Source organism: Alosa pseudoharengus, unplaced genomic scaffold (genome assembly GCF_046254945.1).
Source record: "Alosa pseudoharengus isolate Yale_2024_CS ecotype anadromous, Long Island Sound unplaced genomic scaffold, YU_APseudo_1.1 YU_APseudo_1.1_scf_1, whole genome shotgun sequence".
In the NCBI taxonomy this organism is placed as follows: Eukaryota; Metazoa; Chordata; class Actinopteri; order Clupeiformes; family Clupeidae; genus Alosa; species Alosa pseudoharengus.
In genome coordinates this window covers 34,827,298-34,899,386 of record NW_027468564.1, presented here as the reverse complement: position 1 = coordinate 34,899,386, position 72,089 = coordinate 34,827,298, and the positions used below count along the sequence as shown (strand labels likewise).

Genomic DNA, 72,089 nt, shown 5'->3' with positions numbered 1-72,089 from the left:
GTGTCACCCGACGGACCTAGCCCTCCGTGCGACGAAATGTGTGGTTCAAGCCACAGGCAGGACTATGTGTAACCTGGTGGTATTAGAGCGCCATTTATGTCGGGGGCACTCGGTAAGAGGTCGATGGATGGACAGCTGAAGAGCCCAGCACATAAACTTCCTAGAACTCTTGGCGGTCCAATTAACCCTAGTTCATTTTCAAACGCTCATCGCAAATTCACATGTTGTTCTGGTCAGATCAGACAATACTGCAACTGTGGCCTATATAAATCACCAAGCGGGCTTACGCTCAGCTTTGATGATGAAAATGACGAGAGATGTCCTATTGTGGGCCCATACTCGCCTCCTCTCTATCAGAGCAATACACCTCCCAGGGGAGTTGAATCACGGGGCGGACATGTTTTCAAGGGGGGGACCGATCCCGGGGGAATGGCGCCTTCAGCCACGGGTGGTGTGAATGATATGGCGGAGGTTTGGCCAGGCGCAAGTAGACCTTTTTGCCATGAGAGACACGACCCATTGTCCTCTATGGTTCTCAATACGCGACAGGGACGCTCCACTAGGGGTGGATGCCTTGGCCTGCCAATGGCCGAGAATGAGACTGTACGCTTTCCCCCCGATTTGTCTAATTCAAGCGGTGCTGGACCGAGTCAGGTTTGCGCAGATTCCTTTGCTATTAGTAGCCCCTCGATGGGAGAGTCAAATATTGTTTGCGGATTTGATTGCGCTGATGGACGGCTCCCCATGGGAAATCCCAGTATGCAGAGATCTGTTATCCCAGGTGAGGGGATCGGTGCTACACTGTGGGTCTGGCCCCTGAGAGGGAATACTTGTTAAATGTGGGGTTGTCTCACACAGTTGTTTCTACCATTCAGAACTCTCGAGCTATATACATGTAGCTCCAAGTGGCCGGTGTTTGAGTGCTGGTGTACGCAGCAAAGAGAAGCCCCCACTCAGTGCGGGATTGGAGTTGTGCTTGAATTTCTGCAAGGTTTATTCGATAGTGAGTTATCCCCCTCTACTCTAAAGGTGTACCTAGCTGCGTTTTTAGCTTGCCATGTTTCTCCGGACCAGACGTCTGTTGGAAGACGCACGCTGGTATCCAGGTTTATGAATGCCATACGGAGGTTGCGCCCAGCAAAATCGTTGCGCGCCCCAATGTGGAATCTATTGCTGGTGTAACAGAGCTACCCTTCTATTGCTGGTGTTACAGAGCTACCCTTCGAATCTTACACTCAGTCTCAATCCGCATTTTGTCGATCAAAACAGCGCTCTTACTGGCCCCTAGCCACGGCTAAGCGAGTGGGCGAGTTACACGCAATGTCAACGCACCTATCGTGCTTTATATTTGCTGACAATTCGATGGTAACTTTATTCCTCAGGCCAGGTTTCGTCCTCAAAGTTATTACGCCATCGTTTTGCAGGCAGAAGCTAGAGCTGACTGCATTCTCTCCATCGCCTTTCGAATCAGCGGAAGCAGAAACATTGTTTATGCCACAGGGTTCAAAGAAAGGGAAAGGGAAACGCGCTGTCTAAGCAACGTCTTTCTCACTGGATAGTGGAGGCCATCCAGTGGCTTATGAGAGTGCGGGTAAAGTCCCTCCTGCGGTGTTGAGGGCTCACACAACTCGGGGCATGGCCACGTCTTGGGCTTTTACACGTGGCATGTCGATAGAAGATATCTGTATGAGTGCTCATTGGAATTCCCCCGAATACCTTTGTGCAATTCTATAAGCTAGACATGTCTAAGGCTCCACTCGCCCATAGTGTGCTTAGTGTGGATAATGATGAGGTCTGCAGAGGCATTTGTGGCAGAGGCAGACAATGTGTTCTTTCATAGGCTTTCATAGCTAGGCTGACAGTTTTGAAAACCAAAGGTACTGTCAATTTGTTATTTTCCAATGGATAAATAGCACTCATTCAATGCGGAAAAATAAGGCTACATTGTGCTCTGTCACTGGCAAGCTCTCACAGCATCTTCGAGCCATTCATTACAAGAGGCGCAGGTAGGTCTAAATATTTGCATACACAGAGCATCCACTTTCACAGAAACACTGTGAATTGCAATAATACTGACACAGATTAGAACAAACCATCTAAACATTTTTGCCTTAATAAGTTTTCCATTAAGTGGAAAGAGAAATTGGAAGTTATTGGAAGAGTTTGGTGTGGCGTGTGTGCATATATCATCATCACTAAAAACCCTCCTTTCAAATTGTATTTATTTTGAAACAAGCAAGAACCCACAGGCAATAAAACAGCACAGTATAAAACACCATATAAGTCTACTGATAAAATGCTAAAAAGCTACACACACACAGATGTCTAAAGTGGTGTCTGTAACAACCTTTAAAATGAACGTGAATCTTTGACAGTCTGACAGCACAAACAAGTTCACAACTAGTAACTACACATAGCCTCTTTCATGAGGACATGATATAAACAATTAGTAATCTTTTAAATGACTATTATTTACAAACGTACTTAAGCAATCACCGCAAAAATGAATACGCAAACATGATAATACTAATGCAACTTGTTTTCCCAATACGAGTCCACAGCAGAATCAGTTAAAGACTTACTCACATACACACACACTAATAGAACATGTATGAATGCATTATTCTGTAAGTTTGTATTAAAATGTCTGTCGAGTAAATAGATATAAATATAAAATGTTGTGACTTTTAAAGAAGCCCTATGCAGGTCTGGTTATTCCTTCGCTGTTTCTGGGTTTTCGCCGGATTTGGGCTCGCATTTTTCACTACACAGCTCCCCCTGCAGCTTCGGTAGCGACTGCAGCAGTCGGTAGTGACTGCTACGCTAACCCCCCACTTCCGGTGAGTCACATCCGGATTTACCTGGACCGGGTCCAGAAAGTTGCATATTCGTTTTTTCCGCTGAGAAGTGATGGGGGGGGGGGGACAAAGCACACACCAAACGACCCAGAAAGTGTTGTAGAACCATCAGAACGACTCTCAACCTGCATAATTAAGGTAATTTTTGCTAACATTGTTGCATAGTGCTTCTTTAATATGATGAGGTCTCACACACTCACACTCTAGCACATACATTTCAAATACCGGACTGATCAGCCTCACTGCCACTTCAGTCAGATCATGTCCAGTCACTTGTATTATGTTCAATAACAGAAGCTGAATTAAAACGCTTTCCAGTAGTCAAGGTAAAAATGGAGGTATTAAACAGCTCATCAATTAAACATCACTGCAAACCTCATTAGTAACTAGTCGGTGTTTCGGTCAGGCCGTCGGTCTCTCATGGTCTGGACTTCTTGTTGACAGTGCTGAATCTCACTGTCAAGAAATACAACTGTTGTAAATTGACATGGGCCAATGTTTGTCTTTTAGGAGTGAGGAGAGGACCATTACCTTTGCTGAAACATGTATCCAACTGAAGTCACATTAGTTGTCTATTTTTTGTTGTTGTTGTTTTTTTAATTTTGAAGAATTTGCTTTGTTGAAGATGGTGTTACTATTTAGTTGCTTATGACTGAATCAAACCAACTATTAAAACAGCAATAAACAAGATTTGCTCTCAGGGTCCCCCTACAGTTGAGAAGCGCAATAATGAACAAACTAAATGCGTCTTTTGCGACAAAGTATTAACATAACTCTGACATAATATAGAGGGACCACACTGACAGCAATCTGCAGAAACATATCTCTGAATTCCTGTAGCATAGCAGCTCTTTTCCTATTCAATTTCAGGGGGGGATGTGGGGGGGGCAGTGTTCCTGCACAGAAACACAGAAAGTTGCTAGGTCAGTAATCGCCAATTTCTACAGGTGTATAAAATCAGGCACCTTGATTATCAATGCAGACTGCATGGTGCTTGATTAATACACCTGTGAAAACGGACCTGATGAAACCCATGAATACAGGGTCGCTCAGACTATTCGCCTTATTCACCCGGCGGCCATTACGAGGCTGAGGGGTACACTTGCCATTATACCTCAGTCCAGCAGATGGCGGTGGTAATGCACTCAGTTTGCAAACTGCCGAAAGAAAGGGTTCACTGGCCTGTTCTTCTTCAGTGAGTTTTTTTTAGCAGTTTGCAAACGGAGTGCATTACCACCACCATCTGCTGGACTGAGGTGTAATGGCAAGTGTTCCCATCAGCCTCGTAATAAGTGCCAGTCGTCATGTTATGAGGTTATATGCTATCAAAATGATTTTGGAAACGGTATGTTAAAGTAAAAATAACTGTTAAGGGTGCCTTTAAGAATATGGCACATCCGGCCATATTCTTTCTCTCACATTTCGTGCCAGAATTTGTCCTCCTCTTGTAGAACGGAATATGCAGTGAAGCATTCTCATAACACACAATAACAAATTTGCACAGTTTCCCACTGATCACTCATGTTGTGTCTACTGTGTACAAAATTCCTGTAATATCAGTAAATACTCACTGGGTGGCAGCACTGAGTCCCTGCAGATTCACTGAGGCGTACTGGGTCTCCTCCTGTGATGTGCCAGACAGAGGCGGCTCAGGGACGTTGGGTTCTGGTTTGGACTTCCTGAACTGGACGCTGGCGTACTGGACGTCCTCGTCCTGGCTGGGCACTTCCTGCTGTTTGTTGGGCTTAAACTGGACACTGGCGTACTGGATGTCTTCGTCCTGGCTGGGCACTTCCTGCTGTTTCTTGGGCTTAAACTGGACACTGGCGTACTCGACTTTCTCCTCCTGGCTGGGCGCCTCCCGCTGTTTGTTAGGCTTAAACTGGACACTGGCATATTGGACATCATCTTCATCATCTTTGTGATCTGCAGGAACTCTCTGTCCACAGCCAGATACCATGGGGATTGTGGAGACGTTGTCATAGACACGATCAGAGTGTCCCTGTTAAAGTCCAGATAATAATAAGAATAATAATTATTTTTTGACAGGAGCCAGATGACCTGAGGGCCAGTTCTTTTTTTTTTTAGTTTTACATGTCTATGCATTGACTTTTCTTTCCCGTGCATGTGCATCTGTGTAGGCTGACGTGTGCATTTCTTTGCTAATTCGTTATAAGTTATGCTCCACTATGTCTCTGTCTATGTATCTCTGTTAATGTACAGTAGTCTCTCTGATTGCTAACTCTTGTATTAATTCCATTATCACTACACACTGTCAAAACTCTGTGAACTGAATCAAAACAAAACAGTGCCTCATTTTATTTTGGGAAAGAGAGTGTGGACCATTTCAAATTCATCCAGGGCCAGCACTTAGCCCGTGGGCCGAACTCTGGACACTGATGCCCTAATCTATCCCCCAATGCCCATTTATCTCTGATCGTCTGAAAATATATTACATTTGGAGTAATATATAATGGTGCTACTTTTAGTTGGGACACATTTGAATAATCACTGTTTACCTGTGTGTTGCTGTGTGTGCTCCTTGAGGTTTTTGTTGACTGAGTCTCCTGTCTCCTATATTCCAAACACATAAACACAGTTTAAACTTGTATTGTGTGCAGACACAGAGTAACTAGACATATAAATAATCAATATGTTTTATTCTGTAAAAGAAGTCTCTGTGATGATTCATAATAAACTGATATAAAGGTATTTCTCTATGACTTGCCTCCAGCACACAATGACCACCAGCAGGAGAGCTACAGCCGAGATGCCCCCCAAAGCACTAAACAGGATTCCTCTCTGCAAGCCAGAATCTACAAGAGGAACATATACAAAATCATTGTTTTGCTAAATGTTGTACGTCAAAAGTCTCCTTCTGTAAAATATGTAGAGAAATCCTGGGAACAACAAAATGTTAGTGAAATCATCAACACTTTACAGAGACAAATGTTGAAGGAAATGCAAGAAACTGCTCTGGACCTGGCAAGGAGACCCTGACTCTGGTTGAGTTTGTTGAGCCAACTTTATTTCGTGCCTCACAGTGATAAAGTCCATCCACACCAGGGACGAAGTTAAGAGTGAGGTTCGGCATCCTCCCTGTGCCCTGAAGAAATGTTTCATCTCCGGTCTTCCTGTACCAGGTGTAGTTGTACACTTGTGGGTTGGCATCACTGCTGCAGGTCAGAGTCACTGAGTCGTCCTCCTGAAGGTCACCAGAGGGCCTGAGTGATGCTGAGGTCTTCCTGGGGGAGTCTAGTGGATGAAGGACATGATAATTATAGTCTGTACTGTTCTTCCTAGGCTTTTTATTTTTCTTCTTCTTCTAAAGTGTTTAATGCAGCCTCAACCGTTTAAACAATTTAACTACTTAAACTACCCAACTATTTAACTGTTCAGCCATCCAACTGTCAGTTATCATCAACTATGCCTCCAATCAACTATATTAAACCACCACCTACCTAGCAACCATCACAGCAACCACTGAAGTAAAGCATCTGTCAGTTTCCATAGCAACCAACATGATTATACTAGCAAACCACTATAGTAACTCCTTTATTTCTGATAGTAGCCACCATGGATACCCTAGCAACAACCTAGCAATGACCTCAAGTACCCTAGCAACAGCCTAGCAACCACTTTCAGTTAAAACCTAGCAACCAACATAGCAACCAACATGATTAACCTAGCAACCAGCATAGCAACCACCTCAAGTACCATAGCAACAGCCTAGCAACCATGTTAAATACCCTAGCAACAGCCTAGCAACCACTTCTGCATTTGAAACCTAGCAACCAATATAGCAACCAATGAGATTAACCTAGCAACCAGCATAGCAACCACCACAACTAACCTAGCAACAGCCTAGCAACCACCTCAAGTACCCTAGCAACAACCTAGCAACCACTTCCACAATGACAACCTAGCAACCAACATAGCAACCAACATGATTACCCTAGCTACCAGCATAGCAACAATTGAAATAAAGCATCTAGTCAGTTTCCATAGCAATCAACATGATTATACTAGCAAACCACTACAGTAACTCCTTTATTTCTGATAGTAGCCACCATGGATACTCTATCAACAACCTAGCAACAACCTCAAGTACCCTAGCAAGAACCTAGCAACCACTTTCACAGTTAAAACCTAGCAACCAACATAGTAACCAAAATGATTACCCTAGCAACCAGCCTAGCAATCACTTGAATTACATAGCAACCATCACAACTACCCTAGCAACACCCTAGCAACCATCTTAATTACCTTAGCAACAACATAGCAACCACCAGTATAATGTTAACCTAGCAACCACCATAGCAACCAACATGATTACCCTAGCAACCATCATAGCAACTACTTTATTTTGCATAGCAACCACCATAGGTTCCCTAGCAACAACATCGCAACCATCTGAATTATCCTAGCAGCAACCTAGCAACCACAACTATAATGTCAACCTAGCAACCACCATAACAACCAACATCATTACCTTAGCAACCACTATAGCAACCTAGCCTGGGTGTTCCCATGCTGCCTTGTGCGCGATTTGATTCACGCTGCTAAGGCAGCCTGGAGACCATGGAGCAAATTTTCGCCTGAGATAGGGGATGAGTTATGCACAGACGCATTTGATAGACATCCATGGTCCCAATAAACGGATCTGGGCATTTTTTTTTCAAATACGAGAAAATTAACGTTTGGTTCCCAGACCACGTCTCATTGAGAAGTAGTGGCGCTAGCCAGGCTAATAGCAACCACTTTATTTAGCATAGCAACCACAATAAGTACCCTAGGAACACTCTAGCAATCATAAGATTTACCTTAGCAACAACCTAGCAACCATCATTACAATGTCAACCTAGCAACCACCATAGCAACCAACATGATTACCCTAGCAACCACCATAGCAACCACTTTATTTGGCATAGCAACCATCATATGTACCCTAGCAACACAACTATCTGCATTATCTGTTTTACTCTGTATGAAATTTTACATCATATGTTTTGCATTTGTCATGCACTGGTAATTCCCTGGAATTGCATTTTCTATTTGTACATACCAATCTGATCAGCAACCTTTTCAGCTCTTGTTTACCTCGTGTAAGTAAAGGCCTACAGACACGGCCAGCGACGCAATGGCGATTTATGGCAGACGACCGGTAAAATGGAACAGAATTTATTGAAGTGAAGGCAACACACACGGCAAGTGGAACGACGGGGCGTTTCAGGAGGCCTTTGAATGCTGATCCACCGAACATCTCATCAGCTGCATTTTGAAGTCAGATAGACTCTGACTCTTAACTCTCTGAATACAAGTTTGATTCCTGAATTAATGTAGTGCCATCTTTAGCAAAGTTGTATCTAACAGTACTCACAGTGCACATCCAAAAATGTGGTATTCGAATCACCGACTCCATGTTTGTTCTCTGCCTTACAGTAGTAAAGCCCACTGTGGTTAGTGCTGCTGATGTTAGTGATGCTGTAACTCCAGCCTTGTCCAATCTGTGAGGACTCAGATCCATGTTTGTTTGTGTACCAGGTGTAGTTGTGCACTGGTGGGTTGGCATCACTACTGCAGGTCAGAGCTACTGAACTGCCCTCTTCTATTTCACCAGAGGGACTGACTGATACTGAGGTGTTTTTTGGAGCATCTGCAGAATTGAAAGGAAAGATTAAGAGAGACAGAAAAAAATCAGCATTGGCTTATGCATTGGTTGAAAATTATCTCATTGATCTCCTGGAAAATGTGAGAAGTTGCATTCTCCAAAATACATTTTAAGAAAGTATAATAAAGTGTGATTTTACTTGTCCAGAAACATCACACAAAACACCATTACTTTAGGAAACATTACATGATACTGAAATCATAATGGGCAGTGTAAATTCAGCAATTTAATTTCTGATTTCCAGTTCCACACTTACATGTTACATTTATCTGTAATGCTGAAGAATTGTGTTTCCCAATCACATTCTCAGCCACACAATAGTAGAGTCCACTCTGCTCAGAACTGATGTTGACAAAGCTGTGATTCTGACTCCATCCAACTTGTGAAGAGCGACCTTCAAGCATCTTGTACCGGATGTAGGTCTGCACTCGTGGGTTGGCATCACTGCTGCAGGTCAGAGTCACTGAACTGCCCTCTTCTATGTCACCAGAGGGACTGACTGATACTGAGGTGTTCCTTGGTACATCTATATATTGACCACAGAAGTGCACACACAGAGCAATAAACATTGATCACAGCTGAGAAATCCATATACATTTTCCATAACACCATGCAATAGGCCCACATGGTACTGTCTGATATTTAAATTCACAAGATAATCAACAACAATATTATTTTACTTGCCAAAACACATGGGTGACATATGTATGGACAGATAAGATGTTTAGATTATCTAAAAGAGTCGGTGTATTTCCAGTTCCACACTTACATGTTACAATTATCTGTACTGCTGTAGAATTGTGTTTCCCAATCTCATTCTCAGCCACACAGTAGTAGAGTCCAATCTGCTCAGAGCTGATGTTGACAAAAGTGTGGTTCTGACTCAATCCAACTTGTGAAGAGCAACCTTCGAGCATCTTGTACCAGATGTAGGTCTGCACTCGTGGGTTGGCATCACTACTGCAGGTCAGAGTCACTGAACTGCCCTCTTCTATGTCACCAGAGGGACTGACTGATACTGAGGTGTTTTTTGGAGCATCTGACAGAAACATTTTATTTTAGCAAATCGTTTATTTTATTGCACATTCCATGCATTTGTTTCTTCTCAGATACCATAGTTATGTAAAATATCATTATAAAGAATGATACAATCTCACATACTTACATATGACATTGAGATTCATTTCAGGTGAACTGTGAATCTCATGTCCCTTAACAGCACAGGAGTAATTGCCTGCATCTTCAGGCCTGGCTGAGTGTATATCCAGCCTGTTGTCTGCTGTGTGTAGATCATTAACAGACTGTGAGTTCCTGTACCAGATGTAGGTGGGGTTGTTACTCAGACTGCAGGTGGTGTTGCAGGTCAGTGTCACTTTGTCTCCCTCTTTCACTGTTGCTGGATTAACCAGCACTTGCAGTTCTGAAAGAGCATTACATTGTATAAATGGAACATTTGATAAACATTATTTAATTTATTTACAGGTGTAATAATAACATGTGTATGTATTAATGAAAATTACCTGTAACTGCGAGTTCAACATTTTCACCAGCATACCTTCCTCCTACTTTATCAGTTATAAACCTGAAGCGATAACTCTTTGAGTCTCTGGTGGTCAGGTTTCCTATCCTCAGAGTGTGGCTATTATTATTATTTTCAGTGTAAATCGCTCGGCCTTGATAATGTTTATCCAGTATTAAATCCTGTGGGTTCTCTTCACCATCCACCCATGTGGTAAACCAGAATGCCTTTGTGACTGCATGATCACAAGGGTATGTGTAATAGCTGTGGAGCTCCACTGAGGAGCCCTTCAAGACACAGAAGCTCTGTGGGGTGGAGGTCACACTCCAACCACTCACACCTGAAACATGAAAAAGAAGATTCCATAGTTGCATTCTCCTCACCAGGAACAGAACAAGAAAGTTACAATTATTTATTAAAATGTATAATAACATACTGTAACTGTAAATGTCATGAAATATATGATTACAATAGACCCTTTCAATTTGTTCCTGTTCATTCAAAACAATACAACTTTGTAGCCTGTATTGCTTACAAACAGTTGAAACAGTAGCTATGACCAATTCTGAGACAAAAAAAGATAAACAGCTGAAATCCATTTGCAGATTCAGAACAATGAATTGATATTTAACTGCCTAAAATTAGTTACAGTAGTTTGTGTTCCTCTTACTCAACATAACTGCACAATCATTTAGAGACAGAAAATGGAACCACAAAAATGAACAATGCAATCTGTACTTACACACAGACGGTGATGGGTGACCCTCATGTCCTCTTACAGCACAGGAGTAATAACCAGCATCCTCCGTTCTAAATGAGGGTATGGACAAGGTGTTGCTGCTGGTTGTGTGCGAGTTACTCAGAGGCTGTGAGTTCCTGTACCAGATGTAGGTGGGGTTGTTACTCAGACTGCAGGTGGTGCTGCAGATCAGTGTCACCTTCTCTCCCTCTTTCACTGATTCTGGACTCACTGTTACATGAAGGTCTTTGTGCAAAAGGACTAAAAGTCATTATTGTCATATAGGAAAATTAAGCTATTACTTTACTGCAACAAACAAAATCCTTTTACATTTAACATTTATTTTCCCCAGTACTAACCTGTAAGTGTCAGAGAGACCTCACCTCCACTCCATTTCCCGTCTTTGTCATCAGTTATGAACCTGAATTTGTATTTTTCCTCAGCGTCACCTTCTGTCAGATCTTTGATTCGTAGACTACAGTTGTTCACTTCATCCCCAAGATATTCCACACGCCCCTGATATCTGGTGTCCAGACTCAAGTCATGCGTGCCTTTTGTCCCAGTCGTCTTTTTGATGTGCCACAATGTTTTTTTTATTTTTCGATTCCCTGGATATGAGTAAGTGCAGGGAATGTCCACAAATGACCCCTTTAAACCGCAGATGCTGGTAGAGGAATACGTCACACTGTAGCCACCCTGACCAAGGACACCTGGTCACATGATAAAAAGAGTTTAAAGCATCACTGCTGCTGGACCTTTCACAGGTGAAGATCTGCCTTATTCAGATTTGGCAGCAGTTACTGGCTTCAATGGGGTGAAGTGCATTGTGGGAAATTTTACTACACATTATAGCTGCTCATAACCTTGTAAACAGTAACACTGTGGATATATGATCCCTTTGAGATTAGTCACACTTCAGCACTTTATGAAGAGATCATCTCGTTTACATTTTGGTTTTGATGCACATTGTAAACTAACTTAGAGACGAGAAGGCCCTCAGAGCTCAGGCCTAAGAAATAAAAATATAAATATAAGGCAGGATTACCTGATAAAAGGCAGAAGGCTGCAGTGAGAATCACAGGGCCTTTAGAGAATGACATGTCTGCATCAACCTTTAAAAAAAGACAAGACTGTGAAAAAGATTTCATATTAATGGAGGCAAGAACTGAAATCTAGTACATACTTTTGTATGCAGCAGGGAGAAAAACTGCTTGTACAAGTTTACCATGAACAAGGTAGTCTTACCACATTGAATTTTATATAAATCTGCATGGAAATTGGGCAGCGATCAAAATAGATAAGTGAAGAACTTATTCCTTACACTTATTCCTTACACTTACACTTACTTATTTTTAAAACCAGCTCCAAAATGTGCCATTTGTAAAAGCACTCACTCAAACATTCTCACTAACACATAAGTTATCTGCTAATGTTGCCTTCAGTGTTATGAATGCGGTGACAGAACCAAACATGAGCAGAAACAAACATGCTGATGCAGGGGGCAACCCACTACTTCCCCTTATGTGAAACAGAACGGGCTGAGGAGTGCATTAACACATTTCAAACACATCAAACTCTTCATATCTTATATGTTTAATGCTATTTTTCTGATTTGTTTGCATTTTTCATATGATAGGCTATACAGGTTTGCATAACCATAAAGATAACTTCAGCCAAATGCAAAGATGAAATAAGAAAAGAAATAAATATCATAGCAATATGTATGAACATACTTTGTTCAACAAAACAGACAGAAAAAATCCAGCACTCTTGCGTGATGCTACAGTAATATCCATATCACAAACACCAACATTTTTTAAAAAGATTTACAAAGTAGCAGAACACCAGTCATTCATTTCCTATATTAGCACTATGCAAACAATTACTGAATTGAGGGACTTGTGCTATTTCAGCATCATCAGCTCTAGTGGCAGCAGTGCAGTGAAGTGTAGCAATGTGATCAAATGCTCATATACAGTAAGTTAAGCAGACGGGAAACTGCTTCTAGCTCTTATAGTGTCTGAGGGTGAGACTATTACACTCTCACAATTACACAATGTCACATTCTTACACACATAGGCTACTCTCTCACATAGTCCTGCAGTGCTATACTGTGCAACAGTTTTAGGCATGATGGAAAGAACACAGTTAACTGAAGATGCTTGCAAAATGGCACGAAGAAGGTTATACAAACACTGTCATTGGTCAGCCAGAGTAAAGTTAGTTCTCTTTCATTAGTAAGCATTACCATGCACTCATCTGTATGCAAATCAGTTATCATTCTGCATATTATATAAAGGGGAGGATAATACTAACACACTTTGTTGGATCCACCTTGCTATCTTCACACTCTTAGTGGGGTACAGATTAAGATCAGGAGAGTCTAGAGAAGCTGTCACATTCTTATCTTTCAAAACTAGAACGAGGAATAAATATACCGGTTTCATTTTGGACTGTTGTTGTTGTCGTTGTTTTTAAATAACTAAATTGACTAAAGAAGTAAAATATTGCACTTACTTGTGTTTGCTGAGAGGGAGAGGAACAACCACTCTGTCTATACGGAAACTTAAGCAAGTGATGAAAATATATACGTGTGTGTGTGTATGTGCGTGTGTGTGAGAAAGGGGGGGGGGGGGGTGGCTGTTAAAACTGATGCGGCGACTATGCTTCTTTTTTTGTCTTATCTGTGGTCAGTGTGAACTGAGGCCTTTCTACAGAAGAGCAGCTGCTCCAGACTCCCCTCTGTACCAGGGTTGTGCACAATTCGAATTGCAATTCTGCTTCCTGTTTGCTACCTCAATTAAAATGCAAGTGAAATTCAAGAATTGAATTGGAATTTAAGAGCCAGTTTCAATTCAATTCTGGGATTTTGCACAAGCCTGCACTGTACTTACTGTACATCTTACATCGTACTAGCTGGACCATTCAACTAGGTTTACTAGTTAACATTAAATGTATACATTAAAAATAATAAGGCTACATTCCAATTCCAAAAAAATACTTTATAAATCTGACATCATCATCTTTTTGTCCTGAGTGTGAGACTGTGGTTGTCTCAGTTGGCTGGTTGTTATGGTGATGGGCTAATGTGGTCACTTCTTGTTCTCTGCCTGGAAACTGTTAGAATGTGTGATGGCGGTTGGTGAGCTTTTCTCTCTGCAGCTTCTGTTCCTCTCACTTTAGAGTCCTCCCCATCCCAGCCTTCTCCAGACACAAACATAACTCTCAATAATAAATAAATAAATAAATAATTACTCTTATTTACTTTTTGCTTGGTTATTTGGTCTGTGTAAGTTTTGTGGTGGTCAATGTTTCTTGGTATTTGCGGTATTGACCTTGCATGATTACTAAAGGCTGCTAGCGAGGGTGTGAAAATGACCATCAGTGTCAGTGGAAAGAGGAACTGAAAACTAACTGATGCAGAGTTTATTTTATGCTTTTCATCCTGGTGTGTGAGAAATAAAGGTAACACTTTACTTGACAGTATCGACATGACACTGTCATGAACATATGACACTGTCATGACATATGAACCCTAACCCTAACCCTAATCCTAACCTCTAACCCTAATCCCAACCCTAACCTCTGTTACACCCCCCCTCCCCTGAATTTCACCAAATTCAAGCAGCAACCAAATAGTACTTCCAAAGGCAAAGCCTACACTACTTTCAAACACTAGAGAGAGGGTCACCAATTACAGGACAGCCAACCACAAAGGTATCCATAATGATGAAGTGGAAGAAGAGGTGCACAAACTCTCACACAACAAACCACTGGCAGTAGGGTGCCTTATACACCCCACAAGACCATAAAGCCATAAACCATAAATTCCATAAATTATCCACAAAGCTAATCAGAAAAGCTTAATAAATAATATGTCATTAACTTTTATATTAGCATATAGTTTGTAAATAAACATTTAACATTTAAATGATGTAAGAAATAACTGTTAATTAGTCCCAAAAATACATTTAGTTAACTATTAACAAATATTAATACACTATTAGTTAATAGATTTGTTAAAACATTAACATACAGATTTGATGCAAACAACTAATATTTAATTAATGATGAAAAAACTATTAACTTGTGCCAAATAGATATTTTAGTAACAATTAATAAATAATAACAAAGGGTTAGGTAATTACTAGTTTGCTATTTATTATGGCACCTTGTTATGGAGTGTTACCAATGTTTCTTATAATGGAAGTTCCCGTACACACAGAGCAACATTCTGGATGCTACATGGATGGTATAGTGCAGTGTTTCTCAAACTTTTTCGGACCAAGAACCACTTAACCAATATAAAAAGCTCACGGACCACCTAGATTAAAAAAAGGTAGACCTACTTCAACAGTAGGCTATACTGTATTAGGCCCACATAATAGGTCTACTCACTGAACCACCTGGCTTATTGTCTTTGCACCTTGCTTATTGTGTCAGAGGATTCATACGATTTAAACTGACATACCTTACATAGGCAGTGTCGCAGAACTGTTTGGATTTACATACAAGTTGGTTCAATATTGCAAACAACTAATCTATATTATATTCTACCAAGTCTGCTCACGGACCACTTGGGATAGCTTGCGGACTAACACTGGTCTAGGGGGTGTGTACCAAGGCTCTATACCGGTTCAAGGAACGAAAACAGAAACCAAAAATGAGCAGAATTTTAAAAGGAACGGGAACGGAAACGAAAACCAAATGGTCTTCAACTGTTCCGGAACAGAAACATTATTCTGAAATCCCCAAAACCGGTTAATATTTTTTTGTTTTGTTCTATAGCCTATAAAATTTCACAAAAGCATAGCCTATTTCACGAAAAAAAAACAACCGCGTCTTGCTGTTGTAATGTATGCCATTTCAGTTGGGATCTTAAATAGGCCTAGGCCTGCTTGCACAGTGAAATTGATTTAGAAATGATGTTTGTAATGTAGGCCTGTGAAGATAACATATTGTGTCTGCAAATGATTTTGATACGAAATTCTATTTATCATAGAATATAGGCTACAGTCAGCAGCAGTCTGCATGGTATGTGAGATGGATATTGTAAATATTTTTGGATGCTGCCTGTGATTTATCATTTTTGCGCATTTAGACTACTGTGCAATTTAAGGGCAGTTCAGGAACAATATGTTGGTGGCGGAACGCAAGAAAAAAACGTTTTTTATGCCGGTTCCATTCGGAGCGGAGCGATTGAAAAAAATTTTTTTTTTTCAAGCCCTGGTGTGTACTGCTGATAGGTATTTAGGTCCTTGCTTATAAACAATTAGTAGTGCTTTAAAATACTGTGACTTACTGGAAGCCAGTGCAGGGACTTAAGAATTGGAGTAATGTGATCAGTTCTTTTAGTTTTCGTAAGAACCTTAGCCGTTGCATTTTGTATCACCTGAAGCTGTTTGATAGTCTTTTTAGGAAGGCCATGTGAAAAACCCATTGTAGGAGATAAATGCATCCATCACCAAAGTTATCATTCAGCATAATCATCCCCCCTAAATTAACCCTTCGTAACACAACGCTACACATTTGCACAGGTGCATAAGCAAGGAAGTTCTCTGTACTTAAATTTGTTTTGAAGGGATCCGGGCCAGGAGGGCTCCATCTCAATGCTTGATAATTGAGAATAATATAGAGTCTAAATCAGAACTAGAACTTCTGTGAGGAAGCTCCTCACAGAAGGGAACAGGGGGGTTTGGGGATAAGCTATGCCTAAAACACAGCATGAAACCTGATTTGTTATGCCATGACTGCTGGACAGAAAGAGCTTAGACATGTACAAGACATGTAAGGCTTCCTGAGATTCCCACCCGGCCTACGGTGATCTGCCTCCCCACCAGTAAGCAGGTATCCTTCTATCTCTGTCTTTTGTTTGTTTTGTGTTTGTAAAGACTATTGGTCTCATGTCTATGTGTTTTGGTTTGTAGTAATTATTTATTAATAAAAATCTATTTATGGATGGAACCATGTCTCCGGCACTGAGTAAAACAAACTTGTGTGCCTTCTTGAACCTGGTACTACTAAAGTTAACATTCGTCTGGGTGCAATTCCCAGAGTGGTGTAGTCACTTGAAAATGCTGCTCTTGCCACATATGCATGGTTTAGTATAAGTATGGACAAAGAGTGCCAGTTGACTGTTTGCATTCACATTGATGTGAAGATAGCAACTAAATATAATGAGCAGATACCCTGACACATGTACTTACTCTTTAACTGTCGCAGCCGCAGGGGCGTTTAGATAGATAGATAGATAGATAAATACTTTATTGATCCCCAAGGGGAAATTCAGTTTAGTGTCTGCCAGCAACAGAGGTAGACACATTCTCACATCCTGGAGGAGAATGTGAGGTCATCTACACATAACTTCTCCTTCAGTGTGTTAGCCTAGCGGGATGATGATTGTAAGTCTTTTATCTGGCATGCCTTCTACATAATCTATTAGCACAGGGATTCCCAAACTGTGGTACGCGTACCCCTGGTGGTACGAGAGATGAAAAGGGCAATGGCGGAAAGGAGTTAAAAATGATTAATTAATTAATACTCTAATTAATTCATAAATAATACATAATTTCTAATCGGGTTATAATGATATGGAAACGTGAAATTAAAGGAAATCATTTGTAAACTCTATAATAGGGTATGTTTTCATTAAAAAATAAGCTACACACAATAGGCTACACGTGATTTCCTGCGGGCAGCCAGAATATCTGGCGCGTTAGTTTCGTTGAAGTAAGGCTAGGTAGAAGGCTGCGTAAACTGGCTAAAAACAGGGACACTGTCCAAAAGGCCTAATTAAAGCGATCGAGGAGGAGAAGCGAGAGAAACAGAGCAGGACACAGGGAACGATGGAATGGGATGGGGGCAGACTAATCAAGGTAGAGATGGAGCGCAGGGGGATAAAAGAAAGAACGAGACAGAAAAGACTGCGCGAAGAAAACGAAAGTATGATGAGGCATAATAGCCCTAGGCTTCACGTGGATTGGGAGACAGACTGCCCAAAGCCACAGTGCGTGGTCTGCAGTGAGATGCTACCTAACCATTCAAATGTGGTTCTCCACACTGTTTTTTTTTAACGTGAGAGCTCATAGACCAGTTGCACATTTTTATTATGTTATCATGTAGTGCGGCTAATTAAACAACGATGCCTGGAATGCGTCAATAGAATGAGTTACTTTTTTATGTGTTGGATGGTGGGGGTACGCAAGCCGAGTCAGGATGTAGAAGGTGGTCCGCGGGGAAAAAAGTTTGGGAACCGCTGTATTAGCAGAGGTCACTTTTTACATTTTTTGGGGGATTTGGTCTTGACACTAAGATGATACCTTTTTCTGTTACTCTTCAACAGTGGTTCTTATGGATTTGTTTGGCCACTTACCATCCCCCATGGGGACAAGATAACCACCAGTCTTTGTCCAAGCATATTTGTCACTTTTCCAGTTGATTAGAATTAGCTGTGTACTAACCTCATAGTGGAAGAATTTTTTGCAAAATGTACGGATAAACCTTGGTTAGTAGACAGGAAATTACAGTAACAATCTTGAGAAATGTGATTTACAAAGTGCTAGTCAAGAGATAAAAACACACTGAGGTGTCAAATAATACATAAATATTACTTTTATGTGCTCTTATTACTTAAATATTACACATCACTGCATCACTGCATCACTAATCATCAGACAATCTTGATATCAGGCTGTAGTGTCTTGTTGTAGTTTGGGCTTCTTACTCAAACCATGGTGTCTTGCTGTTATGGTTTGGAATGTGTATTGATGTTGCTGTAGATCACAGATTCCACCCCTGCTGTTCTGTGGAGAGGCAACATCTCAGTCAGTGGCAGCTTTTCAAGTGAAACTGAGGACTACCATTTCTCATTGGATTTCTGTATGGATTATGCCTAAGGATATTTCAGTCTGGACGAAAGATCGGCACCTTCATCTTAATCTCTAAAAAACCTTTCTGTTTCTTTTTTTTTTCAGATTAACACCCAGCTTGAGTCATCTTCACTGATCCCAACTTGGGCATCAGTTACTCTGCACGTAACTTGGGCATCAAAATTGATGACCGACTTAACTTTTCTGAGCATGTGGCCTCAATTGCAAAATCATTGTCCTTTACAACATTATGAAGATCAGACCTTATCTGACACAAGATTCCATACAACTTTTTGATCAGGCCATGGTTATCTCCAAACTGGACTGTTGAAATTCACTGTTAGCTGCCTTGCCTTCTTGTGTAGTGACATAGTTACAATTGATTCAGAATGCTGCAGCATGCCTGGTCTTTACAGTATTTCATAATTGCTGAATTGAAACCTTCCACCCTTTTCTCAAAACTGTAAACACAAACCCCAAATCTCAAACTACATTCACAAAACCTCAACATCTGCAAAACTGAACAATCTCTCAAAACAGTTGTACCTGTGCTCAAAACCAAACACTGTCTTCAGATGATCTCACAAAGAGGTCAAAATGAAAACACTACTGAGCAGTTATTAGACATCAAAAAATGGAAAACACAGTGTTCCTGCTCATATAGCTCCAGGAGAAAATTGCATTGTTACAATACAGTAAATGCATTTTGCATCTAAAGAACAAAACAAAACAAAGCAAAGCAACGATTGCATAACTCAGTGGATTCAACATTTACTGTAAATCCAGTAAACATAAAGTATTGAGGTGTGTGTGGGGGGGGGGGGGTTGTGTTTACTGTTCTGAGAAAAGGGTTGAAGGTTTTTAAAAGATGTGTTTTAGCAATTGTGAAAAACTGTATACCGGAAAAGACAGGCATTTCAGTATTGTGAAGTACATTGCAGTCTACAGTATAGTATCTGTCCATTGTTGATATGAGCCTGCACTGTTCAGCAACCTGTTTACACTCTGAACTAGCTTATATCGGTTGTGTCACATAATTTGAAACACGCGTGTGGTTTACTAGTTGTGTTTAATTAATATATGACATTTGTGCTTTTTTTGTGTTTACCTTTTGCCACTTGTGGTTACCATTATGCATCACAAGTGCATTACAATGCAAAATGTGTCTTATGACATGAGAATGTGTTTAGTGTTTTGCAAAAAACAGTCTATGAGATCTGCAAATTGTGTTTCATATGTGAAAACTGTTTACGGTTTAGCCAAAGGAATGATTGATTCAAGACATGTGTTCAGGCAACTGAGAATTTGATTTAGAGAATGGAGTTTAGTATTTTAGCAATTGTGAAAAACTTTAAATGACAGATAGCCTATGCTGCGGGTCAGGTTTTACCATATAAAACAAACTATTAAGAATGTTAAACTCCCAGCCATATTCATTCTTTCACATTTTCTGCCAGCATTTGTGAAAATAACATACCCTAGTATAATGCAGTAGTGGCTCAGAATAACTCATGTCATCTCTGCTGTGTAAAATGTTCCTGTAATATCAGTAAATACTCACTGGGTGGCAGCACTGAGTCCCTGCAGATTCACTGAGGCGTACTGGGTCTCCTCCTGTGATGTGCCAGACAGAGATGGTTTGGATTTGCTGAACTGGACGTCCTCGTCCTGACTGGGCACTTCTTGCTGTTTTTTGGGCTTAAACTGGACGCTGGCGTATTGGACATCATCATCTTCTTCATTATCATCATCTTTGCGATCTGCAGGAACTCTCTGTTCAGAGACCATGGGGATTGTGGAGATGTTGCCATAGACAGGATCAGAGTGTCCCTGTGAAAGACCACACAATAAGCAATAACATGGTAGTTTACTCTGTTAGGGTGACTAGTCTAACAGTCCAACATTTTTTTGGCAGGAGCCAGATGAGATTACCTGAGGGCCATTTATGTGTTTTTAGTTTTGCATGCCTATGCATTGGGTTTTCTTTTCAGTGCATCTGTGTAGGTGTAACGGATGCCAGCTAGCTGAGCTGTGCTTGTGGAACGTTGGTAAACCTCACTCCCCGACGCCTCAAGAGTGCTGCTGGCATGCAAGCCAGTAGCCTGGGCTATTGGCTCAATTGTTAGCGCGCTCACCTCCCGATCAGAGGTGCTGCTGTTCGCGGGTTCGAGTCCGGGCGTGTGCAGGGCTTAATTGCGCAGGTTCAATACAACGCAGGTTACATAGGCTGACCTGTGAATTTCTTTCCTTTTACATGACGTCTAATGTATCTCTGATTGCTAACTTGTGTATTAATGCTCTTGGGTGCTCCTTGTTGGTGCCCTCCCCCAATCCCAATCCTCCCCCACCTTTCTTATACAGCCCTTGCCACTTAATCTACTAAACCCCTCTTCTACTGCACTTTTTACCCCGCCCCATAAATGCACAAATAGGCTGACACCAGACATAATTTCACTGCATTTCTTACTTCCAGTAACTATATGAATGTGACAATAAACTTCCTTGTATCCTTGTATCCTTGTAATGCCCTTTTCACTAGGAACTGTACACAATTGAACCAAAAACAAAACACCGTCTCATCTTATTTTGGGAAAGAGGCTGGAGGTCATTTTAATTTCATCCAGGGCCAGCACTCCAAACTTTGGATACTGATGCCCCGACGCAGTTTATTTCTGATCATCTGTAAAGATATTACATGTGGAGTAATCATATTATGGTGCTACATTTAGTTGGGACACATTTGAAGAATCAGTGTTTACCTGCGTGTTGCTGTGTGTGCTCCTTGAGGTTTTTGTTGATTGAATCTGGTGTCTCCTACATTCCAAAACACAAACAAAATGTAAAATATTTTGTGCAGACATATAGATAGATATTCAATATATGTTTTATTCTGTAAAAAAGTGGTGGTTCAGAGTAAACTGATATGAAAGTATGACTTGCCTCCAGCACACAATGGCCACCAACAAGAGAGCTACTACCAAGATGCCCCCCAAAGCAATAAACAGGATTTCTTTGGGCAAACCAGGATCTAAAGAGAACATTTAGAAAAGCATTGTTTTGTATTGCAAAAGTTTCTAAATAAGGAAATTCAGGGAAGACAAAACGGTTTCACAAGGTTTCCAAAATCATACACTCTACAGAGACTATCTACAGTTGGAAGTGAAAATAAGAAAGTGCTCTGGACCTGGCAAGAAGACCCTGACTCCGGTTGAGTTCTCCGTGCCGATCTCATTTTGCGCCTCACAGTGATAAAGTCCATCCACACCAGATAAGCGGTTAAGAGTGAAGTTAAGGATTCTCCTTGTGTCCTGAAGAACTGTTTCATCTCCGGTCTTCCTGTACCAGGTGTAGCTGTGCACTGGTGGGTCGGCATCACTGCTGCAGGTCAGAATCACTGAGTCACCCTCATGAAGTTCACCAGAGGGGCTGACTGATACTGAGGTATTCCTGGGGGAGTCTAATAGATGGGGAACATGATAATTGGATCAGCAACCTCTTCAGTTCTCTTTTACCTTATATATGTTACTCTAAGTTACTGTGTGATTTCATTAATGACTTGATGTCTTCTAAGATGCTATAAAAAAGATGGTATGAATCTCACATACATCTGATATCCTGAGTCATTTCAGGTGAACTGTGAATCTCATGTCCCTTAACAGCACAGGAGTATTTGCCTGCATCTTCAGGCCTGGCTGAGTCTATAACCAGCATGTTGTCTGCTGTGTGTAGATCATTAACAGGCTGTGAGTTCCTGTACCAGATGTAGGTGGGGTTGTTACTCAGACTGCAGGTGGTGTTGCAGGTCAGTGTCATGTTGTCTCCCTCCTTCACTGTTGCTGGATTAACCAGCACTTGCAGTTCTAAAAGAGATTACATTGCATTAATATATGATGTACTTAATACATAGAATATTCTTTCCTTGAGTCCATTTAAACATTTCAAATACTTTTAAGGACACTACCATTATGAAATATGTATATTTATGCAAATACCTGTAACTGAGAGTCCAAGATTTCCACCAGAATACTTTACGTCTTTATCAGTTACAAATCTGTATATATAATTTTTTGCATCACCAAGGTTCAGGTTTCTTATGCTCAGAGTGTGGCTATTGTTGTTATTTTCAATATAATCCACACGACCATGATAATGTTCATCCTCTCTCAGATCCGTATGTCCTGTGATATACCAGAATGCCTTTGTGACTGCATGATCACAAGGGTATGTGTAATAGCTGTGGAGTTCCACTGAGGAGCCCTTCAAGGCACAGATGCTCTGTGGGGTGTAGGTCACACTCCAGCCACTCACACCTGAAATATGGACACACACAATGAACAACGCAGAGTTTATTCTCCAGCTAAAGGGTTGCTATGTGTGTAGCTGCATTGTCCTCACCAGCCATTGGCAGATTCAGAACAATGAATTGATAGATTTAAAGGGAAACTTGTCAGGATTAGCTTTATTTCCCCCTCTGCTGGAGAAATTATGCATTATGCTATTTTAAACTGTGGAAAAAGGTAACGATAAAGCACATGGATTTGTTTACAAGCTAGCGAAATGGTTAGCAGAAGTGCGGCAGAACAATGTGGATGTTACAAGGTAAGAAACACGATAAAACGAGTTTCTTGTTATTCACTTCTCTTTCAGGGATGGCAGTCTCAATGTTGCAAGGTTGGTTTCTGCCTGGGGACGCTAGGGGCAGCGGGGAAAGTCACCATTCTCACCGGAACAGGTCATTTAACCATCCAAACGATTTCTAAATGGGTTTATTACATTGCAATAGTTGCCAAGTGCCCCTTTAACTGCCTAAAGTTACAGTAGTTTGAGTTCCTCTTACTCAACATGACTGCTGTATCTATATAGTGACAAAAAATGAAACTGCAAAAATGAGAAGAGCAATCGTTGCTTACACACAGATGGTGATGGGTGACCCGCATGTCCTCTTACAGCACAGGAGTAATAACCAGCATCTTCTGTTCTAAATGAGGGTATGGACAGGGTGTTGCTGCTGGTTGTGTGTGAGTTACTCAGAAGTTGTGTGTTCCTATACCAGATGTAGGTGGGGTTGTTACTCAGAGTGCAGGTGCTGCTGCAGGTCAGTGTCACTCTGTCGCCCTCTTCTACTGTTGCTGGACTTACTGTTACATGAAGATCTGTGTGCAAAAGCATGTTATTACTTAAATGCCACAAACAAAATACTTTTACATCTAAAATTATTTTTCCACAATACTAACCTGTAAGTGTCAGAGAGACCTCAGATCCAGAAAATTTGTTCTTTTCAAAATCAATTATACACCTAAATCTGTACTTTTCCTTAGTGTCACTGTCTCTCAAATGCTTGATTCGTAGGGTGCAGTTGTTCACTTTATCCCCAAGATATTCCACACGCCCCTGATATCTGGAATCCTGATTCAAATGATCTGGTTCTCTCCCACTCCATTCGATGAACCAGTATGCCTCTCTGACTGGCTGATTGCCTGGATACGAGTAAGTGCAGGCAATGTCCACAAATGACCCCTTTAAACCACAGATGCTGGAGGAATATGTCGCACTGTAGTCGTCCTGACCAAGGACACCTGGTCACATGATAGAGAGGTTAAAGCATCACTGCTGCAGGACATTTCACAGCTGAAGATCTGCCAGGACCTACTAGCTGCGATGGGATGAAGTGCATTGTGGGAAATCCTTACTACACATCAAAGCTGCTTAACCTTGTGTGGGCAGTGGGACTGGATCTGGATCAACATCAATAAGCATCAACAAGAAGTGTGTGGACATAACAGACTTGGTACAGAATTGGGATCTATTGGCCTTATTCACCCGGCGGCCAGAACGAGGATACAAGGTACACTTCCCATCACACTTCAGTCCAGCTTTTTCTGTGAGCTTTTTTTGGCAGTTTGCAAACGGAGTGCATTACCATCTGCAGAAGTGTGATGGCACGTGTACCTTGTAGCCTCAATCTGGCCGCCGGGTGAATAAGGCGAAGTGGGCAGACAATAACGTTGTGATAAAAGTCTTGTGCCACACCTATACGCCTTGATGCTCTACGTGCAAGCTGTTTGCTTCCGGTGGTAAGGAGCAGGGATCAGAACGCTGGTGCTGCAGTGAAGCTTCTGTCAGTCTCACATTGTTGTGATAGATAACCATGACAACCATAGATAACCATGACACCATGTCTTCCTGATGGGATACATGGATCTGGCTGGAGAGTGGAGGTGAGACTGCTTACAGTCTATGAGAAAAACAGTGGCTACGCCTACGCCACACCTCCACCTACTCCACTGCAGCCAAGTGGGTCTGTATCCAGAGGTGGAAAGTAACGAAATACATTTACTCACGTTACTGTATTGAGGAGTTTTTCTGTGTATTTTGTATTTTTTAAGTAGTTTATAAAATCGGTATGTTAAATTTTACTTGATTACATTTTGAGTGAAGTATTGTACTACATCAAAAATCCCATCCGTTACTTGAGTAAAAAAAAGTATTGGTACTTTTACTTGAGTACAATATTTTCGTACTTTTTCCACCTCTGTCCGACATCCACCTCGAATGTCCCCACTGTGCTTGCCCCTTGTATTTCAGAAAGGAAGGCTGGTTCGATCCAAGCTCTTGATTTTCAATGTCGCTTTTCAAACTTTGGACACGAAACTTCACTGCAGCACCAGTGTAACCAACTTAGAAAGAAGAAAAGGCCCTCAAGACTCAGCCCTAAGGCCAGCTGCAGACTGCCGGCGTGTCAGCTGCGTGGTGTGTCCAGTTTCATTTCTGGTTCCATGTTAACATCTCAGAGGTTGCACACTGCCTGCGTGACACGCACGTCTCAGGTGAGGCTTGAGCTGCGCTGAAAATGCATGTGTCACAGGGTGGGGGGGGGGGGCGCTAGGGCCACCCCTACTTCTACCCTCTACTGCTGGGGAGAAAACTGTACCCTTCAGTAAAGCTAAGTCAGAGACTTGGGTGTAAGAAAAATAGATTTATTTAAACATAAAATTATGAGTCTTTGTTAAAAGAGATGGACAACGTCCAAGGAGCAGTCCTCCAGTCCACACTCTAAACCCAGATTTAGTTGTAATAAATATGTTAGGTGGTCACTACTAATGTTTGTGTGTTTTGTGAAAACTCTATGTCATAACTAAAAGAAATGAGTTGATTGTACTATTTAAGTGAAATATACAGTGCACTGATCATGTTAAGCAGAGACAACGATAAATGTTATGTTTTTGCAAGGCAGAGGAGGGGTCTAAAAAAATTCTGCCCATCAACCGTTCCTTCTGCTTCTCAGTCCAGATGAATGACTCCATGCCTCATGCTGCTGTGACAAATAGGCTACTACATTAAATGGTGGGTGAACTTTCTGATGAACTTGTTGAAAAATTAAAATTCTGATGAAATAACCGAAAATTATGTTCAGTTTGACCAATAGTTAGCTAAATGTTTGTTTACGTGATTAACTTACATTAACCTGAGAAAAGTAAGGTAACATTAGCTCCGTTGTTAGCATGCTAGTAGTCTTTCAGACAGTTAGCTCATGGTAGCTACCTTCCAATGGGTGTGTATGCCAGATTATAACAATATCACATATGTTTTCTTGTAAATATACTTGTCTTGGTGCTACTAAGTTTAATTCAGACTTTATCATTGAAATAGGTGTTTCTGTCTGTAGAGAGTTTTAGCTAACCATAGCAGCACATGTTGGTTAGCTTTTTTCTCTTATCTCTTATTCTCTTATTTGTTGCATTCATAGGTGATATAACAAACTTTTATTTCAACTGTGTAAATGAACATGGACTAAAAAATTGTTTTCTTATGTTCTTTTTTTATAGGTTCTTCGTCTTTTTTTTATAGGTTCTTCATCTACAGTGGATGTGGAATATTTATGAGTTTAAATGTTGTTTGTTTATGTTTTATCAATAATAAAAGGCATTCCTATACATTGTGATGAATTTCTTTTCAATTTTTAATAAAACAATTAAATTAATACAGTACCCTAATCTTTAAATAAAAAAACAATAGGCCTATCTACAGAACTTAGTTCATATTTTAATGAATTTAACATGCATTTTAACCTAGTTATTTTATACAACTGCAACTTCTGAAACAATAAGTTAAGTGAACTAAAGGTTTTTAGTAAAGACTACTAATGTAAGCTTATTTTGTCTACAGCATTAACATAAGGTTGTTAGTTGACACAACTAAACATGTTTAGTTTTATGTTTTGTAAAAACTAGAATGGTTTAAGGCAATCGGTTTCCACGCAATTTTCTAGTAATGACAACTAGTTCGGGTTTAGAGTGCAGACTGGCCCGAGGTGGGAGCGGCAGGCAGAGATCCGGCCAGTCTCTCACCCTGTCCGGTCGCTGTTGCACAGGGGGTTTGGCAAGAGTTAATGTTGCTTGTAGTGGCCAGGGATAGCCGACCCACCTACGCCCATAAGGTAACAGGTTCACACATTAGAGCACAGCACATATGCACAAAGTTTTCACTCCAACTTCTCTATAAGCCTCACTGCACACAGTACACTCCACACAATCACTGCAAGGCTGTTACAGCTTGACGGGGCTAGGTTACCAGCACTTCCAATGCCACGCCAATATAGCCTACATTAAATAATGCCCCTGTATCGTAGAGGGCCAGGAGGGACCAGGAAATGAGTGGTGCTCTCAGTCTCAATTACACATCCCTGCAACTGCCACGAAGGGATGGTAACAACTTCAGTCATTGGGGATAATAGCAGCGGCACAGTCACGGGGGATAATAGCAGCTTCACAGTCACGGGGATAATAGCAGCTTCACAGTCACTGGGGATAATAGCAGCAGCACAGTCACGGGGGATAATAGCAGCTTCACAGTCACTGGGGATAATAGCAGCAGCACAGTCACGGGGATAATAGCAGCTTCACAGGTGCGGGGGAACCATAACAGCTTCAGTTCCTCAGTGGCATAACCACGGCAAACGTTACTTATCTCTGTAGGGGAGCACGTTTCCCCCTTGTAGCGTTCGAGGATGCAGTATTCCAGAGTGGGCTTAACCCAGCAGGATCGCACTTCACTGGCGAAGATCACTGCAGACGTCTGTCTTACTCCGTCCTTGTCGTCGCGCACATCACTTCCCTTTCGTTCTATTACGAAGTTGCGCTCTCTGAATGTCACCTTGCAGCCAGCTAGACTGTAGCTTGTGGCCGTTCCCCCTTCCCGTGTTTCCCCCCCAAAGTCTCTCGTAAGACTGAAAAGCAGAGGCCTTAAAAACCCACAGCCCACCCAGCCTGTGCCAATCACTAACCCTACATGCCGCTAAACACCTGCAAGTAGGGATGTGACGCTCGAAGCTGACGTTTCGAAACAGTGTCGAGCTTCCGAAACGCAAGTGTTTCGAACAGTGTTTCGAAGTGTGGTTCAAAACGCCCATGTCACGTGACCATGGCTTCGTGGTGTTTCAATTTGGTTTGGACCTTACCGCGCGAGCCAATTACCCGAGTAAACACCTGTTTGATCTAAATTACAAAGTCCCAGAATGCTTAAAAGTCATTCAAACACATCCTATCTTTGTGGGTTTTTTGTGAGGAGAGAGATTTTGAGAGATATAGCGACATAGAGACATATAGAGATATAGCGATTTATAGTGCATTCTTGTGATTGATAGGTTAGTGATATAGATTAGTTGACAGGCTAGAGACAGACAGTGAGCGATAGTTTAGATAGATATAGTCTAGTGACGTTAATATTTAGATAGTAGCAGAAGTAAAAAAATATATGACTGATGCCTTTATTTCAAGAACAGCTGACCCTTTGAAATACTGGCAGGAGAGGAGAGTGGTTTATCCAAACCTAACTGTGATGGCCAAAAAATATTTGTGCATGCCAGCAACAAGTGTGCCTTGTGAAAGAATTTTTTCCAAGGCTGGGGAGGTTTATTCAAAAACAAGAAACAGATTAAATGCCAAGACGGCAGAACAACTGTTATTCCTAAATAAAAATGTATGTTGACATACAAAAAATGTGTTGTTTATTTTTCCCATGTTGTACCTGTTTAGTCTAACGCATGTATCCTTTATTTCCCTACAACATGTTCCCAAAAAAAACCCTGGGCCATAAGCATAGCCTACATTTTAAAACCATTGTAGCATTTTCCTCTCCAGCATATTCCAAAGGATAATGTACTATGAAATTGAAATAACAAAACATCTAACTGGGCAGATATAAAAATATTCTTATTATTGAAGGCATATAGTCTGAAATTTCTAAGCACCAGCAGGGAATCGAACACCGGACGCTCCGGCCGAATGCAAGTGTGTTAACCACTCAGCCACATAGCTGTGGACGAAATCGTGCGTTCCATGTTGGCTATTTATATTCTTCGTCTGAAGCAGTTGTGCTTCACGGTCAAAATGTGATGGTGACATCTAGTGGCTAGTTTTGCTAACATGGAGTTACGGGTGTCGGATTGTTTCGAAACCTCGACACATTCCGGCGCAATTGCTTCGAACGTTTCGTTGTTTCACAAAGCCTCGTTCTGCCCATCCCTACCTGCAAGTCATCAGCAAACAATGCGTGATAAGGGAGGCCATCATCTTAGTGCGCTACCAAAATAAGTCCCTGTGAGGACAAAATCTTTTCCATTTTAAGTTCCCTCCCCCACTTTTCCCCACTATTCTACCCCGTGACACATGCATGCTAGAAATACTGTAGGGCCGACGCCTATTTTACACGCGACATGCAAGCGTGTTGGAAGCGTTTCCGTCCATTAGAATTGAACACTGGGCGTTTGGAAACAGCTGAGGGCAGGAGGATACTTAAAACTGCGAGTTTCGGTCGGTGTGACCGAGTGGACTTTCAGTTGAGAGTAATTAACAGCCTTTGAACAATCTAAGCTGTGCAAACATCAGAGTGCGGTCTACGCTGATTCATAATTAGTGTAACTCATTAGATAGAGCAACTATTGATGCCACAGACTCGCTCTGCTCCACACTGAGTTCGTGTCTGGACGAACTGTCCCCTCTTACTACAAGGCCAGCTCGATCCAAACACTCTCACCCATGGCTAAATGATACCCTCCGATCGCAGCGCACCAAATTCAGAGCCACAGAGAGAAATGGCACAAATCTAAACTAACTGATGACATCATAAACTATCAGACTCTCCTAGCCTCCTTTTCAGCCAGCATCACTGCTGCTAAGACGGCCTTCTACAATGACAAAATCAACAGCACCACAGACACTAGGAAACTTTTCTCAACCTTCAAAACGCTCAACCCTCAGCCACCTCCAGCCTTACTGACGATACCCTTGCTTCATTCTTTACAAACAAAGTGGTGGCAATCAGTAATCAATTCTCTACATGTCCACAGGACGTGACAGACTCAGATACCGCACTCCTACAACCTTTGGCGGTTGCTGGCACATCTTTTTCTGCATTCGCGCCTCTCTCTGAGAGTGAGGTATCTAGACTCCTGACATGTAGCCGTCCTACCACATGCTTGCTGGACCCTATACCTACGAGCCTACTTCAGTCCATCAGCACAATCACACCAGCTATCACACACGTCGTCAATGCTTCGCTAACCTCGGGCACGTTTCCAACAGCATTCAAAACGGCCCTCAAGAAAACTTCTCCCAACTTCTGCTCAAGTTAAAAACTACCGCCCTGTCTCACTCCGACCTCTCCTATCCAAAGATATCAATCGAGCAGTCTCCAAACAGGTTTCTGAATTCCTTTCACAGAACAACCGTCTGGATCCAAATCAATCTGGGTTCAAGAGCGACCACTCAACCGAAACGGCTTTGCTGTCCATAACAGAAGCCTTAAAGGAAGCCAGGGCGCCCGCACGGTCATCAGTACTGACTCTGCTTGATTTATCGGCTACCTATGACACAGTTAATCACCGCATCCTTCTATACTCTCAAACATGGGAATCTCAGGCACTGCTCTCTCCTGGTTTGAATCCTACCTCACAAGATGCTTGTTTAACGTATCATGGCTTGGACAGCTGTCCGAACCTCACTGTCCGAATCTCATCACAGGGGTCCCCCAGGGCTCAGTGCTGGGCCCCCTTCTCTTTGCTATCTACACCACCTCTTTGGGACAGATTATCTGTTCGCGTGGCTTCTCATACCACTGCTATGCAGACGACACACAGCTCTATCTGTCCTTTCCACCTGATGATCCCTTGGTCTCTGCATGGATTTCTGATTGCCTTTCAGACATATCGACATGGATGAAGGCACATCACCTCCACCTAAACCTCTCAAAAACTAAACTGCTGGTTCTCCCAGCTAAACCTACTATTTGCAAGAAATTTGGTGTGTCAGGTGTCATGCCTTCTCTGATCATGTTGCTTCAGTCACCCGGTCATGCCGTTTCACACTCTACAACATATGGAAAATCAGGACTTACTTGACTCAAGATGCTACCCAACTCCTAGTAAAGGCCATAGTCATCTCACGACTCAACTACTGTAATGCCCTCATGACCGGTCTCCCAGCCTGCACAGTGAAACCCCTTCAGATGATCCAGAACGCAGCATCGCGCCTGGTCTACAACCAACCCAAAAGGGCACGTTACCCCACTGCTCATTCAGCCACACTGGCTACCAACTGTATGGCCGCTCGCATCAAATTCAAGTCTCTAATGCTTGCCTACAAAGTATTCTCCGGTTCTGCTCCCACATACTTGAATGCTCTCATACAGGCATACAGTATGCTACCTCGCAACCGTTCTACCACTGGTACGCTCAGTCCAATCCACTAACAAAATGTGTCAGCCAAATGTAATTCAAAATAGACAGTGAACAGATGTTTTAATAGGAAGAGGGGCCGTCACAGTGCCGCGTCGGACACGTTTCGTCCGACGTGTGAATAGAGATAGAAAATGCCACACAGCTGCCACACCACTGACATGCAACAAAACACGCCACACTCACGCCACGCGGGCAGTCTGCAGCAGGCCTAAGAAATAAAAATATAAATACAGGGAAGGATTACCTGATAAAAGGCAGAAGGCTGCAGTGAGAATCACAGGGCCTTTTGTGGTTGCCATGGCTGCATCAACCTTAACCAAAAAAGGTAAAAATATGGACTAAAGGACTAAATATTTCGTAATATTTCAACATCATCAGCTCCAGCGACAGCAGTGTAGCAAAGTGTAGCAATGTGGTCAAATGTTCATGTAAGTTAAGCAGACAGGAAACTACACGGCCACAATTACAAAATATCACATTCTTTTACACACACTCTCACATAGGCCTGCTTATTGTGTGAGAGTTTTAGGCACATTTACATTCATTCATTTTAGCAGACACTTTTTATCAATTGTCCCCAGAACAAGTGCCTTGCTCAAGGGCACACCAGTGGAAGCCAGGAATTGAACCCACAACCTTTCTGGCTGCTACAGTACATGCTAGCCCAATTCGTTAACCACTATGGTACCATCGCCCATTGGAAAGAACACAGTTACACTGATGATGGTTGCAAATTGACATGAAGAGGGTAATGCTAACACACTATGATCAATCCATCTTACTATCTTTACACTCTTAGTGGGGTACAGATTAAGAACAGGAGAGTCTAGAGAAGCTGTCATCTTCCTATCTTTCAAAACTAGAACGAGGAAAGAATATACCGGTTTTATTTTGTACATGATTTTGTTGTTGTTGTTTTTAAATAACCATCAACTAAAGAAGTAAAATATTGCACTTACTTGTGTTTGCTGAGAGGGATAGAGAGAGTTGTTCTGTTGTTCTGTCTATATGGAAACTTCTTGAGCAAGTGTGTGTGTGTGTGTGTGTGAGGCCTTTCTACAGAAGAGCAGCTGCATATGTTGCTCCACTCTCTCACTCTCTCACTCTCTCACTCTCCAGACTCCCCACTGTACTTACAGTACCCTGGACGATTAAACAAGTGCATTTTGTTGAAACTTACATGTATTTATATATTTACATTTAATTGTTTATTTACATTTGCTCTTCTTGCCCATGTGAGCTGAAGAAGAACATCATCATCGTGCCAGGCTACTGTTGATACTCATCTGACTTCTCCTTCTTGTCTGGAGTGGTTGTCTCAGTTGGCTGGTTGTTATGGTGATGATGAGGTAACTTGGTAACTTCTTGTTCTCTGTCTGGAAACTTTTAGAATGTGTGGTGGTGGTTGGGGAGCTTATGCTCCTCTCACTTTTGAGTCCTGCCCACTCCAGAGTCTGTAAATAAAAGAATAAAATAAATAATACTCCCAATAATCTGTCTGCTCGTTTATTTGCTCTGCGTATGTACGTTTTGTGGTGATCAATGCTACATGATATTTGTGCCTCTTCTATATATTTGATATTTGGGCTTCTTTCTCCATCACATTTCTGCTCTATTGTGTGAGAGTTTCCTGTTTCTGTGTGTACAGAGACATCCAGACACCCTCTCTTACACACACACACACACACACACACACATACACACACACACACACACACATTTCAAATATGTGATAGGCATATTTGAGCTCAACAACCAAACGCCTATTCTCTTGCCCCGTCTTCATTGCCTGGGATTTTTTATGAGTTCATGTTGATTGGCTGGGAGTGTTTATGAGTTCATGTTGATTGGCTGGGATTGTTTATGAGTTCATGTTGATTGGCTGGGAGTGTTTATGAGTTCATGTTGATTGGCTGGGATTGTTTATGAGTTCATGTTGATTGGCTGGGATTGTTTATGAGTTCATGTTGATTGGCTGGGATTTTTTATGAGTTCATGTTGATTGGCTGGGAGTGTTTATGAGTTCATGTTGATTGGCTGGGATTTTGTATTAGTCCATGAGCCAGACCCCCTAATTTTGGTCAATCAGGGGAATAAGTCTCATAGGGATTTTTGACAAGGTTTACCACACTAGAATGAGAAAATATGTGAAAGCATTGCATTTGGGATATCAGCCTCTTTATGTCCATTGTATGTCTACGGAGGGATATCTTTCTGGTGACATTTATACGTTCCTGCCCTATATTTACTTAGGGCTGAGTCTTGCCAGTATTATCATATCTCAATAAGTCTCCAATGTGGATCAAGGCCAAAATATTAAGCTGCCTTCAGACTGTGAACTGAAGTTGCATATTGCCAAATGCACCTTCTCACCTTTTTCACAAAAAAATAATAATTAATAAATATCCTTAAAGTATACCATACCATAACAGGCGGTCAATGACTTGAAATATAACTGTGATCATGTCCAACCGATGCATGAACCAAATGCTGATTTATCTGCTGCTTTTAATGTTAATTTCTGTGTCTCTTTGTATCTTCCTTTTCAAAACTGCAAATGCTCCAAGAGACACCTCAATATCAGTCAGCCCCTCTGGTGACATAGAACAGGGCTGTTCAGTGACTCTGACCTGCAGCAGTGATGCCAACACACCAGTGCATACCTACTGTAAACCTGGTACTACAAGATCCTTGAATCATATTGGTCTTCACAATTGGATCGAGTCAGATTTACAGCCTTGTCGACATCAACTCTGAGCAGAGCTGGTCTATATTACTGCGTAGCTGAGAATATGATTCTCGCAACACAATTCTTCAGCAGTACAGATAAATGTAACCTGTAAGTGTGGAACTTGAAACATACAGCAGAAATTAGAAATTAGATTACTGGATGTATTTGCCCATATAAGATTTCAGCTCAAGCATGTACTGTATTGTACATGTAACATGTACTGTAATACTGCATTGTTACAGGGCTCTTGCTGTAGAATGCTCCATTCCAACGTTTGGACCCTTCAGTATAACAGACCGCCAGGGTCGGACTGGGAACAAAATTCGGCCCTGGCAATTTTCTCCTGGAACGGCCCACTACTGGACCGACGACCCCCCCCACACACACACACACACACACACACACAAGCCCACCGATACCAAAATCCCCCCCTGATTCCCCCCCATAAATAACAAACACACAGTATCATGCTGTAGCAACACTTCATAAACTGAACCCAAACATTTAGATTTGGACCTATAGGTTATTATATAATCAGTATTCAGTAATCAGTACTGTAATTTCTGTCAACTATGACGATCTCCATGCATGTTCAGTAGCCTATATTTTTCATTTAGTCAAGGAGTGACATGTGGTTTAATCAGTGTTGGGCAAGTTACTTCAAAATCGTAATATATTATGTATTAATTACTGTCATTTCAAAGTAATTCATTACATTATAATATTACTGTCTCTGAATTGTAAGGCACTACACTACTATTGTATTACTTTTAAGTTACTTTTACCAAAATATCTGGAAATATGGATTTGGAATTCTAAATGCAGTTTATTATGCTCAATGCAGCTCATTGCACTTCTAATTAGGCTTAAGGCTAACAACAGTAGAATGCAATAGGTGCAGTGATGGCTCATGATACAATACAAGGAACAATCATAGCCAGAATTTTGTTAAAAGAAGACAAAAGGTCAAAGTCTGGTCAATTGTGATAGAAATGCTGTAACTTTAGGCTTAGGCCTACTCATTAAAATCAACAGAGAGCCCACTACCTGTATATCGTCACAGGTGACAAGCTAATCATCGCAAAGTGTTGTGCTAATGCTGGGAACACGCAGGGATGGGCAAAAATACATCAGAATGTATTTCTAAATAAAATACCTAATACCCTCATTTTTAATGTATCAAAATAAACTACAAAATACAGTAGGCCTAACCATATTACGTTTGTATCAAAATAAAATACTGTATTTTTGTATTTAGAAAATACTCAAAATACTTTTTTCAAGGAAGTATGGAAGCACTGCAAAAAAAGCTTTTTTTTATCCCAAACATTTAGCCTATTAAAACTATATAGTAAAAAACAATACAATTTGGCCCCTGTCGTATACCATATGCAAGTTCATGTAGTGTGATCAAAATTAAGAATAATTCAAGAATTTCCATTTACATTTAGTCATCTAGCTGATGCTTATCCAAATGACTGACAGAGCTTTCAATTAACCACATTATAATCAATAGGCCAAAATCATAATTGTGTATCTGTGCCAAAATCCGTAATTCAAGTCCAGTGCAGAACTGAATAAGAAAATCATACGGCTATATCTTGAAGTTCCAGTATGTGAGAGACTTGACGTGCCTTAATATCTCCAACCTCAAGTATGCAGCTAATAAGGAAATAGAATTGTTATTTAATTAAACAAGGTGAACTTTTCCACACTGTGGAATGCAGAAAAGGATGCTACAAGGAAGGGAATTCAAACACACTCAACACCTTACCATCTATTGATGTCACTGTGGTTGAGATATTTGACATTTTTCTGTTAAAGATTGGCATGGAGACATTGGGACATGGTTGCCTTTGTCAGTGTCCTTACGTGAACTTGCACACAACTAGCTCATCTTTACTTGCGTACCACTTCACACCAGTGCTTCAGACCAGAGCTGATGCTTCAGCAATAGCCGTCACTGAAAAGCTGTAAGTGTTGTTGAACACAGCTGTTCTCACATTAGCTGATTGCGATAAACATAAACCATTGTTGCCTAATTACCAATTATTCATTACACCTGTGTGTAGTATCTACTTTTTTTGTGTTTTTCACATTTAGTATTTTGCAGTATTTTTAAAATACAAAAATACACACCAATAAAGTATTTTGATACAAAATACAGAGCCATTTCCTTCAACCCAATAAAATACAAATGACAAAATACTATTTTGCAGGCAGATTGCATCTTTATAGTTGGCCATATGATGACATACTTAGGTTAATACTGTATTTAACCAGTTAGGGCACCAAAATGGCCAGTAGCTGCACTGTGTAGCCTATCTTGAGAATGTCTTTAAGTTTTGGGTTACAATATACAGGTAGTGGGCTCTCTGTTGATTTTAATGAGTAGGCCTAAGCCTAAAGTTACAGCATTTCTATCACAATTGACCAGACTTTGACCTTTTGTCTTCTTTAAACAAAATTCTGGCTATGATTGTTCCTTGTATTGCATCATGAGCCATCACTGCACCTATTGCATTCTACTGTAGCCTTAAGCCTAGCTCAGTCATTATGTTGTACCACATCACCCTCCATTAGAAGTGCAATGAGCTGCATTGAGCATAATAAACTGCATTTAGAATTCCAAATCCATATTTCTAGATAATTTGGTAAAAGTAACTTAAAATTAATACAATAGTAGTGTAATGCCTTACAATAGATACAGTAATATTATAATGTAATGAATTACTTTGAAATGACAGTAATAAGTAATACATAATATATTACGATTTTGAAGTAACTTGCCCAACACTGATTAAACCACATGTCACTGCTTGACTAAATGAAAAATATAGGCTACTGAACATGCATGGAGATCGTCATAGTTGACAGAAATTACGATTTGTGCCAACATGTTGTAGAAACACAACCACAGCCTTTAGGCCTATTTGGTGCAAATCTTCTACATTGGTTATAGTCAGTGATTCACATTAACTGTAGGCTATCACCACAAGTGTATACTAAACGTTTTTGCCCAAGTTTGTGTGCCGTCATCACATTTTGCAAAATTAGGCTACCTTCGTTACTAACCTACCAGTTGATACTTTTTTACGTGCATCGACTCGCGATTGATTGTGCATCTAATGTAACACTTGGTGGAGAGACTTCCACTTTCCAAGTTCCACTTTCACTATCGTTGTGAGCTAAAAGGCTACTATATGGGAAATACTTTGAAGTTCCTTTTGAGTCCAAACATGAATAGGTTTTCTTTAACCTGTGCTACACTTTTCCACCAAGTTGTGCGAAAATTGTAGGTACCCGGAGTTTTTTTTTATGTTGACAGACAAACCGCACTAGCCTACATGGTGCAGTAAATGGAAGCTCTTCGTAGCGCGTGCAACTTACGTCTATAAAAACAATATATTTATGGAATAAAATTAGACACCTCTAATTGCTGTTCACGGTTAAACTGCGATGATGTGAACACCAGCCAGCGGAGGGCACTTATATAGCCTAGGCTACCATACATGGACTCGTAGGCTATATTTCCCCACAAACCAAGCGACTGCTTGGACAAATCCACTTGAGGGGTGGGGCAGGGGGGCGCGATCGTAACACACACTGAACCTGTCATGAAGAGGCCAAAATGATTGACCTGTCACCCCCCAATCCAAATGGATGCAACTGCATTTATAGGCTAAGCCTAGGCATTTGCCCGGTTGTACAGATTACCAGTCCGAGCCTGCAGACCGCTGTCTAATTGACATCTGTCATATCTCTCCGTGAATAGTTGGTTTGCTTATGTAACCGGATGAAGTGTGTTAAGACTGACACCTAGGTAGGCTATCTATACCTACTCCCCTCCAACAGAGGGAGTCCGTTGTAGGCTAACCTCCTGTATTTGGTTTTCCACTCAGGTACTATTCACCTTATTCCGCGCGCGAACATGGGGGCGCTAGCTTTGCCCACATTGTCTCCGAACTTCCGATTGAGCAGTACATCCATTGCGATACATCAGAGAATGTCTAATAAGGGGAGAACTGCCACTCTCGGAAAACTTCCGGCTTCTGAACTGGTTGCAGTTCCTTCTGTGGTTCCACATGAGGGCGCTCGTCCACGAGTGCAGAATGCATGGAGGTCTATGGAGCTGTACCCCTCAAAATCCACTTTTCTCGGGATATAATTTTTTTTCAAGTAATTTGAGTATTGTATTCGAAAGGGGAGGCAAAGAAAATACACTTGGTTGAGTATTATATTTTTTAAAGTCACTTAATTGTTCTAAAAAGCCTTTCAAATGTGTTAATGACGTCATTCATTAGCACAATGCTAGCGTGTTATGTGCAACAACGACCCAACCTGTAAGAAATCAAAAGGACATAAGTACTCGTTCATTCAACTTTTGACCTATAACCCATGTTGAAGTTATACAAACTACGATCAAATCTGAGATTTGTCAACGACAATCAGGTGAAAGAGACAAATTTAGCCGTCTAGCTCCATTGACTCCCATTCATTCTGCACTCATGGCGATCGCCCCCAGTGGAACTCTGGTGGAACTGCATCCAAAATTCGGTACAATGGGACTTAATACGGAGTGGCAAGGCTCTCCGTAGACGGGCTCTGGATACATTGAGATAGCAGAGCTCTATCGAGATGACTGGCATCATATATTATGGGTCATCCTAAAGTTAGGAACGTTTATTTAGGATTTTGGTGACTTAAGACATTTCTGTTATACAGCTTTCCTATCTGAAATTAGGAAAAAACTGACTTTGGAGCGGTTGTTCTGTAATGACTTTCTAAACTAGTTACCATAGTTACCAAACAGATAAGGATTTGCGAGTTTCTCCATACGATACAGCGGCCACTGCCGCATCGTCTACCCACTCCGTAGGGGTGAATAGCCTTGGGTAGCGAAGTACAATATTGCAATCTGACCTCCTGATGGCATTTGTCGTTTTCCTCCCAAGTTAGCCTCTCTATCCTCTTCTGCCATGTTATCCCAATGAAGCTAACTAGACGTAGCTAGCCGACCGGAAGTTTAAAGACAACGTGGAATTTTAAAAAATGGGCGGGGCTGAATAAGGTGAATAGGGTGTGGTTGGGACTAGGAAGTAGATATAAGCAGCGTGTAGAGTGGCTTAATTGTCAGTCTTAATTGTTTGGTTGGGCCGGTCAGCGCGTGTCAAGTGCGAGCTGGTAAAAGTTAATTTATACTGGAGTCAGAATCCTCGTTTTCCGCGTCAAGCACAACTTGTTAAAAGTTGTACGAGAGTTCATTCATACTGGTCGGCGCATAGCCTTTGCTCTCAGCGTCAAGCACAACTTGTTAAAAGTTGCACGAGAGCAGTTCATTCATAGCCTACTGGTCGGCGCAGCCTTTGCTCTCAGCGTCAAGCACAACTTGTTAAAAGTTGGACGAGAGTAGGCTAGTTCAGTCATACTGGTCGGCGCATCGCCTTTGTTCTCAGCTGAAAGCAGAGACGTCATGAGCTGGAGCAGCGAGAGTTTTTCTTTCACACTGGCGAATTGCTGTAATGCTGTAAACAGGAACGACACCGAGTAGGTGTAATTGCCGCTTTCCCCTATCGTAATTTTAAGAATTGTACTGTACCTCCAAGACTCATTGTACATTTTGTATATTTGTTTTGTTTGTTTCTTTTCTTTTCTTTTTAAAGGGATGGTTGTTATTTTGAATGGTTTTACCAAAACAGTATTTTAACATCGCACAACACTTGTGTCCGCAGTCAGCCTCCAACATAGATGTGGTGTGGCTTCACATGTATTACCCAGTGTTGAGCTTGCATGCTTATACAGAGTTTTCCTATGGTTGCAGTGCTAACTGAGATTGAGGTGTCTGATACATTGTGTTTTGTGTGGTAGTGAGGCCGTGCTGTTGGTCATTTGTGTGCCCTTGGGCTGTATTGGTTGCCAACCGTCAATATTTTAACCAAACCATTAGCAATAATAAATTGAGATTATTTTTGTATACCAGTCTCTTTGAATCCTTTAAGATACCTGTGGAAGGGAACTAGGCAATGCTGTAGGACTAGTTCCACCCTGTTACACTTATCACAATGAAACTTCATTGAGAGTGAAAGTCGGCAAGTAATTTGTTGCCATGCAACACCTGAAACTTTTAAGTTCTATTTGTGGCGAATTATTTGTTTTCTCAGTGGAAACCACAAAACGGTAGCACCCACTGGTTAGCACTCTGACTTGTAACCGGAGGGTTGCCGGTTCGAGCCCCGACCAGTGGGCCGCGGCTGAAGTGCCCTTGAGCAAGGCACCTAACCCCTCACTGCTCCCCGAGGCAGCTCACTGCGCCGGGATTAGTGTGTGCTTCACCTCACTGTGTGTTCACTGTGTGCTGTTTGTGTTTCACTAATTCACCGATTGGGTTAAATGCAGAGACCAAATTTCCTTCACGGGATCAAAAAAGTATATATACTATCCTATACTACTATAAGAACCATTTCGAGAGCTTTGATGGCAAATAAAGATGTTTCCACTGATTGTAAAAGGGTAGAAATACTTTTGGACATGCCATTTTTCATAAAAATGTTAAAAGAAAGAACATGATTCCATGTTACCACATTGTCTTGCAACCTTTTGGCATGAGGCATTGTCATTTTCAGTCAGAACAAACATATTGGTCAAGAGAAAATCAACATTACATCAATATTTGCCAGGGGTAGGGTTATAATTATGACCGCCGCGCAGCGAAGCGGCGGTCATATAGGTTTAGTCAGATTTTCATTTTTTTTTTTTTTTTTTTTTTTTCTTTTTCGCATGTCCAAATTTCCGTCAATGATTCCCGGGACACTGAAAGACCGGGGTAGACGAAACTTGGTGGGCATGTAACCCCATATGGATAGCATGGAACCATCGTTTTTCGTTTTGATCTGTAGCCCCCCCGCTGGACTGCACCCCCCGAAAGGAGGGTAGGGCAGACACAGTTTTCTGTGAATATCTCGAGAACCGTAAGGTTTAGGAGGACCATTTTTTTTTTGTATGTTGATCTCAAGGGGCCATGTCAACCCATTCCATAACCACTCATTTCATGTATAGCGCCACCTAGTTAAACACAAAAAAGTAAAAATGAGGTGTTGTAATCGCAGGTATCTGTGACCTAACATAGTCAAAACTGCATGAAATTGGAAGTGTAGGATCATTATGACACCCTCTGAATGCACGCCAAGTTTCGTGGAATTCCGTTCATGGGGGGCCACACAATAAATGAATTTATGTTACTATACACCAACTGGCCTGTAGGTGGCCGGAGACAGTTTTCTGTGAATATCTCGAGAACCGTAGGGCCTAGGAGGTCCACCTTTTTTTTGTATGTTGATCTCAAGGGTCCATGTCAATCCATCCCATTACCACTTATTTCATGTATAGCGCCACCTAGTTAAAAATTAAAAAGCAAAAAATTAGGTGTTTTCATCACAATATCTCTGGCTGACATGGTCAAAACTGCACGAAATTGAAAGTGTAGGATCATTATGACACCCTCCGAATGCATGGCAAGTTTTGTGTACTTTCGTTCATGGGGGGCCTTACAATAAAACAATTTATGTGTACATTTAGTGACGTACACCAACAAGGATTCCCGGGACACTGAAAGACCGGGGTACACAAAACTTGGTGGGCATGTACCCCCACATGGATAGCATGGAACTGTCATTTTTCGTTTTGATCTGTAGCCCCCCCGCTGGACTGGACCCCCCGAAAGGAGGGTAGGCCAGACACAGTTCTCTGTGAATATCTTGAGAACTGTAGGACCTAGGATGACCATTTTTTCCGTATTTGCCTCCAGGGGTCATGTTAACCCAGTTCATGTGCACACATGTGCACAAACAGATACACACACACACACACACACACACATTCACAGTAATCATACGTATGACCAGGGCCGGCCCGAGGCATAAGCGAACTAAGCGGCTGCTTGGGGCCTCCTTTTACATAATAAATAACGTAAACAAGTGACATCAATGAATGAATAAATGAAACAATTATCATTCAAATCAAGAAAATTATGATTTCATGATTAATATGCCTGCCTACTGCTACTGTGTCTGCCAGCCTTTGAGTCACGCGCATAAAGTAGACACCTTGGGTGCATATACAATTCGTGCAGACACTGCATCAAGTTCAACAATCGGAAGAGACGGTAATGTTCAGACAAGTCACAAAAAAGGACGTATCCCTCTGGTGCCGAAAACAGAACGAAGAAAATGACAGAGGAGGAGAAAAACGAGCAAGATACAGGTATGTTTTGCATGATTATTTACAGTATGTTTTGTGCTTGAGGTAGCTAGCTAGCTGTCATGATCTAATATAAGCCATCACCAGAGCTAAATCTCCGCCATCAACAGAGAAATGTCTCCCATTAATATATATTTATCTAGATGTATTTCAGATGTCAAGGATATTGGGATTGTTTTGGATGTTCAATCAAGCATGTACCCTAGCTCTAGGTGGGCTTATTATGTCGTAAATTAAAGTTAGCTAGCTGACTGAAGTGGACATTAGCACTACAGTAGCTACATGAAAACGTAGCTGAAGGCAAATTTACCACAGAGGGATTGTTTCTGATTTCGCACCTGAAAGTGTTGATAGTTTATTACTGCTCTATAATATGTGACATAGTGGTAAGTCTGATAGCAACAACAGACTAAGCCCAGGCTCCCAGTCCCAACCCAACCCACTGACTAGCGCGACTCTGGGCATCGGTAACGTTCCAGCTTCATAGGCAAAGATGGAACAGTACGTCCGCTCTGCTCTAAGATCTTTGGAGAGAGATGGTAGTGTTTGAGAAAATATACCATGTTGGGTGGGGAGACTTCTGTGATGAAAATAAATTTACATTTGATTAAGATAGTGGCAAGTGATGTAGCGGTGCTACCCTAATATTTAGGCTGCAGTAGATCACCATGTTAAGCGTTCACCATACTGCAATTAAGTATACTCTTTTGAGTATGCCTCATTTGCCAATAGAATATGAATTGTTACATGTGGTATTGCTTGTTATTTGAGTGTAAGTAATGATAGCAAAATAAACTCATTCTGCTCGATCAACTATGCACTTATGCAATATTTTTTTTTTCAGAGACACTGTTGAAGTCCTTTGGAGCACATCTCTACCTCTACCTAACTCTACCTACCAGAAGGTGAGGTTTTCTTGATGGCAAATGGTTACATAGCCTGTTAATATGACACGACACATTTAACATCGTTTTATTTATTTATGTATTTATTTAATCATTGCAGATTTGTCCACTGCAGAGTTGCAGATGCCTAAAAACCAGGAACGAAGTAGGAATAATTATCTATTTTTTGGGACATTTTATTTTTGATTATTAATGTTTGTCTATTTTGTTTTTATTTTGTAGTTGAAAATTGCTCATTTAATGCACATTTGCGGATTTGTTCAGCAAATCTGTTGAAAAACAAGTCATTAAACTGATGTACTTGTTTACAACAAATACAAATGCTGTTGTATTTTGTTATTTGTCAATTCAACTTCAGTAAACCACCCTTAGTGCTTCACTTTGAATATGAATGTTTCAAAAAAATCTGTGATTTTAGTACCCTCTAAGATTAAAAGGTGACAGGGTTGGTGTAAATAACTATATTAATACATTGGTTTACCAAGCACATGGGGCCAGAAGTCTAGATTGGAGCCCCAAAACATTTTTGGCATGTGAGCAAGGATGGATTACTGAATGAGCCTACCGAGCCCAAGAGGTCAAGGGACCCTGAACCAAGTAGTTGTGTGAATTCACTACCAATAAGTCAAAAAGCAAAAGGCTATGAATCTGAACAAATTTAGGTACTGCCCTTCTCCAGCTGACCATCCCAAAAATGCACCAGAATACAGGAAATCACATCTAACCCCCCCCCCCACACACACACCCCCCCGTTTGTACCCACATTTGCACAAAGAGGGTAGGGGGAGAGGGTCCTTATGCATCTGTGTCCAGGGGGACAGTAGTTCATAATCAGTCGCTGTATTAATACATAACCTCACTGTATTAATTTATAATATGACATTATAGTGTGAAGTTGTCAATTATCACCAAGCACAGGTGACTGCGTTGTGGGAGGGGGCCCCCAAATCAAATTCTGCTTAGGGCCCCCAGAAGGCTTGGGCCGGCACTGCGTATGACACATACTCACACAGTAGACATATGTACGCTTCCATGCACAGGCACATACACAGGCACACACACAAGCACGCACACACACACACACACACACACACACACTCACACACACACACACCCACACACATAACATAAACATAACACAAACAATCAAGAATTTCTCATAATTATGAACAGGCAAGATGGAGGTGGGGTTGTATAAAATGAATTTTACATGTGAAATCTATGAACTAATCATGTTTTGGTACTTGTTGTCTAGCAGATACCAGTGAGAATTGAGTGTGGATAATGCAATTTAGTGAGACAGTTAGAATCATATAGGCCTTTCAGCGTGATTTCTTTTTGTGGAAAAAATGTGCTGGACTGGGCGGCGGTCATATTTTGTACCGCTCTGCGGTACATCTAGTTTTGTTCTTAACTGTATTTTACTGCCCTCAGAAGCTTTTGAAACAAACCTTTTTTGCATGAATATCTAGAATTAAACCGTCCAACTTTGCAATATATGAACAAAGCAAATATAGCTATGATATGATGATATGAGTTTTCCATGTTGATACTATAGTAAACAAGAAACTTGTAGTAATTTCTTTTAACAAAATATATTTTCTAAACAGAAAGTTATTTACTTTGTTGTTTACATCAAGATCAATGTGGAAAAGTTCTGTTGAAATGTTGCCTACTTTTTATCAGCCCATTCACAATTCGCAAATGTACAAGGCAAATCAGGTGTGGAAGCAAACAAGTGAGTATTTTTTCAACAAAATTACACCAAGTGATATATAAAATCATAAGAATGAACAAGGTCAACAATATGAAATATCTTGATGTAAGCCTAGAACTGTTGAGTGTTCTGTCTGCATAAAATAATCCAGAATGGGGATGTAAAGAAGAAATTATTTTAGCGTTCAGCATTCCACCTTCAGCACCCTCTGCTGAGTGAACAAAGGAACAGCAACAGTTCCCACTCATCAGATGAAAGGAGAGCACACATTTTCAAGGACGTGCACTCGCCACTAGATTGCGCTTGGATGAGCTAATGACCCAAAGATTTTTGCTTACCGCCATTCTCAGCGTGAAATAGCTTTATTATTTATATCATATATGATTTATTCTATATTATTTATAGCGTGCCGCAGTCAAAGTCCAACTCGGAGCAGAGGCAACCAGTTCTTGTGTGCACAAGCCATTGAAAATAATGGGTTTCAGAGTGCAGCTGTGTGTAAGTCTCTCCAGTCATAACACTTCAGCTTTATCTGATGCAGAGTCTCCAGTTCAGTCGCTCTCTCTCGCTCTGAGGTAATTCTGTCATGCCTTAGTTCTCGTAGTCTGGAAGCTCAGTTGGGACTGAAGCTGCAGGGGTGTAGGTGGCGCCATCAGCTGAGACCTTCACATTCTGAGAGCAACACACATGAAAGAAATGTAATGAAAAAAAAAAAAATACCCAAACATTATTTGTACATTATTTGGCGCAAAACAACAAATAGACTCATATTCATGGACATGTCAGATAGAACTCATTACTTCTCTATTGAGAACCTGTGCATGTGGCATCAGCAGAATATGGCTGGACATGCTGTATGCACACTTGTAGCTAGATGGTGCAATTTGGAATAACCATAATTTGTATATTCGCCTGTCTTCACTTAACATGTTAATTTGAAGATTTATTCTCCATTTACTGACATTTCTCAATTAGACGTGTGACGTTATGCAATCACTGTTCTCTTGATTTGGAACGTAAACGTTGATTTCCAAATGCTGAGTGATTATTAGCTGTGAAGAGTCTGAGGATATCTCAAATCATTAAATACAGTACCTCTCGTCCAATAGCAATCAATGTCAAAGCCATAGCCATCTTACTGAACAATGAGAGACATGAACTTACTGCAAGAGTGTCATATTCCGGGGATATGGTCCTAGGGTTCAGAGCTGTGTAGGTGTCATTACTTGAGTCCTACAACAACAATAAGGTATTAAGAGGAGCACTGCAACCTGAGCTGTTTGCACACACTGATCAATAACATTAACAGAGCCTTAGCAAAACATTAGCAAAACATCACAAAACCGCATGCCATGCATGCTTCAAATGAAATGCTTTAGGCATTTTGATTAGCCACATTTCACAACGTAAAGAAAACAGGATACAGTTCCACCGTTACCTGTGATCCAGCGGTGGTGCCTCTCATTTCTGCAGTGGTGGAACCTCTCCCCTCTCTGACTTGTGTCCTGAAGGGTGAGATTTGATTAAACACTCTTAATCGCAATCTACACACTCTTCAGTTTCTCAGTAACAAACTGCAGTTCCAAACACAGGACAACCAAGAACTAATATGACTCATATTAACATACATATGAGCTGTTGAAAAGAACTAATATGACTCATATTAACATACATATGAGCTGTTGAAAAGAACCAATATGACTCATATTAACACATATGAGCTGTTGAAAAGAACTAATATGACTCATAATAACATACTGTTGAAAAGAACTAATATGACTCATATTAACATACATATGAGCTGTTGAAAATAACTAATATGACTCATATTAACATACATATGAGCTGTTGAAAAGAACCAATATGACTCATATTAACACACATATGAGCTGTTGAAAAGAACTTATATGACTCATATTAACACACATATGAGTTGAAAGGGATCATCATACACAGAACTACTTACATTCTCGTGTAGACCATAGCTCCAAATAGAGCCCCAGTCACAAGGCCAGCCAGCAAACCTCCAATAATGCCCCCAACCACAAGAGTCCAGCAGTTATATTTTACATTTAGCTCCACCACTGAAGATCTGTTCTGTCCGATCACGTTCTCTGCCACGCAGTAATAGAGTCCACTCTGTCCAGAGTTGATGTCCGCAAGGCTGTAATTCTGACTTGATCCAGCTTGTGAAGATTGATTTCCAGTTTCCTTATACCAGGCGTATCGGTGCACTGGTGGGTTGGCATCACTGCTGCAGGTCAGAGTCACTGAGCTGCCCTCCACCAGGTCACCAGAGGGATGGACTGATGCTAACGTGTGTCTTGGGCCATCTGTCAAAAATATTTAATTTCAGAATAAAAGTCCCTCTTTTGTGACTCACAAAAAAAGTCTTAACGAACAAATATAACTCTTTTTCACAGTAAAATATATTCAGTTGACTGTCATGCAATGGCCCTCGTATTCTTCCACATGCCATGCTTATCTATACATTTTCATCAGGGAAAATAAATTCTGAATATCAAATACTTACATCTGACACTGAGAGTCTGTGCAGGTGAACTGTGAATCTCATGTCCCTGAACAGCACAGGAGTATCTGCCTGCATCTTCAGCGCTCACGGAGTCTATAACCAGCCTGTTGTCTGCTGTGTGTTTATGAAGCTGTGAGTTCCTGTACCAGATGTAGGTGGGGTTGTTACTCAGACTGCAGGTGCTGCTGCAGGTCAGTGTCACCTTCTCTCCCTCTTTCACTGTTGCTGGACTCACTGTTACATGAAGATCTAATCGCAAAAGGAAGTGCAGTATTGTTATTTCCATAAATCAAAATGCATTATGTACTGCACATCTAACTTTCGAATAATGTGTGTAGTGCGAACAGGACACATACAATGAGGTTGTTACTTCATACTCCCACAGACAAAATTCTTTTATATGTAAATTCATTTTTTAAAATTGAAATATGAATTACCTGTGAGAGACAGAGAGACCTCCGATCCAGAGAATGTTCCCTTTGGGTCATCAGTTCTCAACCTGAATCTGTATTTTCCCTTAATGTCACTCTCTCTCGGATCCTTGATTCGTAGGGTGCAGTTGTTCACTTTATCCCCAAGATATTCCACACGCCCCTGATATTTGGAATCCAGACTCAAGTCTGTTGGTGTATTAGGCCACCAATTGATGTGCCAGAATGTTTCTCTTATTTGACGATTGCTGGGATACGAGTAAGTGCAGGGGATATCCACAAATGACCCCTTAAAACCACAGATGCTGGTAGAGGAATACGTCACATTGTAGTCTTGCCAACTCTGGACAACTAGTCACATATCAAATAAAGGTTAAAGCATTACTGCTACTGGGCTTTTCACAACAGGACACCTAGTCACATATCAAATAAAGGTTCACAACAGGACACCTAGTCACATATCAAATAAAGGTTCACAACAGGACACCTAGTCACATATCAAATAAAGGATAAAGCATTACTGCTACTGGACTTTTCACAACAGGAGACCCTAATCACATAACAATTTGATAACATAAGCAGCAAGCTATGCTTTGATTCACACACTGATGTTGTTTGTGCCAAAGCCCATCAGCGCAAACTGAGGAATTTTAACATTGACCCCACTTTTATGATGATCTTTTATTCCTGTTTTATTGAGTCTGTTTTAACCTTCTGTTTTATCTGCTGGTTTGGTTCTCTGTCCATAAAAAACAAAAATCGACTGCAGAGTATCGTCAGGACATGTAGCAAGATTGCAGGCATCAACTTCCCCACTCTCTCTCACACCTACTCCAACAGAGGGGCAAATAAGGCCCAATCTATTGCAGCTGACCCTAGGTGGCCCAATCTATTGCAGCTGACCCCAGCCATCCCCTGTCCTGCCAGTTTAAGCTACTCCCCTCAGGTCGTAGGTACTCCATGCCCAGATGCAGGTAAAAAAAGACTCAGAAACTCTTTTATCCCGACTTCCATTTCCATTAAACAGTCTGCCAGGACTGTTTTAACTATTTATTATTTATTATTATGTTTTAGATACTCTGGGTATTTTTTTGGCTTTATGTTTTTATGTTTTTACGTATTGTTGTTTATGTTGTTACGTATTGTTGTTTATGTTGTTACGTATTGTTGTTTATGTTGTTACGTATTGTTGTTTATGTTGTTACGTATTGTTGTGTGTCTTGTCCTTATATCTGTCTGCTGGCTGTGCAAATAATTGCCCCTCGGGGGCAATAAAGAGACCTTGACTAGACTTGAACGTAAGGGGAAAACATTTGCTATTTATTGTAAAATGACACGTCACGTACTTGTATACTCCCCTTTCTCAGTTTCAAATGTGCCTAGTGCCAACAAAATGACGACAAAAAATGCAAGTAACCAGAACTTACAAACAGACGGTGATGGCTGAGCCTCATGTCCTTTTACAGCACAGGAGTAATTGGCATTATCCTCCTTGTGAAATGAGGCTATGGACAGGGTGTTGCTGCTGGTTGTGTGTGAGTTACTCAGAGGCTGTGAGTTCCTGTGCCAGATGTAGGTGGGGTTGTTACTCAGACTGCAGGTGGTGCTGCAGCTCAGGGTCACTCTGTCGCCCTCCTTCACTGTTGCTGGACTTAACGTTACATGAAGATCTGACAGTAAAACAAGAGGCCGTATATCGTTATTTTCATATCAATATGTACGTACATCTAATGTCTACAACTTAGTGTTGTGTGTTAATTTATCAGTCATAACAGCAAGAAACAAAGTCTGTTTACATATAAAATGGTTTACATCACATACCAGTAAGAGACAGAGAGACCTCCGATCCAGAGAATGTATCCTTTGGGTCATCAATGCTCAACCTGAATCTGTATTTTCTCTTAATGTCACTCTCTCTCAGATCCTTGATTCGTAGACTACAGTTGTTCACTTTATCCCCAAGATATTCCACACGCCCCTGATATTTGGAATCCAGACTCAAGTCTGTTGGTATCTCAGGAAACCAATTGATGTGCCAGAATGTTTCTCTTATTTGACGATCGCTAGGATATGAGTAAGTGCAGGACATGTCCACAAATGACCCCTTTAAACCACAGATGCTGGTAGAGGAATACGTCACATTGTAGTTTTGCTGACACAGAACACCTATAGTCACATATCAAAGAGAGGTTAAAGCACCCCATATGATGAAAATATGGATAAAAGTATTTTGATTAGTTTGCGCATCATTTGTGCTTAGTTTCCTACCCAAAACTAGAAAGTTGCTAAGTCGGTAACCGCCTATAGAGGGCCACTCAGACAATAGCAGAAGTATTGTTCGTCATGTTATGAGGTTATGTGCCATCAAAAATGATTTTGGAAACATTATGTTAAGTTCAAAAAACTGTTATGGGTGCCTTAAAATAAATTCAACTTTAACTTGTTTAGTTAAACTAGTCATTCAGCACCCCACTGACACCCAAATGAGTCCAAAATAGTTGGAATATTTTGTGCACCATTTGTGAGTAACTCTTACTGCACATTAACAAAGCTGATTAAATTACACTTTCATAGTCTGTTACTGTGAGATAAGTATTGGACTATAAGCAACTTCAGCACTTTATGATCATCCTCCATGCCTTGGACTATAAGCAACTTCAGCACTTTGTGATCATCCTCCATGCCTTGGGGGCCTGTTGTGTCATTGAAATGTTGGCCTTGATTGTCACGGGAAACCATTTCAGGCAGGAGAGTATCTACAAGACCAACCCTAGGTAAATATTAATCATATACTGTATATATATAGTTACAGTCTGATATGATATCAATACAAACTCAGAAGTGAAATACCTGTAGATATGCACAGGACTGTTGTGAAAATCAGAGGGCCTTTAGTGACTAGCATGGTGTCATCAACCTGCCTTTTCTAAAACAAAAAAGACAAGCCATAGCACTTCAGAGACAGTAATAAAGCAAGCTTGGTTTCTTCTTGTTAGCTTAAAAGTGGTACCTATGAGACAATTTGCCAACATGTACATTAAAGTGTAGGAATTTGTTTTGTTTTTTTGTCAAAGTGTCGTGTGTGTGTGTGTGTACTTCTCTTTTTTATTAGGGGTCAGTGTGGATGGTGTCGATCAGGCGTCAGTGTAACTTTTACAGGAGGGATAAGTTGTCTGAGTCACTGCACTGACACCACTCACCACACTCCAGTTCTCAGTTCCTGTATCATGCACCAAGGTGAACTATGCACTATGTACTCAAGTAGCATTAGCTTTGAGACTGTATCAATTGTGTCAGAGCTGCAGAAGGTCAGCCAACCAGAACAATCAAAAGAGCTTACCACAAGAGAACCAACAGTGCTTTTACTTGGAGATACATGGTAGTTGTCACTTAACTAGACTTGAGAAAGGCCACTGGCCAAAATAATGTTTTTTTTATTTGTGTGCGGTCTCTATTCGTTCATAATATTATGTATCCCTAGACTGGGTAAACCCAGCCTGATCTGCCGGCGATTTGATTTCGCCCTGGAAACCTCCAAATTTTTCTACCCCACTTCCATTTCAAATCTGTGGGGACCAATCACAAACTGGCTTATCCACCTGGCACACCCGGATCGTTGGTCTGATTGGTTGAAGGACTATCCAGTTGCATACAGACTCATTTAAACTATGCCCGTTGATCACGCCTCTTGTGCAGTAGAAAATACAGAGCAGATTCCCCAGACTAAAAGATTGAGCTTAGTCTGGTGATAGCCAGGCTAACGTATCTGGTGACCAGCACCTCAAAAAAACAGTGTGCGTTTGCTTTTTCTACTCAAAGTTGTCACTTACTGTAGCTATAAAACATTCCTCTGAAGAAAAGGAAATGGTGACCAGGAGCATTATTCCCTAATGATGCAATCCTTAATCTGTTTTGCGCAAGCAAGAAAAATAAAAAATATCTAAAGCTAGTACGATGGACATGCAAATGAGTAGAACTAGTAAGTCATTTTGTAGAAACAAGAGCCAGAAAAGACGATGATGCCGACATCAAGATATTTTTAAGCAAAGGAAAAGGTTAAGTAATTTAATGTGAAACCGTTTCAAAATGCAGTTTGTGAATATCCTCTGCCCAGAAAAGGCATGGAATTAAAGTCAATGTAAATCTCAAACACAAATATCAGAACGTAAAAAAAAAAAAAAATACGCACAGTTATGCCCCTTAAGAAAGTGTTGCTAATTTTCATTCACTTGATAAAAGCACGGACATAGGCTTTTGTGAAATGACAATGCAACTTTCTTTTCATCAGGGGATTTATTGACAGTTTTGAGATAACAGATGATTTTTCCCCACATGCCAGTATGAATGGTGTGGATCAGACAGCTTATCTCTCTATCTACATAATTTATCCTGAAGAAATCATCAAGGGTTTTAATGACCGTTTTGAGATAACAGATGATTTTCCCCCACATTCCAGTATGAATAGTGTGGATCAGACAGCTTATCTATCTATCTACATAATTTATTCTGAAGAAATCATCAAGGGTTTTAATGACCGTTTTGAGATAACAGATGCTTCCCCCCTCATGCCCTATTGCCCTAGCCCCCCCCAATAAGGAAACCACCTGGACAGAGGCAACCTACAGATCCAAACAAACAAACAAAAACGCCTACTCACTTTTCGTGTTGGGGTCAGAAACGCGTTACGCTTTTAGTCGACTTTCAGCAGCCTCGGCTGACCTACTGTATTGTGCAGTGAGTGTGAGCGACTGGGATTCCAAAAGGAGAAGGAGCTGATGTTGCTGCTCTCAACTTCCTTCCCCACAGAGCTGAACGTGTTTCACAAGATATTGTGCACTAATATGAAACCACAGGACACACTATGAGCAAATGAGGAATCCACGCAGTGAGGACAGGAGGTGAGACCAATATGTGGCAATTCATTGGCAATGTCGCAGAGCGTAACCAATCAGGACTTGGCTCAGGAGCTCAGAGTCAACACTTTTTAACATTTAGAGAAAGCTGATGGAGGTTTACTTTAAATTACAGTTGAGAGAAAATTATGTAGCAATTATCTCAACACATCTTATCCAACAAACTGAGGCAACTGATGTCACCCACTGTGGAGAATACATTTGAAATATACTGAAAGTGTATTTAACACATGGGAAAGAAACATGTCATGCAAAGTACCGATTTCTACCACTAGAGGGCACCTCATCAGATGGAGCTTTCAGTCAGAACCCACAAGTTTTAATCCTGATAAAAGTAATGACTGCTGGGCATGTTTGTCCCATTAACGAACACAGAAGATTGCTGAAAAAGTGTGTTAAGACAACTGAAATAAATGTAAACATGTTCAATAGAGCACTGATGTTTCTAACAACTTCACAATAGCTTGTGAACTCAGATAGTATTCCAGAGGGATCTAGGCGACCACTAAAAGAGTGAATCTTTTCAGTGCTAGAATTGTAATGTGCACAGCATTATACAGCAGATGTGCTCTTTTTGTGTTTCAGTTGCTGCACTTCTGAATTGGGGTTCACACAGACATCACACACACACACGTGATTGGTTTTTGTGAAACAGAATATAAAATAGATTGGAAATGGAATAGAAATACATTTGAAATTGAATGGAAATTGAAGCCAATTGCGTTTATTGCCCAATGGAAGCAAACATTTCATACATTGAATGTTCTCTGTGAGAAAGTCCACATTTTAGTCGCTAAATAAAAATAAACAGACAAAAGACAGACAAAAGACCAGAAAATCTAAGCAGCCTATACTTATTTACTTACTTTATTCACTACTTATTGTATATCTTCTTTTGCTTGAATGGTAATATCCATGAAGCTCTGAGTTCTATTTCTTTTGACATTTGCATTTGGGCTTTATTTTTATCAACAAGGATAGTAAAGTTATTAAGGAGCACACCGAAACCCTCTCAAATGGCCACACTGTTGTCAACATTTTCGGGGTTCAAATAGGTGTAGGGAAGCTCCAGCTTCTTGTTCCGCTCCTCGATAAGAGCCGACAACTCCTTCAGATCCTTCTGAAAATCCTCAATGAGATTGCAAGGAACTGCTGCATCATACATATCTTCTGGGATACATCCCAGAGGGTACTGCATAGAGGGTGATAAGATTGTAATCGTAAATAACATGCTGATAATAATAAACACATCGAGAATTCTATTGAACATTAAGCATTAAGCATAAGCTAAGCATGACTGTACATCACAGTTTGTCAATATGACAAACAATAATTGATTTAAGATATACTTTACATTTTGTGAACACAGTACAATAATAATATAACAGAAACATTATGTAAAAACTGTAAATGAAAGTATCGGAACATCATATATTACCAACCGTCCCGTATGTCCAACCTCTTACGTGTATGTGTCACTTAATAATTAAATGTTATTTTGAAGTAGAATTTTCGAACAAAATGGTTGGTAATTAGCACGTTTACGATAATATGAATGCAAATAAGTCAGTAAGCCGTCCTGAGTAATGGCATAAACAAGAAAAGCATTCAGTTTCCAGGACATTTTTCTTTTTCAGTTTGTGTTAAATGTAATTAAACATTGTTAAACATATGACCTGATGATGAACAAACTCACATGGTCTTGAGACTTTGTGCTTAACAGACGCAAGAAAGCCATTATATTCACTGTCGTGCCCACATCAGGTAGGGTCTCCAAGATGGTGGCCTCCGTGGTCTGGCCTTTCTCCTTAGGAGGGGGCTTTCTGAGGGCAAAGGGGAAGTTGGGCATCCAGCCACCATAGTCAAACTGCATAGGGAATTTTGCAAAAGGTTGTTAGAGATCACAGAACTTCTTCATAAATTTGGTTACGTTAAAAAAATAACCAGACAGCCAAAGTCAAAACTGTGACGAAATGTGGCACATTGGCCGATGAAGAAGAATTACAGTGCTGTTAGTATGATTGTTCTAACTTAGGCTATAGCCACTATGGCCTCTGAGCTTTCACTATGGGGCTCATGCTGTTGGCTTTGTAAGGCATCTTCAGTTAATATTAATAAATAAAATAAAACAGCTAGTTGCTCTATGTAATTGGGATACAATTTCTTACCTGTCCGTTGTTGACTGAGGCATGTTGGCCAGATACAGTGAAGATTGCCATGGTGACAAACTTGACGAGTTCCGCCACTGTCTGAAAAGATGATGGTACACCTGGGAAGAGGAATGAAAGGCTGTTTCTTTGAGGGTATCAACTATGCTGTATTAGACACATACGACAGACACACACACACACACACACACACACATACATCAATGGATAGTGAGTGGGATTTATCTGTTTCCATGAAATGAGGAAAACAGTCATGTTAGCCCTGCAGCGCATAGTGAACACAGCTGGAAGGATTATTGGTGCTTCACTCCCCTCCCTGAAGGACATTTACACCTCCCACCTCACCCGCAAGGCGACCACAATTGTGAGTGATGCAAGTCACCCAGCTCACAATTTGTTTGATCTACTGCCCTCTGGGAAGAGGTACAGAAGCCTGCGCTCCCGCACCACCAGACTCACCAACAGCTTCATACACCAGGCTGTTAGGATCCTGAACTCTCTCCCCCCTCCACCCTCAGCTACATAACATCCTGGACTTTTGGACCCACAATGGCTGCCTTGCACTACTCCACTTGCACTACTCCACTTGTACACTTGCACACTTTGCAACTTGTTGTTGTTGTCCTGTTGTCCTGAACACTTCTGAACACACTTCTGCTGCTCTTACATAACTTGCACCACTATGCCACTTGCATACTTAGGTCAAACAAAACTACCTCAGTCATTTATTGGCCTGACTTTTGCACTATTATATTGACTGTCTACAATTGCACAATTTCAACCAAATTTTGCTGCTCTTATTTCCTCATTGTATGTGCCTTCTTATTTTTACTTTTTATATTGTTTACTTAAATGTTATGTTTGTCTGTGGACCTAATTGGTAAAATATGTCTTGTCTCCACCGTGGGATAGTAGGAAATGCAATTTCGATCTCTTTGTATGTCTTGACATGTGAAGAAATTGACAATAAAGCAGACTTTGACTTTGACTTTGATAAAGGTGTGGCTCAAGGCAATTGTGTCAATCATATGAGGGTGGTGCTGTTCAAATATTTGTCTTCAAAAATACAGAGCAAGACAGGGAATTGTGTCAATCATATGAGGGTGGTGCTGTTCAAATATTTGTCTTCAAAAATACAGAGCAAGACAGGGAATCTTTATTGGACTAATTGTACAAACAATTACGTTTCGCAAACAACTGTGAACTTGTTTGCATTAATGTTAACAAATTTGAACACACCTCAGATAACAGACTGCAAACCCACCTGAGCAAACAGTGTCTTCCCAGAAAGTAATTTCTTTTAGAAAGAAAGTAAACTTTTATTGAAATAATTACAGATAGTGCAACAATTCCTTAAGAAACGCATAATCTTTGCTGGTCTAGAAGTATTTTCCCCCTGCTGACTGTCCATGTAATCGGAACCACACACACACACACACACACACACACACACACACACACACACACACACACACACACACACACACCTAACAAAAGACAGAGTGATAACACACCTGAGCTTTCCCGTGCCAGAAACCCATGGGTGAAAATGTCGCTGATCCAGCTGTGCAGCTCTGTGTCTGCCTGCACGTTTGCATCACATTCGTAGTAGTGGGTCAAAAAACGCTCAACTAACCTGAAAAGAAACACACATTCGTAGTAGTGGGTCAAGAAACGCTCAACTAACCTGAAAAGAAACACACATTCGTAGTAGTGTGTCAAGAAACGCTCAACTAACCTGAAAAGAAACACACAGCGGATTGACCTTGGTTTGACCTTGGGGGATTAACATTGCATTGATTTCACAGAGCGGATTCAATTCAACTAGCAACACCACACCAGTACAGTACTGTCTGCACCTGTGCACATGCGGGCGGTGGTAGTGTAGTGGTTAAGGGCTAGTGTGCAGTAGCCTGAAAGTTGTCGGTCCAATTCCCGGCTTCCACCGTTGTGCCCTTGAGCAAGGCACAATGTAATCCCTTGTAATATATGACATACTGTATGTAAGTCACTTTGGTCAAGAAGTGTCTGCTAAATGTAATGCAACATGTATTTTCTTTGTAGTTAAGTAGTTGCATGCATATCCCGCCTCTCTTTAGGCCAGGTGCAGGACAACGTATACACAACGTACACACAACATATACAAAGGTAAAAGAAGAGAGAGAGTGTCTGCACACTGGAGAAGCTTCCAACATTTTAATTAAAAACAGAGGCATCTGTTTATTCTGAAATGATGGATTGAGTAGATTTGACCGGAATAAACAGACGTCGCTGTTTTTAATTAAACCGTTGGGAGCTAGCCATCGAATCCACAAACCACAGCACATCTGGTCATTGAATCCACAAACCACAGCAGAGTGAGTCAGAATGGGCCCCATGATTTTTTTTCTTCTTTTAAATATAGGTTCACAGTAAAATCCGAACCTTTGACATCTATGGATACAGAAAACTTTGTCTGTGCCTCACATTAATTGGTGTTAATTTGTGAATGGGAACAACTGCAGGATAGAGTCTGCGGAATATCACTAAACACACACACACACACACACACACACACACACACACACACACACACACACACACACACACACACAGTAGAATGCATGACGTCTATCTGTAAAACACAAGACTGGACTGGACTCCAGTAGTGAGCATACTTGTTAATGACGTTCCACAGTTTTATGCCGTCATCTCTGTAGTAGTAGTTGGGGACGTTCTCCAGGCCTCTCTCAGAGATGTTCTCAGGAAGACAGAGGGACCTGTAGGTCAGCGCAGTTGTTGCACGCCTCAGCAACTTCTGCAATGACTCTCCGCCAACTCCTGCATACTACAGGGAGGTCATTTATGGGAAAAATCATACAGGATATGTTTTTAATGAATCAGGTACTTGAACTATGTTTATTGGATTTTCCTTTTGATCTGATTTGCCTGAATTAAAACAAACACTCTTGCACCCCACCCTTGAGTCACCTCTCTGCGGTCATTACAGCATTAATGTTCTGGCGGACAACTTCCTTGTTTGTGCGCTGACCCAACCACGTTTGCATGTAGCGTGCCGTTGCATGGTATTAAATCAGCAAAATGATTTGGGGTCAGTCATGGCCTACTGTTTAGGGCTTCGGGCTTGTAACTGGAGGGTTGCCAGTTTGATCCCGACCAGTAGGAACAAGCAAGGCACCTAACCCCTCACTGCTCCCCGAGCGCCGCTGTAGCAAGGCAGCTCACTACTCCGCATTAGTGTGTGCTTCACCTCACTGTGTGCTCTGTGTGTTCACTAATTCACGGATGGGATAAATGCAGAGACCAAATTCCTTGTATACGCAAGTATACTTGGCCGAGAAACCTGATTTACATTTACATGATTTTGCCTGGAAATGTTTTCCTGCAGGACAGTATTAATGCATTGCACAGGATGGTCCGTGTCATACAAATGACATCCCATCATTTAAATGTAATAGTTGGTGAGAAGGCTAGCTAGTTTCATGTAGCGCTTCATTTAGAGTCTCGGTTAGTGAAATGTAGCTTTTGATCTTTGTAAGGCTGGTAAGGTTCACTAGCAGAGGTGTAAAAGTCCGGCGGAAATGCATGGATTCCAGTTTCTTCCAGTAGCAGCAACTGGAATCCATGCATTTCCACGGAATTATTTTTGGAATCTGATCCCTTATCATACCTGTTCATTCTTACTCGTCGCTCTACTTATCGTGACTAAATTCAAGATGGCTGCAAACGCTAAACTTCGTGAAGATACTGTCTGTATAAATCGTCTTGTAAGTAAACTACCAGTGCTTTTTAAAAGTTCTCAATGTCTCGTTTTAAATGTCAGGGCCTTCGGTAGTCTACCAATGAAGTGTGGAGATACATTGAGCCTCGTAAATGGTGTAAAACAGTGATTTATTTGCATGGCTAGCCCGATGCCGAAGCACCACCATTGAAAAAGCTGTTGGTAGCATCGGCTAACTAGCGCCAGATTTTGGAGTGCAGGGGACAAGCCGAGATGGGCTATGAGACATACGTTCACACTCGGTATCATGTTTCAACACACTTTAGGTCAATATCACACCGGAATTCTCCTTTAAGAATTGTGCTAATTAGAATCAGCTGATTAAGTGAATGGTTGGAACCAAAATGTGGCAGGACTTTTACTTTCTGAAGTCTGTACTAGTCACTAGCTTGTAAGAATGAATGACACATGAACTCAGTAGAACAGGCAAAAAACCCTTAGTGCCTATTAAACGGTGCTGTACGTACGATGTTGATAACTCCATCTTCAGAAATGAGCTGGTTGCGGGCCAAGATGTTGATATGGAGTGTGTATCGGATATGGGGGTAGAGGAGCTGCAAGGGCAGAAAGAAACTGTATTAACCACCCGACATTCTTGAAATACGAAATGAATAAATGATTGAACAAGGGAATTTCTTGTCTGAATGATGATTACAGAACTATGCGCTATATTAGCATTGTGCACTGTGTGTGTGTGTGTGTGTCTGTGTGTGTGTGTATCTGTGTGCGTGTGTTCCAGTAGTTCAGTGCACAGCACCCTTCTTCGAGACATATTATCTCCATTTAGAAGAGTGTGTGTGAGGGTGAATGTAGGTCTCGCTCGGTCTCTCTCTCTCTCTCTCTCTCTCTCTCTCTTTCTCAATTCAATTGAGCTTTATTGGCATGACAAAAAATACAATTTGTATTACCAAAGCATACATGTACGTAGTAGTGTGTAAAGACAAAACAAAACATCATGCATCATACATTACTGCAACAGCAGTGTGTGTGTGTTTGTGTGTGTGTGTGTGTGTGTGTGTGTGTGTGTATTTGACTTTTTGTGTGCTTCACTGATGAAGTGACTCCCTTTGTTTATGGCAAGCATCTATATATCTTGCTGCGACTCTTGCGCTCTTTTGTTCCTCTCCTAATAGTATTCTTAGACTTAGATCCTTAAAGTCTTGAAGGTCTTGATGCATTTCTCTGAATTTCTGGATGCATTTCTCTCTCTCTCTCTGTTCTTTGTTGTTGAGGCAGACTGATGTACAGACTTATTCCAGGATCACAGCCATACCTTGAAGAGGGGGTGTGGTGAGGGAAGGTTCCGCAACGTTGCCACGGTAAACACCTCAGCCAGTAGGTGAGTTCTCAGCAGGTGAAAGTCGACCTCGTGAACGCTGAACTCAGCATTCCTCACAAAGAGTTTGGCCAGTTGCCAGTCACTCTTGGAATCCGATGGAAGGAAGATGGGGTTGTCTTGGCCAGGCTTTTGCTTTAACTACACAGATATGTTTTAACATGCATAAAAAGGTTGCAAATAATTTCACATATTTTTTCCTCTCATTTTCAAGTAAAGGAAAAGGTTTTAAGACACTGGTCTCTCTTTCTTAGTCATTTTTAATCAGACAGCCAAGTCCATCAACATATCAGTTACATAACCTATTTCCATTCATTATTCTTAATGATTTGATTATTTGAATATCAATATTATTTAAGATTTGTGAACATGATTTCTTAATTTATGAATTTGATTTCATACGTTTTTTCTTCCTAACCTCTGCTATCTATGTCCCTCAGGTAGGTTGCTGCACTTGCAGATGCAGGATATTTAGAAATCAAAACAGAACTGGGTTACTGGTGGGCTAAGATGGACTAAGCATACAAAGTCGGATTGTGTTTTCTAATAATCAAACAGAATGATGTGCTTCTGTGAAAACATTATGTCTATTTGGCTTTGTGGTGCACATATGCATTCTTCCATTGTGTTCACTAGAAAGACATCACAACGAAATGATTTTGCCTTTGGCGTGTCTACATTTCAATAGTGTAATGTTTTTACCTGTATGGCGATGGGCAGCATCAGACCCTGAGGGTTGCAGTAGAGCAGGACCAGGGGAGCGGTGAGGTACTGCTGCCTGCCAGCAACTACATTTCCCACAAGCCCATCCAACATCTTGTAGTCACACAGGAAGATGTTCCCTTTCTGGAGGTGAGAAAAGTTTAAAACAAAACGTAACTAAGTGTGTGTGTGTGTGTATGTATATATATATATATATATATATATATATATATATATATATATACTGCTCAAAATAATTAAGGAAACACTTCAATATATATACACTGGATCGGTACTCTGACACTGTTGTGTTCTGAGCACAAGTAAAACTTTTGAGGTAAGTGTTTTATTTTGCAAGAACTGTCAGACATTCTGTGAATGTAGTTTGAGAATGGAGAAAAGGGTGGAAGGTTTCAAAAAATGTGTTTTAACAATTGTGGAACACTGTAAGTGTTCCCTTAATCTTTTTGAGCAGGATAGATAGATAGATAGATAGATAGATAGATAGATAGATAGATAGATAGATATAGATATACACTTCCTCTACTTCTAGGTTATTTTGGTTTATTTCCCCATATGGGTGTGCCAGCCCCAGTAGTGTACCTTCATCTCCTGCTCCAAGGTGCACCCTCGCATATAGTGCTTGACCATCTCCTCTGTGACGGGGAAGTTCCCGGGCAGCTTTGAGCAGCGCTTGATCACCATGGGGTTGAGGCCATTCAGGAACTGGTAGCCAAAGAACTCGTCCTCGTCCCAGTGGTCCTCTACATATCCTACAAAGCATGCCGTGTCAGAACAAATGCTACAAACAAAAAAAATAAAAAGTGTTGTTTTTTTGTTTGTTTTACTCCATACTGTAGCTGGACAGCTCATATGTTTAATGTGAGATACCATACCAATGGTTGAGTTTTTGTTCTCGCAGATGATCACGTCCAGTTGATTGATGCTTTCCCACGATCGTCTGCAGTCGGCCAACCCAGTTAGCTTCAGAGCACTTAGCCTAAGTGTTGGGAAGTTTACAGAGCTTAAAGAACAGAAAATATCTGAGCCTAAAGTTACCCGCCATTTTTGAAGATATCATAGGCCTATAAGCATATTGCTTATTTTCAATTCTTAAAGAGCATCACATCTTACACAATGACACAGTGCCTGAACACTTTGTTGCACACAGTGTTGGGTAAAAGGGGGATTCTGTGAAGTAGCCTAGTCACTCTGTCATTCTACACAGAATAGATAGAACGGGCTTAGTCTCTGAGGGTCTGATCTGAGGGAGACTCTATCGTTACTGCTCTACCGGGCTTCTCTGAAGCTCTATTCGAGTGTTAACTACTCCACTTGGGTGTTAACTACTCTATCGGGACTAACTGGGCCTTATCGGCTGGCCATTTTGGCCCTAAAAGTATGTGTGCGTGCACAAACGAGGCTACTAAGAAGAATCTCCATTAAAAGAATGCTGCTGTTCACTGGGTATGTGACCAGGATCACTATGTTTTCTATGTTGCAAGTTTGTTGCTATCTCTCATGATTCTATGCTAATAATCAGAGTGCTCATCATTCCTCTTACTCGTTATGCCAAAACATGAGAATCTCTGTGAGTTTCATAAAGGACAGACTTGTTGTGGGTTGATAGTTTCTTGACAGGAATGTATATTCTGTCATTATAATCTGTCCACGAGTGGTTTGTCTCTCTGCCTCTTTGTTACCTTTGTTGTTACTTGTAGCAGTAACATCATATGTTGATGTTGTGCATGGATACTCTGCCTGTGACATCTAAATCTCTTCTCTTTGCAAGCCAACTTCAAGTTTTTACCTGCTCTAGCTCAATTGGATTACAGCTGCAGTTGGCAAGTGTGACAGATTGAGGGGACTTAGACAACATTTTGAATGTTTACAACTCTCATGGCCCTCCCCCACTACCACCGAGCACCCTCTCATCGAGTTTGTGCTTGTCAGTGTGCACCAGACTGCACCAGACTGTGATTAACAGTCAGATCTCACACAGTCCTGCTTGGATTCTGATTGGACCAGAAGAACCGGGAGCTGTGGATTTTTGCAAAATAAATAACAAGCTCTAGGTGGAGGTAGAAGTGCATTTTTTTCTAAAACAGGCTGATTTATTGTTGTTGTTCTGTCGGAGCATTGTGTCGGTTTCAATGTATATGATCAAAAAAATCTTGCCAACTGCAGCTTTAACATTGGATTAAGTCAATTTGGTATCTCCAATTTGGAATTAAGGAGATGGTTTTTAATGGCATTATTCACTGGTATACAGCTAAATCTAATACAACAACCTCCAATTTGGAATTAGGGTGACGGTTTTTAATAGCATTCTTCACTGGTCTACAGCTAAATCTAATACAACTGCCTAACTGGCTGGAAGTATGATGAAGCAAAAGGTTAAGTTGTTGGCTGTGTTCCAGTAATTTGTTGCTTTGTACTTTGTCTTTCAATCATTCTATGCTTTTTTGTATGTATTTTAATTATGTACTTTACTTTTTTAAATGTTTTAAACCATTGCCCTTTTATGCTTTTATTTGCTATTACTGTTTTGTTTATGTATTTTTGTTTGTTTATTTTGTTTATGTAAAGCACATTGAATGACCTCTGTGTATGAAATGCACAATATAAATGAACCTGTCTTGACTTGACACGGCAGGTTGTTCCACCAACGGGGAACAAATGAAAATAGTCTGGATAGTGTGCAGGGGCAGCAGTGCGAGACGACAGTGCGAGTCCATGGAGGATTGTAGTGGCCCAAGGTTTAACATAAGCCTTGCTAAGAGCACTTAAGTAAGTGGGAGCAGACTCAGCAATCACCAAGCATCAATAATCAAACATTCGTGACTTGAATTTTGAAAGAGCGGAATGACTTCAGCATTGGCTTACTGTTTGCCTGCAGAGGTGAAGAAATCGGTCGCCTTTGTGAAAGAGAACTGAACCTCGGCCGGCAGAGCAAGGGAAGTGTCGAAATCAACACACTGGGGCATGCCCTCGGCGTACACACGCCACCTAGGAAGAGAAAGGAAACGGACGTCGTCTCACCTGCACTGTATTTTTGAAACACACACTTTATAGACCCTTTCAACAATAAAAACAAAAACAATGCTTGAACGTTCTATTTGGTTCCCAATCTACTTCCTCTGCATTAAGATAACACCAAAGATGCTTTATCAACCGTCTCTGGATAACACATGGAATGTTAAAACGGAAGCCTTGTATGGCCAACTATGATGCTGATAATGGAACTCTCTTGAAAGGGTCTATAGACCCTTTCAACAAGGTAAACAAAAACAATGCTTGAACGTTCTATTTGAGCCCCAATCTACTTCCTCTGCATTAAGATAACATATGGAATGTTAAAAAGGTGGGGCCAACTATGATGCTGATAATGGAACTCTCTTGAAAGGGTCTATACAGTCAGAAACGGCATGCTTTGGCACTCTGCCCACTAACCTAAAAGTCTCACGGTGCTCTTGGAGGTGTCTCATCCTTTGTCTCTGGGCTATGGGATGTGTGTCCTGGAACGTGAGACTTGCTGGAATGGATACATACAAAACAACAACAACATTAATTGGTCATAGGAAGATAGCTCGTCATGCATATTGACTTTGATTTGATATAATTTGATTTGATACAATGTTTATGTTTCTTGGCAGACACTTTTATCTAAAGCGATCAACACATCAATACACGGCAATTCCATGCAAAACTGTCACATCCATAACGGCAAAAACAATGCCATGGTATGGTATGATGTGAATGATGATTACTTGAAAATTGAGCATTCACTCTTCTTGGTTGTAGAACTTACAGGAAAAACTTTTCACATAATCATTCGCATCATACAAATACCATGGCATTTAGTTGGCGTTATGGACGTGACATTTTTGCGTGGAATAGCCCTACATCAAAACATCAATAAACATTACATAATCATAAAAACCTCTGTTGACTTGTTGTTGTTGATGTTGTTGAAGCACACATAAACACATACAACTGAGCTTTATCACAAGTCATAGTCTCGTATTCAAAAAAATACAACTGACAACTGTGTATTGTTTTGTAAACAGTCATACTGTACGTTGTAAATGTTCAGTGTGTGTATGTGTGTGTGTGTGTGTGCCAATACCTTTGGCAGGTCTTAACACAATATTCTCATCACAGCCAACCCAGCGATAGCATGGAAACAAAATGTCATTGCCCTCAGGTGTCCTGACAGAAATCTTGTCGCAGAACCACTCAATGTAATAGCCCATGAAAGGCTTGAGACAGAGCTTGATTGATATAAGCTCTCCCACTGACTCTTTGCAGCATACCCTAAATGTTCTCACCTGCACAGACATAGGAAGATTTTTATGTTTGATGAAAGAGTTATAGCATCCATACTAAATCTTTCAACTTTCCCTGAAAGATGTGTAACATTAATGAGCAAAAGGAATGTCAGGAGAGTTTTGCTATGTCTGTTTTTTTTATGCACAATACATATTATTTTCTTTTCATTATTCTATTTTATGTTGTTTTCTTTATTTTATCAAATGACCAATTTGTCCTTTTTTACTTTAAAATTTTTAAAGACATTAAAAGTAACACAATGTAGGAATCCCCTTATTTGCAACGCACTGGGTAACTGTCTAAGGTGGTGCCGAATGCATCATAAACTAACGGGAAGGGCCATGTTTCTGCATGGAAAAACAAAGTGACGTAGTACAATACTAGGCACTCCGTGTGTTAAAGATCAAGACCACAATTCTGCAAGTTTGAATAAAATAAGTTTAAAGCCATTATTCTAAAGCAGTGCTTCTCAAACATTTCACAAAGAGTACCACCACGGAACACAATTGGCTCTCAAAGTACCACCATTATGATCGGCATCAAAATACAGTAGCCAATTTAACTCATTGTATATGACTGATTTGCCTTGTTTTCTGTCGTTAGACCTAACCTAACTAGTTTGAATTTAACTTCAGTGATCGTGTGGTTAACAATATTTTAATACAAATATTTTGATTATTAATACATTAATACATTTAAGTGATTATTTTGTCTTTATGAAAAAACATCTTGGAGTACCCCGACAGAGAGTCCGTGTACCTACCCCTCCACCCGTACCACTAAAGCAACACATGATATTAAATTTACCTTAAAAAAATGGCTGATTACTGTTGCTACACTGACTTTTAATCGAGATTGGCATCTTTTGCATTGTTTATTTAAGGTGTAAGAATGTTGTACGTTGTGTTGCTTTTAATCGGCCGAACTTACCGATCCCTGCCAAAAGCCCTGAAAGCGGTTGAGACTCTCCTCGTCGCTCTCGGCATCCGTGCCCCGTAGCTGGATGCAGACGCGGCTGGTGGTTCCAGACAGAAGTCTGTTTCCTGTGTGTGCTGTCACTGTGTAGGACACCATAGCTGTTCTGCAAAGTAAAGGACAAATGATGCATCACAGGGGAAATATCAGTGGCAGAAGCACCAAAGAATATGAAATAAAGTGCAAAGAGAGACAGAGAGAGAGAGAGAGAGAGAGATTCTCACCCTTAATTCTAAGTCGCAGCGATACTGTAGTGATCTGTTGATTCCGAAAGGAGTCTTGAAGGTGGATTGTTCTTTTTCCCACACCTCTTTTTATAGCACTGTGGGTATGAGGTGGGGGGTATTCCTCAGAATTGTGAATTGTGCGCCACAAAAATGCTTTTCTTTACAGTCATCATGGCTGTGACTCTCACATTTAACAATTTGATACACAGATGTTATATGTGCAACACTTCCACAGAAGGCTTTTGAAGTAGTTGCACAATATTCGGGATGTGGGAGTGAATGTTTATGTTGGATCGTTGGAAGTTGGATATAGTTCAATCAGGCGTTGTGAAAGCAGTTTGAGTGTATGCACAGTGGGCTATTGGTGTTGGGCCTTACAATCTCAGTGCCTTATTTAGTATATACTATGTTACTACCAGTATACTTAACTAAATTAGTTGGAGATAGTATAATAAAAAAAACAAATAACCTAAGTTGCCGGTATACTAAAATGGGTTATTTGGGCTATTTGTTTGTGTTTCCAGCAAAGTCATTCCTAAATGGTAGAAGGTCACCAGTAGCATATAAGCGTGATATGTCTCTGCGGCTGTCGGTTGCTGTAGATGAATGTAAAGGGCAAATGTTAGGCCATGCAAAGACAATTGATATTTACAAAGAAAAGCACTTTTAATCATGTTGTTTTTGTATGTCTGTTAATTACAGTACTTTTATTAATATCATGAAATTATTGAACATCCTTATCAAGCAATCAAAATCTTTGAAGAAAAGCATATGGAGCAGTACGATGTCTTAGAAGAAAGTTATTTGCATCAATCTCACACACACTTAACACACACACTTTGATACAGATATGTGATATGTGCATTGTGCAACACTTCCACAGAAGGCCTGGGTTTCTGTGTGAAAACCCGCCTCTGGTTGCCTGAATGTAGCAGGGTGAACTGATGGGCATGATAAATGGTAATTGACACTCATTCCCCTTGCCCCCCCCCCCCCCCCACCCTGATTGTTAGCACCAGCTACAGCTAGCAGCACCGGCTGCTGGTGCTCTATAAGTGGGGAGCAGGCGGCCTGTCCTCATATGTCTGAGCCATGGGCACTGGCTGGCTGCCACCCCAGTTCCTTCCCTGTGTCTCCAGCAACATTGGATATTTGTTTGCTTCTGTGGCAAATTAGTACAATTACGGTAGTAGCAGGGGCCTTGCTTTTGGATTCACTTGCCTGTGCACTGGATCCCTGTATACAGTAGGTCCGTAAAGGACTGCTGGCCACAAACTGCTATATGGTTACCGCTGACTGGTTGTCAACATTTTATGTGACTAGAGATGGTAGGTATCAGTTTTGTTCAACTTTAAGTCATCTTTTGGTGATCTATTGGCGCTCATTGTACTTATTGTTCTCCACTCCTGCAGGCCTGAACATCGGGTGGCGGCCAACATACGAGGATGTTCTGTTTCTGGGTTTCATTTCATATCGTCTTGTCTCTGTTCATGTGATGTCTGCGTCTGTTCCTGCCTGTGCTCGGGCAACGCTGGTTCGGTGGTTCCGTCGTTGAGGCTGGTTTGGGCGGCTCCAGTCAGTGTGAGCTGTACAACGGAGGCTGAGACCTGTTGCACCATCCACACTCATCGGTCTTCAGTCTGTCTTTATTCTTTGTTATTTTCATTTAGTGTATTGTATTTATTGTTCTGTTCTGTGCTAAATGGGGAACTTCCTTTTAAAGTGTTTACTGTGTTCTGGGCCGTGCTGTGCCTATTGACTTGTACTGTTAATTCTTTCAGCTTGGCGTGTCTCGTGGAGCACTCTGACTTGCCTCTTGGTTGGGGATGTTGCATCCCTCTCCTACGTTCCCTGGAAACAAGCCTAAGCCCTGAGTAGACTTTTCTTGTTTGTTTAATAGCCTAAATCATATTCGAATTCTGAGAGATAGATGACATCAGTGTGTGCACACGCTTACTCTGCTTCAGACCTTGGCCATGTTCCAATGCCACATTGTATGCATGTGTGGATCAGTGTGTGTGTGTGTGTGTGTGGATGAGTGGGTGTGAGTGTGTGTGTTTGTGTGTGTGTGGAAAGAGAGAAAAGTAAATATTACATATTTGGTGATGCCTCACCTACAGTAACCTGGATGAGTACAATAAAAAAATATTTTTACCTGCTGTGCTCTTGCATGGAGTAATGCAGCATTGATTGACTGGTTGTGAGCAGGAACTCATGTATGCTACTATTATTACTAATGTCTAATGTGCGCCACAAAAATGCTTTTCTTTACAGTCATCATGGCTGTGACTCACATTTAACAATTTGATGCACAGATGTTATATGTGCAACACTTCCACAGAAGGCTTTTGATAAAAGTTTAGGAAGTAGTTGCTTTCACATATTCGGGATGTGGGAGTGAATGTTTATGTTGGATCGTTGGAAGTTGGATATAGTTCAATCAGGCGTTTGGTCTCTCTCTCTCTCTCTCTTTGGGCTATTGGTGTTGGGCCTTACAATCTCAGTGCCTTACAGTATTTAGTATATAGGCTACTATGTTACTACCAGTATACTTAAATTAAATTAGTTGGAGATAGTATAATAAAAAAAACAAATAACCTAAGTTGTCGGTATACTAAAATGGGTTATTTGGGCTATTTGTTTGTGTTTCCAGCAAAGTCATTCCTAAATGGTAGAAGGTCACCAGTAGCATATAAGCGTGATATGTCTCTGCGGCTGTCGGTTGCTGTACATGAATGTAAAGGGCAAATGTTAGGCCATGCAAAGACAATTGATATTTACAAAGAAAAGCACTTTTAATCATGTTGTTTTTGTATGTCTGTTAATTACAGTACTTTTATTAATATCATGAAATTATTGTACATCCTTATCAAGCAATCAAAATCTTTGAAGAAAAGCATATGGAGCAGTACAATGTCTTAGAAGAAAGTTATTTGCATCAATCTCACACACACTTAACACACACACTTTGATACAGATATGTGATATGTGCATTGTGCAACACTTCCACAGAAGGCCTGGGTTTTTGTGTGAAAACCCGCCTCTGGTTGCCTGAATGTAGCAGGGTGAACTGATGGGCATGATAAATGGTAATTGACTCATTCCCCTTGCCCCCCCCCCCACCCCACCCGCCCTGATTGTTAGCACCAGGACCGGCTGCTGGTGCTCTATAAGTGGGGAGCAGGCCTGTCCTCATATGTCTGAGCCATGGGCACTGGCTGGCTGCCACCCCAGTTCCTTCCCTGTGTCTCCAGCAGGGCTCGAATTACATGGGAGCCAGAGGGAGCCGAGCTCCCATAGAGTGAGGACTGGCTCCCATGAAAGCAACAAAGTCAAAAACCTGAGGGGGTCTCTCATATCTGAAGGTGTCTGGCATTGTAATTTAATCTTAAACAACCACTCATTATCCATCCCTGTGCGATCTCTTACCATTAAAGACGTTAAATTAAAATATAGGCTACTACGGGACGTAGACCTACACTATGCTCTTGAACGCAGCATGACAGTTCACCACCACACCACTAGACTATATGACCAAACCGTATCGATTTGACAGCACTCGCAAATCTGAAGAAGTCACCCTGCTTTGATGTGAGTGTTTTGTCTATTTGCATAGCGTTCATTGGGCTAGCCTACGCAGTGTTGGGAGTAACGGCGTTTAAGTATAACGGCGTTACGGCGTTAATTTGTCAATAACGGAGTAATCTAATTAATTACTTTTTACAATGTTACAACGCCGTTAACGTTACTGGACGTTAAATGCGGTGCGTTACTTACTTTGCATTGATTAAATAAACTGTGTAATCCGAACGCACCCCTGGCTCACAGCTAGTGAGGAGGTGGGTTAATAACGACGTAAGCGATTATGATTGGCTAAGGCAGAGTCATGTTTCATGATAGCCAATCAGAGCCAGTGTTTTTACACACTTGCCAGCACACGCGCCACACACACGCAACAGCTAAAGTAGAGATTCCATGAAACAGCAGAGGTCAGGAGCAATCTGATGAAAAGTTGGCATTTTCAAGGTGGAGATATAAGCACTACTTCAAATTCATTGTGGTCAAAGGCAAGAACGTTCATGTAATGTGTAGGCTACATTATGTCCAGGAGCGAAGACTTTGTCGACATCCGTTGTGAGCAACTCTTATTTAATGAGGCATCTCACACACGCATCCAAGCTAGTGGCCAAAAACACCGATAGCCTACCTCCACCACAGATGATAGCTCGCCATCCACTAGCAAAGAAGGACTCGGAGCAAAGTCCTCCAAGCAGCAAAAGCTAGATCTTTCTGCCTCACAACAAAAACCTATGACAGGCTGAAGTCAACCGTAGGTCTGTCGATGTGCAATATCTTGAATTTCCCCTTGGGGATCAATAAAGTATCTATCTATCTAAATATCGAAAGTTATGTAGCCTACAAACACCTGTCTGTTCTACTAATTTCAACTGGCTTTTCAAAACTGCTCAAAAAAATCCAAATTCTTTGACATATAGCAACTTATAGCAACAGTAACGCAAAAGGTTACTTTCCCTGGTAACGAGTTACTCTTATCATAGAGTAATTCAGTTACTAACTCAGTTACTTTTTGGAACAAGTAGTGAGTAACTATAACTAATTACTTTTTTAAAGTAACGTTCCCAACACTGAGCCTACGTGGTTTGATACGTGCTGAAAAGTCCTGATTGCTGTTGAACTTGCGCTTTACCTATTCTATGTTGATTGACAAAGCCATACATTGGCCCATAATGCAGCCTACAATGATTGTGTTGTCTGATGATCTAGCTATCCTCTGCCATCTATGTCTGTTGTATGCGTGTGTCAAGGTAAAGCCCAGGCCTACCGTACGCATATACTGTACTGCGCAAAAGCGCCACTTGCGCCTAGGCTATTTCATTGTATCGCCTTGTTAGGCTATGCGCGGGGTGTGTCAACTTTTTATGAGATAGAGAGACCCCCTTAAAGACAAAAAGATAATTCGAGCCCTGGTCTCCAGCAACATTGGATAGTTACACTACATCTACTGAGTAGACTTTTCTTGTTTGTTTAATAGCCTAAATCATATTTTTGTAAACCACGTCTCTGCCTTTCCAGTCAACAAACTTGTGTGACCTTGTGAGCTCCAGAAATCGAAACTTAATCAGGCATTGAAATTGTGTATAGACCTCTCCAGAATAAGTCCCGCCTCCGTAACTTCCGTATCCATCCAACTTCCGGGCGTGGATTGTCTATGGGGAATAACATGGCGTTTCGAAATATCATACCGGTAAAACATCTGTAGGTAGTGTAACAAGGTGATACATAGGAAGGGCCAAGGGGCCAATCACAGTAGCCTGACTACGCCACCCTGAAGCCTAATGCGTCAGGGAATCTAAGAGATGGTACCGCTTTCAGGTTCGTAACTACACAGTGGAGACATGAAATCCAGGAAAACAATATTTATTAAGACCAAGGTTGGGAAGTGGAGATCTGAGGGTGGCAACTATGGAGGTTCACATCAATACCATGTGAGCATAAAGAAAGGTTCACCTGTTACACAGCAAAGGTACACAGCAAAGCTACAAGGAATATACCCAAATCACACATGTGCTTAAACTAGACCCCCCTCAGAGTCACCTCCCTACTAAATAAACAAAAAAGTTACACAAACAAAAGGACAAGACAAGACCAAACATAACGAATAACCAAAGC

General features: G+C 41.1%; 3 protein-coding genes and 3 long non-coding RNA genes across 8 annotated transcripts; all 6 read right to left on the bottom strand.

The window, feature by feature from the left end:
- Positions 1-2,249: 2,249 nt before the first annotated feature.
- On the bottom strand, positions 2,250-10,725 carry LOC143118454 (B-cell receptor CD22-like). The gene is made up of 11 exons (XM_076279510.1): positions 10,719-10,725; positions 10,050-10,388; positions 9,695-9,949; positions 9,299-9,568; positions 8,786-9,055; positions 8,239-8,514; positions 5,841-6,113; positions 5,587-5,674; positions 5,378-5,432; positions 4,430-4,860; positions 2,250-3,314 (listed from the first exon to the last, which is right to left on the bottom strand). The coding sequence occupies exons 1-11, from the start codon at positions 10,723-10,725 to the stop codon at positions 3,245-3,247; spliced, it is 2,334 nt and encodes a 777-aa protein (XP_076135625.1). The 3' UTR covers positions 2,250-3,244.
- Positions 10,726-10,796: 71 nt separating this feature from the next.
- Positions 10,797-13,353, bottom strand: LOC143126237 (uncharacterized). 2 transcript variants are annotated; one of them, XR_012987426.1, is made up of 4 exons: positions 13,305-13,353; positions 11,833-11,917; positions 11,147-11,497; positions 10,797-11,033 (listed from the first exon to the last, which is right to left on the bottom strand). It is a non-coding gene; the product is annotated as an uncharacterized LOC143126237 (long non-coding RNA). The 2 variants fall into 2 exon arrangements; XR_012987429.1 differs by having other exon boundaries at positions 11,833-11,899.
- An 8,693-nt stretch (positions 13,354-22,046) lies between these two features.
- Positions 22,047-22,734, bottom strand: LOC143126246 (uncharacterized). The gene is made up of 3 exons (XR_012987431.1): positions 22,648-22,734; positions 22,261-22,515; positions 22,047-22,112 (listed from the first exon to the last, which is right to left on the bottom strand). It is a non-coding gene; the product is annotated as an uncharacterized LOC143126246 (long non-coding RNA).
- Positions 22,735-26,958: 4,224 nt separating this feature from the next.
- On the bottom strand, positions 26,959-32,425 carry LOC143126214 (uncharacterized). Its single transcript, XR_012987412.1, has 3 exons — positions 32,351-32,425; positions 31,636-31,702; positions 26,959-27,079 (listed from the first exon to the last, which is right to left on the bottom strand). It is a non-coding gene; the product is annotated as an uncharacterized LOC143126214 (long non-coding RNA).
- Positions 32,426-44,922: 12,497 nt separating this feature from the next.
- On the bottom strand, positions 44,923-52,729 carry LOC143126198 (sialoadhesin-like). 2 transcript variants are annotated; one of them, XM_076288114.1, is made up of 10 exons: positions 52,622-52,729; positions 50,815-50,890; positions 49,786-50,130; positions 49,392-49,634; positions 47,971-48,315; positions 47,534-47,782; positions 46,967-47,333; positions 46,439-46,505; positions 46,165-46,233; positions 44,923-45,672 (listed from the first exon to the last, which is right to left on the bottom strand). In XM_076288114.1, exons 2-10 carry the CDS (start codon positions 50,867-50,869, stop codon positions 45,592-45,594), a joined length of 1,821 nt encoding a protein of 606 aa, XP_076144229.1. In that variant the 5' UTR covers positions 50,870-50,890; positions 52,622-52,729; the 3' UTR covers positions 44,923-45,591. The 2 variants fall into 2 exon arrangements, with proteins under 2 accessions (XP_076144229.1, XP_076144236.1); XM_076288121.1 differs by having other exon boundaries at positions 49,786-50,720; positions 52,622-52,632.
- An 850-nt stretch (positions 52,730-53,579) lies between these two features.
- Positions 53,580-66,499, bottom strand: LOC143126191 (polyunsaturated fatty acid lipoxygenase ALOX15B-like). The gene is made up of 15 exons (XM_076288104.1): positions 66,396-66,499; positions 66,127-66,277; positions 64,994-65,195; positions 64,318-64,399; positions 63,751-63,873; positions 61,761-61,864; positions 61,468-61,637; positions 60,865-61,008; positions 60,100-60,303; positions 59,294-59,380; positions 57,703-57,872; positions 56,560-56,681; positions 55,046-55,146; positions 54,574-54,744; positions 53,580-54,069 (listed from the first exon to the last, which is right to left on the bottom strand). The coding sequence occupies exons 2-15, from the start codon at positions 66,268-66,270 to the stop codon at positions 53,890-53,892; spliced, it is 2,004 nt and encodes a 667-aa protein (XP_076144219.1). The 5' UTR covers positions 66,271-66,277; positions 66,396-66,499; the 3' UTR covers positions 53,580-53,889.
- Between the last annotated feature and the right edge of the window lie 5,590 nt (positions 66,500-72,089).

Bases quoted from the DNA above. Each gene is read 5' to 3' on its own strand.
- LOC143118454 (XM_076279510.1), bottom strand. The intron at 9,950-10,049 runs GTAATTTTCATT...ATGCTCTTTCAG, and splicing joins TGTTGAACTCGCAGTTACAG to AACTGCAAGTGCTGGTTAAT. The intron at 9,569-9,694 runs GTAAGTATGTGA...TGTTTCTGTCAG, and splicing joins AATGAATCTCAATGTCATAT to ATGCTCCAAAAAACACCTCA.
- LOC143126198 (XM_076288114.1), bottom strand. From the start codon at position 50,869: ATGCTAGTCACTAAAGGCCCTCTGATTTTCACAACAGTCCTGTGCATA. The intron at 46,234-46,438 runs GTAACGGTGGAA...TTGTTGTTGTAG, and splicing joins GCACCACCGCTGGATCACAG to GACTCAAGTAATGACACCTA. The intron at 45,673-46,164 runs GTAAGTTCATGT...TGTTGCTCTCAG, and splicing joins CGGAATATGACACTCTTGCA to AATGTGAAGGTCTCAGCTGA.
- LOC143126191 (XM_076288104.1), bottom strand. From the start codon at position 66,270: ATGGTGTCCTACACAGTGACAGCACACACAGGAAACAGACTTCTGTCT. The intron at 65,196-66,126 runs GTAAGTTCGGCC...ATGTCTGTGCAG, and splicing joins AGGGCTTTTGGCAGGGATCG to GTGAGAACATTTAGGGTATG. The intron at 61,009-61,467 runs GTACACTACTGG...TCTCACCTCCAG, and splicing joins CCTTGGAGCAGGAGATGAAG to AAAGGGAACATCTTCCTGTG.